The sequence below is a fragment of the Phyllobates terribilis genome, unplaced genomic scaffold (assembly GCF_046119375.1).
Source record: "Phyllobates terribilis strain yellow unplaced genomic scaffold, ASM4611937v1 Scaffold_14__1_contigs__length_39327217, whole genome shotgun sequence".
In the NCBI taxonomy this organism is placed as follows: domain Eukaryota; kingdom Metazoa; phylum Chordata; class Amphibia; order Anura; family Dendrobatidae; genus Phyllobates; species Phyllobates terribilis.
The window spans coordinates 29513390-29585478 of record NW_027362774.1 but is presented as its reverse complement, the minus strand read 5'-3'; the positions used below and the strand labels follow the sequence as shown (position 1 = coordinate 29585478).

Here is a 72089-nt window from a genome sequence, read left to right as displayed (position 1 = left end):
TCCTGCTCCTCCTTATAGACAGCACTGTACTCACCCTGCTCCACCCTATAGACAGCACTATACGCACCCTGCTCCACCCTATAGGTCGCACTGTACCCACCCTGCTCCTCCCTATAGACAGCACTGTACCCACCCTGCTCCTCCCTATAGACAGCACTGTACCCATCCTGCTCCACCCTATAGAGAGCATTGTACCCACCCTGCTCCACCCTATAGACAGCACTGTACCCACCCTGCTCCACCCTACAGAGAGCACTGTACCCACCCTGCTCCTCCCTATAGGTAGCACTGTACCCACCCTGCTCCACCCTACAGAGAGCACTGTACCCACCCTGCTCCACCCTATAGACAGCACTGTACCCACCCTACTCCATCCTATAGGTAGCACTGTACCCACCCTGCTCCACCCTATAGACAGCACTGTACCCACCCTGCTCCTCCCTACAGGCAGCACTGTACCCAACCTGCTCCACCCTATAGACAGCACTGTACCCACCCTGCTCCTCCCTATAGGTAGCACTGTACCCACCATGCTCCACCCTATAGACAGCACTGTACCCACCCTGCTCCTCCCTATAGGTAGCACTGTACCCACCCTGCTCCACCCTATAGACAGCACTGTACCCACCCTGCTCCACCCTATAGACAGCACTGTACCCACCCTGAGCCACCCTATAGGTAGCACTGTACCCACCCTGCTCCACCCTATACACTGCACTGTACCCACCCTGCTCCACCCTATAGACAGCACTGTTCCCACCCTGCTCCACCCTATAGACAGCACTGTACCCACCCTGCTCCACCCTATAGGTAGCACTGTACCCACCCTGCTCCACCCTATACACTGCACTGTACCCACCCTGCTCCACCCTATAGACAGCACTGTACCCCTCCTGTTACACCCTATAGACAGCATTGTACCCACCCTGCTCTACCCTATAGGCAGCACTGTACCCACCCTGCTCCACCCTATAGACAGCACTGTACCCACCCTGCTCCTCCCTATAAGTAGCACTGTACCCACCCTGCTCCACCCTGTAGGTAGCACTGTACCCACCCTGCTCCACCCTATAGGCTGCACTGTACCCACCCTGCTCCACCCTATAGGTAGCACTGTACCCACCCTGCTCCACCCTATCGACAGCACTGTACCCACCCTGCTCCACCCTATAGACAGCACTGTATCCACCCTGCTCCTCCTTATAGGTTGCACTGTACCCACCCTGCTCCACCCTATAGACAGCACTATACCCACCCTGCTCCACCCTATAGGCTGCACTGTACCCACCCTATATACAGCACTGTACCCACCTTGCTCCACCCTATAGACAGCACTGTACCCACCCTGCTCCACCCCATAGGTAGCACTGTACCCACCCTGCTCCACCCTATAGATAGCACTGTACCCACCCTGCTCCACCCTATAGATAGCACTGTACCCACCCTGCTCCACCCTATAGGCAGCACTGTACCCACCCTGCTCCAGCCTATAGACAGCACTGTACCCACCCTGCTCCACCCTATAGGTAGCACTGTACCCACCCTGCTCCACTCTATAGACAGCACTGTACCCACCCTGCTACATCCTATATGTAGCACTATACCCGCCCTGCTCCTCCCTATAGACAGCACTGTACGTACCCTGATCCACCCTATAGGCATCACTGTACCCACCCTGCTCCACCCTATAGGCAGCACTGTACCCACCCTGCTCCATCCTATAGACAGCACTGTATCCACCCTGCTCCACCCTATAGACAGCACTGTACCCACCCTGCTCCATCCTATATGTAGCACTATACCCACCCTGCTCCACCCTATAGACAGCATTGTACCCACCCTGCTCCACCCTATAGACAGCACTGTACCCACCCTGCTCCACCCTATAGACAGCACTGTACCCACACTGCTCCACCCTATAGGCTGCACTGTACCCACCCTGCTCCCCCCTATAGGCTGCACTGTACCCACCCTGCTCCACCCTATAGACTGCACTGTACCCACCCTGCTCCACCCTATAGGTAGCACTGTACCCACCCTGCTCCACCCTATAGACAGCACTACACCCACCCTGCTCCACCCTATAGGTATCATTGTACCCACCCTGCTCCACCCTATAGACAGTACTGTACCCACCCTGCTCCACCCTATAGACAGCACTACACCCACCCTGCTCCACCCTATAGGTAGCATTGTACACACCCTGCTCCCCCCTATAGGCTGCACTGTACCCACCCTGCTCCACCCTATAGTCTGCACTGTACCCACCCTGCTCCACCCTATAGGCAGCACTGTATCCACCCTGCTCCACCCTATAAACAGCACTGTACCCACCCTGCTCCTCCCTACAGGCAGCACTGTACCCACCCTGCTCCACCCTATAGACAGCACTGTACCGTCCCTGCTCCTCCCTATAGACAGCACTGTACCCACCTTGCTCCACCCTATAGGTAGCACTGTACCCACCCTGCTCCACCCTATAGACAGCACTACACCCACCCTGCTCCACCCTATAGGTATCATTGTACCCACCCTGCTCCACCCTATAGACAGTACTGTACCCACCCTGCTCCACCCTATAGACAGCACTACACCCACCCTGCTCCACCCTATAGGTAGCATTGTACCCACCCTGCTCCCCCCTATAGGCTGCACTGTACCCACCCTGCTCCACCCTATAGACTGCACTGTACCCACCCTGCTCCACCCTATAGGCAGCACTGTACCCACCCTGCTCCTCCCTACAGACAGCACTGTACCCACCCTGCTCCACCCTATAGGTAGCATTGTACCCACCCTGCTCCCCCCTATAGGCAGCACTGTATCCACCCTGCTCCTCCCTACAGACAGCACTGTACCCACCCTGCTCCACCCTATAGACAGCACTGTACCCATCCTGCTCCTCCCTATAGACAGCACTGTACTCACCCTGCTCCACCCTATCGACAGCACTGTACCCACCCTGCTCCACCCTATAGGGAGCACTGTACCCATCCTGCTCCTCCTTATAGGCTGCACTGTACCCATCCTGCTCCTCCTTATAGACAGCACTGTACTCACCCTGCTCCACCCTATAGACAGCACTATACGCACCCTGCTCCACCCTATAGGTCGCACTGTACCCACCCTGCTCCTCCCTATAGACAGCACTGTACCCACCCTGCTCCTCCCTATAGACAGCACTGTACCCATCCTGCTCCACCCTATAGAGAGCATTGTACCCACCCTGCTCTACCCTATAGGCAGCACTGTACCCACCCTGCTCCACCCTATAAACAGCACTGTACCCACCCTGCTCCTCCCTACAGGCAGCACTGTACCCACCCTGCTCCACCCTATAGACAGCACTGTACCCACCCTGCTCTACCCTATAGACAGCACTGTACCGACCCTGCTCCTCCCTATAGACAGCACTGTACTCACCCTGCTCCACCCTATAGACAGCACTGTACCCACCCTGCTCCACCCTATAGGCAGCACTGTACCGACCCTGCTCCTCCCTATAGACAGCACTGTACTCACCCTGCTCCACCCTATAGACAGCACTGTACCCACCCTGCTCCACCCTATAGACAGCACTGTACCCACCCTGCTCTACCCTATAGACAGCACTGTACTCACCCTGCTCCACCCTATAGACAGCACTGTACCCACCCTGCTCCACCCTATAGGCAGCACTGTACCGACCCTGCTCCTCCCTATAGACAGCACTGTACTCACCCTGCTCCTCCCTATAGACAGCACTGTACTCACCCTGCTCCACCCTATAGACAGCACTGTACCGACCCTTCTCCTCCCTATAGACAGCACTGTACTCACCCTGCTCCACCCTATAGACAGCACTGTACCCACCCTGCTCCACCCTATAGGCAGCACTGTACCCATCCTGCTCCTCCTTATAGGCTGCACTGTACCCACTCTGCTCCACCCTATAGACAGTACTATACGCACCCTGCTCCACCCTATAGGTCGCACTGTACCCACCCTGCTCCTCCCTATAGACAGCACTGTACCCACCCTGCTCCTCCCTATAGACAGCACTGTACCCACCCTGCTCCTCCCTATATACAGCACTGTACCCACCCTGCTCCTCCCTATAGGCAGCACTGTACCCATCCTGCTCCTCCTTATAGGTTGCACTGTACCCACCCTGCTCCACCCTATAGACAGCACTATACGCACCCTGCTCCACCCTATAGGTCGCACTGTACCCATCCTGCTCCTCCCTATAGACAGCACTGTACCCACCCTGCTCCTCCCTATAGACAGCACTGTACCCACCCTGCTCCTCCCTATAGACAGCACTGTACCCACCCTGCTCCTCCCTATAGACAGCACTGTACCCACCCTGCTCCACCCTATCGACAGCACTGTACCCATCCTGCTCCTCCTTATAGGTTGCACTGTACCCACCCTGCTCCACCCTATAGACAGCACTATACCCACCCTGCTCCACCCTATAGGTAGCACTGTACCCACCCTGCTCCACCCTATAAGTAGCACTGTACCCATCCTGCTCCTCCTTATAGGTTGCACTGTACCCACCCTGCTCCACCCTATAGACAGCACTGTACCCACCCTGCTCCACCCTATCGACAGCACTGTACCCATCCTGCTCCTCCTTATAGGTAGCACTGTACCCACCCTGCTCCACCCTATAGACAGCACTATACCCACCCTGCTCCACCCTATAGGTCGCACTGTACCCACCCTGCTCCTCCCTATAGACAGCACTGTACCCACCCTGCTCCACCCTATAGGCAGCACTGTACCCATCCTGCTCTACCCTATAGGTCGCACTGTACCCACCCTGCTCCTCCCTATAGGTATCACTGTACCCACCCTGCTCCACCCTATAGACAGCATTGTACCCACCCTGCTCCTCCCTATAGGTAGCACTGTAGCTACCCTGCTCCTCCCTATAGGTAGCACTGTACCCACCCTGCTCCACCCTATAGACAGCACTGTACCCATCCTGCTCTACCCTATAGGTCGCACTGTACCCACCCTGCTCCTCCCTATAGGCAGCACTGTACCCACCCTGCTCCACCCTATAGACAGCATTGTACCCACCCTGCTCCTCCCTATAGGTAGCACTGTAGCTACCCTGCTCCTCCCTATAGGTAGCACTGTACCCACCCTGCTCCACCCTATAGACAGCACTGTACCCACCCTGCTCCTCCCTATAGGTAGCACTGTACCCACCCTGCTCCACCCTATAGACAGCACGTTACCCACCCTGCTCCACCCTATAGACAGCACTGTACCCACCCTGCTCCTCCCTATAGGTAGCACTGTACCCACCCTGCTCCTCCCTATAGGTAGCACTGTACCCACCCTGCTTCACCCTATAGGTAGCACTGTACCCACACTGTTCCACCCTATAGACAGCACTATACGCTCCCTGCTCCACCCTATAGACAGCACTGTACCCACCCTGCTCCACCCTATAGATAGCACTGTACCCACCCTGCTCCACCCTATAGGCTGCACTGTACCCAGCCTGCTCCACCCTATAGGAAGCACTGTACCCACCCTGCTCCACCCTATAGACAGCACTGTACCCACCCTGCTCCACCCTATAGACAGCACTACACCCACCCTGCTCCACCCTATAGGTAGCATTGTACCCACCCTGCTCCCCCCTATAGGCTGCACTGTACCCACCCTGCTCCACCCTGTAGACTGCACTGTACCCACCCTGCTCCACCCTATAGGCAGCACTGTATCCACCCTGCTCCACCCTATAAACAGCACTGTACCCACCCTGCTCCTCCCTACAGGCAGCACTGTACCCACCCTGCTCCACCCTATAGACAGCACTGTACCGTCCCTGCTCCTCCCTATAGACAGCACTGTACCCACCTTGCTCCACCCTATAGGTAGTACTGTACCCACCCTGCTCCACCCTACAGACAGCACTACACCCACCCTGCTCCACCCTATAGGTATCATTGTACCCACCCTGCTCCACCCTATAGACAGTACTGTACCCACCCTGCTCCACCCTATAGACAGCACTACACCCACCCTGCTCCACCCTATAGGTAGCATTGTACCCACCCTGCTCCCCCCTATAGGCTGCACTGTACCCACCCTGCTCCACCCTATAGACTGCACTGTACCCACCCTGCTCCACCCTATAGGCAGCACTGTACCCATCCTGCTCCTCCTTATAGGCTGCACTGTACCCACTCTGCTCCACCCTATAGACAGTACTATACGCACCCTGCTCCACCCTATAGGTCGCACTGTACCCACCCTGCTCCTCCCTATAGACAGCACTGTACCCACCCTGCTCCTCCCTATAGACAGCACTGTACCCACCCTGCTCCTCCCTATAGACAGCACTGTACCCACCCTGCTCCTCCCTATAGGCAGCACTGTACCCATCCTGCTCCTCCTTATAGGTTGCACTGTACCCACCCTGCTCCACCCTATAGACAGCACTGTACCCACCCTGCTCCACCCTATAGGTCGCACTGTACCCATCCTGCTCCTCCCTATAGACAGCACTGTACCCACCCTGCTCCTCCCTATAGACAGCACTGTACCCACCCTGCTCCTCCCTATAGACAGCACTGTACCCACCCTGCTCCTCCCTATAGACAGCACTGTACCCACCCTGCTCCACCCTATCGACAGCACTGTACCCATCCTGCTCCTCCTTATAGGTTGCACTGTACCCACCCTGCTCCACCCTATAGACAGCACTATACCCACCCTGCTCCACCCTATAGGTAGCACTGTACCCACCCTGCTCCACCCTATAAGTAGCACTGTACCCATCCTGCTCCTCCTTATAGGTTGCACTGTACCCACCCTGCTCCACCCTATAGACAGCACTGTACCCACCCTGCTCCACCCTATCGACAGCACTGTACCCACACTGCTCCACCCTATAGACAGCACTGTACCCACCCTGCTCCACCCTATCGACAGCACTGTACCCACACTGCTCCACCCTATAGACAGCACTGTACCCATCCTGCTCCTCCTTATAGGTTGCACTGTACCCACCCTGCTCCTCCCTATAGACAGCACTGTACCCACCCTGCTCCTCCCTATAGACAGCACTGTACCCACCCTGCTCCTCCCTATAGACAGCACTGTACCCACCCTGCTCCACCCTATCGACAGCACTGTACCCATCCTGCTCCTCCTTATAGGTTGCACTGTACCCACCCTGCTCCACCCTATAGACAGCACTATACCCACCCTGCTCCACCCTATAGGTAGCACTGTACCCACCCTGCTCCACCCTATAAGTAGCACTGTACCCATCCTGCTCCTCCTTATAGGTAGCACTGTACCCACCCTGCTCCACCCTATAGACAGCACTATACCCACCCTGCTCCACCCTATAGGTCGCACTGTACCCACCCTGCTCCTCCCTATAGACAGCACTGTACCCACCCTGCTCCACCCTATAGGCAGCACTGTACCCATCCTGCTCTACCCTATAGGTCGCACTGTACCCACCCTGCTCCTCCCTATAGGTATCACTGTACCCACCCTGCTCCACCCTATAGACAGCATTGTACCCACCCTGCTCCTCCCTATAGGTAGCACTGTAGCTACCCTGCTCCTCCCTATAGGTAGCACTGTACCCACCCTGCTCCACCCTATAGACAGCACTGTACCCATCCTGCTCTACCCTATAGGTCGCACTGTACCCACCCTGCTCCTCCCTATAGGCAGCACTGTACCCACCCTGCTCCACCCTATAGACAGCATTGTACCCACCCTGCTCCTCCCTATAGGTAGCACTGTAGCTACCCTGCTCCTCCCTATAGGTAGCACTGTACCCACCCTGCTCCACCCTATAGACAGCACTGTACCCACCCTGCTCCTCCCTATAGGTAGCACTGTACCCACCCTGCTCCACCCTATAGACAGCACGTTACCCACCCTGCTCCACCCTATAGACAGCACTGTACCCACCCTGCTCCTCCCTATAGGTAGCACTGTACCCACCCTGCTCCTCCCTATAGGTAGCACTGTACCCACCCTGCTTCACCCTATAGGTAGCACTGTACCCACACTGTTCCACCCTATAGACAGCACTATACGCTCCCTGCTCCACCCTATAGACAGCACTGTACCCACCCTGCTCCACCCTATAGATAGCACTGTACCCACCCTGCTCTACCCTATAGGTAGCACTGTACCCACCCTGCTCCACCCTATAGGCTGCACTGTACCCAGCCTGCTCCACCCTATAGGAAGCACTGTACCCACCCTGCTCCATCCCATAGGAAGCACTGTACCCACCCTGCTCCACCCTATAGACAGCACTACACCCACCCTGCTCCACCCTATAGGTAGCATTGTACCCACCCTGCTCCCCCCTATAGGCTGCACTGTACCCACCCTGCTCCACCCTATAGACTGCACTGTACCCACCCTGCTCCACCCTATAGGCAGCACTGTATCCACCCTGCTCCACCCTATAAACAGCACTGTACCCACCCTGCTCCTCCCTACAGGCAGCACTGTACCCACCCTGCTCCACCCTATAGACAGCACTGTACCGTCCCTGCTCCTCCCTATAGACAGCACTGTACCCACCTTGCTCCACCCTATAGGTAGTACTGTACCCACCCTGCTCCACCCTACAGACAGCACTACACCCACCCTGCTCCACCCTATAGGTATCATTGTACCCACCCTGCTCCACCCTATAGACAGTACTGTACCCACCCTGCTCCACCCTATAGACAGCACTACACCCACCCTGCTCCACCCTATAGGTAGCATTGTACCCACCCTGCTCCCCCCTATAGGCTGCACTGTACCCACCCTGCTCCACCCTATAGACTGCACTGTACCCACCCTGCTCCACCCTATAGGCAGCACTGTATCCACCCTGCTCCACCCTATAAACAGCACTGTACCCATCCTGCTCCTCCCTACAGGCAGCACTGTACCCACCCTGCTCCACCCTATAGACAGCACTGTACCGTCCCTGTTCCTCCCTATAGACAGCACTGTACTCACCCTGCTCCACCCTATCGACAGCACTATACCCACCCTGCTCCACCCTATAGGTAGCACTGTACCCACCCTGCTCCTCCTTATAGGCTGCACTGTACCCACCCTGCTCCACCCTATAGACAGCACTATACGCACCCTGCTCCACCCTATAGGTCGCACTGTACCCACCCTGCTCCTCCCTATAGACAGCACTGTACCCACCCTGCTCCTCCCTATAGACAGCACTGTACCCACCCTGCTCCACCCTATAGACAGCACTGTACCCATCCTGCTCCACCCTATAGAGAGCATTGTACCCACCCTGCTCTACCCTATAGGCAGCACTGTACCCACCCTGCTCCACCCTATAAACAGCACTGTACCCACCCTGCTCCTCCCTACAGGCAGCACTGTACCCACCCTGCTCCACCCTATAGACAGCACTGTACCGACCCTGCTCCTCCCTATAGACAGCACTGTACTCACCCTGCTCCACCCTATAGACAGCACTGTACTCACCCTGCTCCACCCTATAAACAGCACTGTACCCACCCTGCTCCACCCTATAGACAGCACTGTACCGTCCCTGCTCCTCCCTATAGACAACACTGTACTCACCCTGCTCCACCCTATAGGTAGCACTGTACCCATCCTGCTCCTCCTTATAGGCTGCACTGTACCCACCCTGCTCCACCCTATAGACAGCACTGTACCCACCCTGCTCCACCCTATAGACAGCACTGTACCCACCCTGCTCCATCCTATAGACAGCACTGTACCCACCCTGCTCCACCCTATAGACAGCACTGTACCCATCCTGCTCCACCCTATAGAGAGCATTGTACCCACCCTGCTCTACCCTATAGGCAGCACTGTACCCACCCTGCTCCACCCTATAAACAGCACTGTACCCACCCTGCTCCTCCCTACAGGCAGCACTGTACCCACCCTGCTCCACCCTATAGACAGCACTGTACTCACCCTGCTCCTCCCTACAGGCAGCACTGTACCGACCCTGCTCCTCCCTATAGACAGCACTGTACTCACCCTGCTCCACCCTATAGGCAGCACTGTACCCACCCTGCTCCACCCTACAGACAGCACTATACGCACCCTGCTCCACCCTATAGGTCGCACTGTACCCACCCTGCTCCTCCCTATAGACAGCACTGTACCCACCCTGCTCCTCCCTATAGACAGCACTGTACCCACCCTGCTCCTCCCTATAGGCAGCACTGTACCCATCCTGCTCCTCCTTATAGGTTACACTGTACCCACACTGCTCCACCCTATAGACAGCACTATACACACCCTGCTCCACCCTATAGGTCGCACTGTACCCACCCTGCTCCTACCTATAGACAGCACTGTACCCACCCTGCTCCACCCTATCGACAGCACTGTACCCACCCTGCTCCACCCTATAGGTAGCACTGTACCCACCCTGCTCCACCCTATAGACAGCACTATACCCACCCTGCTCCACCCTATAGGTAGCACTGTACCCACCCTGCTCCACCCTATAAGTAGCACTGTACCCATCCTGCTCCTCCTTATAGGTTGCACTGTACCCACCCTGCTCCACCCTATAGACAGCACTATACCCACCCTGCTCCACCCTATAGGTAGCACTGTACCCACCCTGCTCCACCCTATAAGTAGCACTGTACCCATCCTGCTCCTCCTTATAGGTTGCACTGTACCCACCCTGCTCCTCCCTATAGACAGCACTGTACCCACCCTGCTCCACCCTATAGGTAGCACTGTACCCACCCTGCTCCTCCCTATAGACAGCACTGTACCCACCCTGCTCCACCCTATAGACAGCACTATTCCCACCCTGCTCCACCCTATAGGTAGCACTGTACCCACCCTGCTCCACCCTATCGACAGCACTGTACCCATCCTGCTCCTCCTTATAGGTTGCACTGTACCCACCCTGCTCCACCCTATAGACAGCACTATACCCACCCTGCTCCACCCTATAGGTCGCACTGTACCCACCCTGCTCCTCCCTATAGACAGCACTGTACACACCCTGCTCCACCCTATAGGCAGCACTGTACCCATCCTGCTCTACCCTATAGGTCGCACTGTACCCACCCTGCTCCTCCCTATAGGCAGCACTGTACCCACCCTGCTCCACCCTATAGACAGCATTGTACCCACCCTGCTCCTCCCTATAGGTAGCACTGTAGCTACCCTGCTCCTCCCTATAGGTAGCACGTTACCCACCCTGCTCCACCCTATAGACAGCACTGTACCCACCCTGCTCCTCCCTATAGGTAGCACTGTACCCACCCTGTTCCACCCTATAGACAGCACTATACGCTCCCTGCTCCACCCTATAGACAGCACTGTACCCACCCTGCTCCACCCTATAGATAGCACTGTACCCACCCTGCTCTACCCTATAGGTAGCACTGTACCCACCCTGCTCCACCCTATAGGCTGCACTGTACCCAGCCTGCTCCACCCTATAGGAAGCACTGTACCCACCCTGCTCCATCCTATAGGAAGCACTGTACCCACCCTGCTCCTCCCTATAAGTAGCACTGTACCCACCCTGCTCCACCCTATAGACAGCACTGTACCCACCGTGCTCCACCCTATAGGCTGCACTGTACCCACCCTACTTCTCCCTATAGGTAGCACTGTACCCACCCTGCTCCACCCTATAGGTAGCACTGTACCTACCCTGCTCCACCCTATAGGAAGCACTGTACCCACCCTGCTCCATTCTATATGACGCGCCCCCTGGGCCATATTCTTTAGGGGGAATATCCGGAGCCGGATCAGATGGGAGTTGTAGTCTTCCGAGTGGCTGTGACCCGGTCCGTGCCCAGGGTGTCAAACTCAGTTGTATGTGGCAGTCCTACAGATGTTAATAAGTTCTTAATGTCGACTACGCCACCCGTTGTATTGCGGTCACTATGGCCGCCGCTGCAGCAGGGTCCGCTGAGGCTGATGGTGTAGGTGCAGCTTTGGGTGATATAACCCCCAACGGGTGGGGTATAGCCTCAGGGGGATCAGGTGCAGAGGATGGGGGTTGTGGTGATGCAGTGTAGACGGCAATCAGAGACAGAGTCGGGTTATGCAGTTTAGGATGTTTACTCACTGCTGATGTTCCGGTCACTCCAGCTTCGAGTGACCTCCCGAGCCGTGCTGCGTCCACCAGGTTCTGGATCCAGCCAACCCCCAAATAAGTCCGGAGCGTGACCCTGAGCTCTCCTTCTGTCCTTTCTCTGGCCGTCCCCACTATTGATCCACCCAGGTCCAGCTCCCTCGGGCCTTCTGTTGGGAGACCCTTGGCCTTGGGTTCCCTGACCCTGCACGTGGTATGCCTTCGTGGTGGATGTGGTGGGTGGCCGTGGCAGACGCTGCCCACGGCCTCCGGTCTCTGGCTGGGGTGTGTTTTTGCCCCCACCAGCTTGGGTTCCGGTACCCTGTGCCGACTCTTCACCCGGGGATTTAATTTGGGGTCTTAGAGTCCTTTCTTCTGTTTCCCCCTCTGGGTCTCTCTTTCTCCTCTCTCACTCTGGGTCTCTCTTCTCCTCTGCTCGCTGACTTTCTTTCTGCAACTGACCCTGTTCTTAGTTGGTGCCCACCTTATATACACCCTCTATGTGTGAGCTCAGGTGACCAGCACCCAATGAGCTCCTAACTTTACCCAGGCTGCTCCCCCTATCTGCCCCTACACTACTTGGGATGTACCACCCCCCTCCCACTCCAGCCAGGAACAGACTCGGTCGTACCTGCACATTTCTAAGTGGGAGTACCGTCGGTCTGCTCCTCGGAAATGGGATGTATGTAGTGCATGCAGCCTACCGAGCTCAGTTCCACACTCCTTCCTTACTCGGGAGTGGAATATCACACCTCTGGGTTGAGGTGCAATACCCCTGTAGCAGCCGAATCCTCAGGGTGCTACATTCCCCCCTGGTAAATCACAGCACGTCCTCGGGCTGTAAGACATAAACACCAAAAACATACAAATTTTTATATAAACATAAACATATAAAACATATAAAACTTTATATAAATTAGCAGCATTAAACATTCTCGTCGTCTCTTGTTCCTCCTCCGGTCACTGGGCAACTGTTGACCGGGCAAAGTGCGACAGTTCCTTTCTTTAAGATGATTTAACAGTAAAACCAGTAGTGGGCGCTTTAGGACGCGCAACTATATACAAGGGTATGGCCGCTCTCAGTCCTCGGCCAGTTTAAGGAGGGAAAGGGAATGGCTGCTCACAGTCCTCAGCCTGTGGGATTAAGGGTAAACGGGTGAACAGTTCACTCAGCTGGTCCCAACGGGGACTATATTAGCAATAACAGTTTCTTTATACCCCGGTCGGGTAACTATTTACAGCACCTGCTCTGCTGTACTCAACAACGTCTTCCTCCCGCTCCTTCTTTGGGGATCTCAGCTTCAGACCCGTCCGGATCCTCTTGCTCTTCCTCCTCACATCGCAGCTCCTCCTCTGTCAGGCGATGCACATGGAGGGCGTAAGGTCCTTTGGCACACTTGTGCCGGGTAAAGGTGACCTCATCCCCGATATAAAGGTCACGACCTCTGTGCCCCTCCGGCAGATGGGACTCCACATCTCTGCGCGTGACAAAGACGTCGCCGGGGGTGTTGTGGTCTCGGATGAAGCCCCACCCGTGCTGCATGTTGAACTTAATTACAGTCCCGGTGGTGCGGGGACTGTGCGCTGCACGGGGGTCCCTCCTGGTTCGGTTCTTCTGCTCGGCGCTCCTTATTTGGGCCTGTTGTTCCCGGACCCGCCTCTCTCTCCGCTCCCTCGCAAACTCCTCGAGCTGCTGTCGGCAGCACTCAGCACGCTCCGCTGCAGCTGCCCTGGTTTCTTGAGTGAACCCCATTAGGTCTTCTCCGGTGGGGTCCCACTCAAATTGGGTCTCTTCAAGCGGGGGCGAGATCCTTATCACGGGCTTCGGAGCCGGAATCAGGGGTGCACACATGGCCCCAACTCTCCTCTGGTGCTCCAGTTCATAATATTTCTGGGGCCAGATGAAAGGCTGCCCGTCCGGCCACGTGTGCTGGGCAAACAAGTCCTCTCCCAGACGCGGCACCCTTGGTTTTACGGGTGCGGGCGCGGTGGTGGTGGCGCCCGGGTTGCCCAGGCCTTGCGGCCAGGCCTGGGGCACCTGGAAGGTGAAGGGCACCGTTAGGACGGCGGCGCCCTGGGCTACCTGGCCTTGCGGCCAGGCCGGAGGCTCCGCGGAGGTAGGGGGCGCTGTTGGTGATGCGACGCCCGGGAATTCTAGGCCCTGCGACCAGGCTGGTGTTGCTTCCTGTTTTGCCACGCTCGGGGTCGTTGCGCATGGCGTCACAGGGGTCGCGGCGGCGGCTTCCGGTTGGGGCCTAGTCTGCGTCGGTAACATGGCGTTTTCGGGCACAGCAGGGGGACTTTCGGGCTCTGCGACGGGGAGCTGGGGCAGGTAAGCGGTGTCCCGGTTTGGGGTATAGACGTCCCCTTTACCTGCCTCCATGCGTTCGACTCCCTTCTCGGCGCCATCTCCGGCCTTGGGTCCTCCCGCGCCATCCTCAGAGGCGGTCTGTCTCCTCATCTTGGCTGGCGTGCTCCGGGTCTTGGTTTGCTGGGCCATCTCTCGGCTCCACTCCGCCAATGTCTCTCGCTGTACCCGGGCCATCCTCCGTGCGAGGCCCTCCAGGGCAGTCTGTGCACACTCCCGGTCTCGGGGGAGCTGTGCGAGGACCTCCACTAGGCCTAGTGGGGTCGTGGTTTCCAGCAGGCTCCTGACCAACGGGTCGGTGCTGCTCTGCTCCTCTTCCAGCAGGCTCCTGGCCAGCGGGCCGGTGCTGCTCTGCTCTCTCGCCATCTCCGGGTGAGCTCCTCCGATACTCTTCTCCAGGCTTCTTGCCTCCGGGTGCGCTCTCTCCAGACTGCTCCAGGCGGCACCCATCTTCGTTCTTTTCTTTCGTCCCCTCCCACTTCGAGGGCGGTCCCGGGGCCACTTGGTGACTGTCAGCTCCAGGGGCTGTTCTTTCACGCTGACAGACACCTCTAGCATCACAGTCTCTGTTGGTGGGGGCGGTTTCCACTTTTGGCGCCATTTTCGGTCCTGGCCCACGATGGGAGGCGGCCTCTCACCACCCTCTGGCACGCCCATAATGGCGTCCGCTCTTCCAAGGCGGGAAACCTTTGGAAATGGCGGGAATCGCTTCCCAGTGGCGGGAAACTCTGCAGATGGCGGGAAAACGCTGTTAATGGCGGACAACCGGCTGGAATCGACTGGTGATGGGGTCCGATGGCGGGGACCCTCCGGAACCGGCAGGAGACTTCTTTTTGAGGTAAACTTGCACTTTTCTTCAGGCACGCAGTACCCGGGTGTTGCGGGCACGTAATCCTGCCGACTACGCCAAAGTTGACGCGCCCCCTGGGCCATATTCTTTAGGGGGAATATCCGGAGCCGGATCAGATGGGAGTTGTAGTCTTCCGAGTGGCTGTGACCCGGTCCGTGCCCAGGGTGTCAAACTCAGTTGTATGTGGCAGTCCTACAGATGTTAATAAGTTCTTAATGTCGACTACGCCACCCGTTGTATTGCGGTCACTATGGCCGCCGCTGCAGCAGGGTCCGCTGAGGCTGATGGTGTAGGTGCAGCTTTGGGTGATATAACCCCCAACGGGTGGGGTATAGCCTCAGGGGGATCAGGTGCAGAGGATGGGGGTTGTGGTGATGCAGTGTAGACGGCAATCAGAGACAGAGTCGGGTTATGCAGTTTAGGATGTTTACTCACTGCTGATGTTCCGGTCACTCCAGCTTCGAGTGACCTCCCGAGCCGTGCTGCGTCCACCAGGTTCTGGATCCAGCCAACCCCCAAATAAGTCCGGAGCGTGACCCTGAGCTCTCCTTCTGTCCTTTCTCTGGCCGTCCCCACTATTGATCCACCCAGGTCCAGCTCCCTTGGGTCTTCTGTTGGGAGACCCTTGGCCTTGGGTTCCCTGACCCTCCACGTGGTATGCCTTCGTGGTGGAAGTGGTGGGTGGCCGTGGCAGACGCTGCCCACGGCCTCCGGTCTCTGGCTGGGGTGTGTTTTTGCCCCCACCAGCTTGGGTTCCGGTACCCTGTGCCGACTCTTCACCCGGGGATTTAATTTGGGGTCTTAGAGTCCTTTCTTCTGTTTCCCCCTCTGGGTCTCTCTTTCTCCTCTCTCACTCTGGGTCTCTCTTCTCCTCTGCTCGCTGACTTTCTCTCTGCAACTGACCCTGTTCTTAGTTGGTGCCCACCTTATATACACCCTCTATGTGTGAACTCAGGTGACCAGCACCCAATGAGCTCCTAACTTTACCCAGGCTGCTCCCCCTATCTGCCCCTACACTACTTGGGATGTACCACCCCCCTCCCACTCCAGCCAGGAACAGACTCGGTCGTACCTGCACATTTCTAAGTGGGAGTACCGTCGGTCTGCTCCTCGGAAATGGGATGTATGTAGTGCATGCAGCCTACCGAGCTCAGTTCCACACTCCTTCCTTACTCGGGAGTGGAATATCACACCTCTGGGTTGAGGTGCAATACCCCTGTAGCAGCCGAATCCTCAGGGTGCTACATATACACAGCACTGTAACCACCCTGCTCATCCCTATAGACAGCACTGTACCCACCCTGCTCCACCCTACAGAGAGCACTGTACCCACCCTGCTCCTCCCTATAGGTAGCACTGTACCCACCCTGCTCCACCCTACAGAGAGCACTGTACCCACCCTGCTCCACCCTATAGACAGCACTGTACCCACCCTGCTCCTCCCTATAGGTAGCACTGTACCCACCCTGCTTCACCCTTTAGGTAGCACTGTACCCACCCTGTTCCACCCTATAGACAGCACTGTACCCACCCTGCTCCACCCTATAGGAAGCACTGTACCCACCCTGCTCCTCCCTATAAGTAGCACTGTACCCAGCCTGCTCCACCCTATAGGAAGCACTGTACCCACCCTGCTCCACCCTATAGGCTGCACTGTACCCACCCTACTTCTCCCTATAGACAGCACTGTACCCACCCTGCTCCACCCTATCGACAGCACTGTACCCATCCTGCTCCTCCTTATAGGTTGCACTGTACCCACCCTGCTCCACCCTATAGACAGCACTATACCCACCCTGCTCCACCCTATAGGTCGCACTGTACCCACCCTGCTCCTCCCTATAGACAGCACTGTACCCACCCTGCTCCACCCTATAGGCAGCACTGTACCCATCCTGCACTACCCTATAGGTCGCACTGTACCCACCCTGCTCCTCCCTATAGGCAGCACTGTACCCACCCTGCTCCACCCTATAGACAGCATTGTACCCACCCTGCTCCTCCCTATAGGTAGCACTGTAGCTACCCTGCTCCTCCCTATAGGTAGCACTGTACCCACCCTGCTCCACCCTATAGACAGCACTGTACCCACCCTGCTCCTCCCTATAGGTAGCACTGTAACCACCCTGCTCCACCCTATAGACAGCACGTTACCCACCCTGCTCCACCATATAGACAGCACTGTACCCACCCTGCTCCTCCCTATAGGTAGCACTGTACCCACCCTGCTCCTCCCTATAGGTAGCACTGTACCCACCCTGCTTCACCCTATAGGTAGCACTGTACCCACCCTGTTCCACCCTATAGACAGCACTATACGCTCCCTGCTCCACCCTATAGACAGCACTGTACCCACCCTGCTCCACAGTATAGATAGCACTGTACCCACCCTGCTCTACCCTATAGGTAGCACTGTACCCACTCTGCTCCACCCTATAGGCTGCACTGTACCCAGCCTGCTCCACCCTATAGGAAGCACTGTACCCACCCTGCTCCATCCTATATGAAGCACTGTACCCACCCTGCTCCACCCTATAGACAGCACTACACCCACCCTGCTCCACCCTATAGGTAGCATTGTACCCACCCTGCTCCCCCCTATAGGCTGCACTGTACCCACCCTGCTCCACCCTATAGACTGCACTGTACCCACCCTGCTCCACCCTATAGGCAGCACTGTATCCACCCTGCTCCACCCTATAAACAGCACTGTACCCACCCTGCTCCTCCCTACAGGCAGCACTGTACCCACCCTGCTCCACCCTATAGACAGCACTGTACCGTCCCTGCTCCTCCCTATAGACAGCACTGTACCCACCTTGCTCCACCCTATAGGTAGTACTGTACCCACCCTGCTCCACCCTATAGGTATCATTGTACCCACCCTGCTCCACCCTATAGACAGTACTGTACCCACCCTGCTCCACCCTATAGACAGCAATACACCCACCCTGCTCCACCCTATAGGTAGCATTGTACCCACCCTGCTCCCCCCTATAGGCTGCACTGTACCCACCCTGCTCCACCCTATAGACTGCACTGTACCCACCCTGCTCCACCCTATAGGCAGCACTGTATCCACCCTGCTCCACCCTATAAACAGCACTGTACCCACCCTGCTCCTCCCTACAGGCAGCACTGTACCCACCCTGCTCCACCCTATAGACAGCACTGTACCGTCCCTGCTCGTCCCTATAGGCAGCACTGTACCCATCCTGATCCTCCATATAGGCTGCACTGTACCCACCCTGCTCCACCCTATAGACAGCACTATACGCACCCTGCTCCACCCTATAGGTCGCACTGTACCCACCCTGCTCCTCCCTATAGACAGCACTGTACCCACCCTGCTCCTCCCTATAGACAGCACTGTACCCACCCTGCTCCACCCTATAGACAGCACTGTACCCATCCTGCTCCACCCTATAGAGAGCATTGTACCCACCCTGCTCTACCCTATAGGCAGCACTGTACCCACCCTGCTCCACCCTATAAACAGCACTGTACCCACCCTGCTCCTCCCTACAGGCAGCACTGTACCCACCCTGCTCCACCCTATAGACAGCACTGTACCGACCCTGCTCCTCCCTATAGACAGCACTGTACTCACCCTGCTCCACCCTATAGACAGCACTGTACCCACCCTGCTCCACCCTATAGACAGCACTGTACTCACCCTGCTCCACCCTATAGACAGCACTGTACCGACCCTGCTCCTCCCTATAGACAGCACTGTACTCACCCTGCTCCACCCTATAGACAGCACTGTACCCACCCTGCTCCACCCTATAGGCAGCACTGTACCCATCCTGCTCCTCCTTATAGGCTGCACTGTACCCACCCTGCTCCTCCCTATAGACAGCACTGTACCCACCCTGCTCCTCCCTATAGACAGCACTGTACCCACCCTGCTCCTCCCTATAGACAGCACTGTACCCACCCTGCTCCTCCCTATAGGCAGCACTGTACCCATCCTGCTCCTCCTTATAGGTTGCACTGTACCCACACTGCTCCACCCTATAGACAGCACTATACACACCCTGCTCCACCCTATAGGTCGCACTGTACCCACCCTGCTCCTCCCTATAGACAGCACTGTATCCACCCTGCTCCTCCCTATAGACAGCACTGTACCCACCCTGCTCCTCCCTATAGACAGCACTGTACCCACCCTGCTCCACCCTATCGACAGCACTGTACCCATCCTGCTCCTCCTTATAGGTTGCACTGTACCCACCCTGCTCCTCCCTATAGACAGCACTGTACCCACCCTGCTCCACCCTATAGACAGCACTATACCCACCCTGCTCCACCCTATAGGTAGCACTGTACCCACCCTGCTCCACCCTATAAGTAGCACTGTACCCATCCTGCTCCTCCTTATAGGTTGCACTGTACCCACCCTGCTCCTCCCTATAGACAGCACTGTACCCACCCTGCTCCACCCTATCGACAGCACTGTACCCATCCTGCTCCTCCTTATAGGTTGCACTGTACCCACCCTGCTCCACCCTATAGACAGCACTGTACCCACCCTGCTCCACCCTATAGGCAGCACTGTACCCATCCTGCTCTACCCTATAGGTCGCACTGTACCCACCCTGCTCCTCCCTATAGGCAGCACTGTACCCACCCTGCTCCACCCTATAGACAGCATTGTACCCACCCTGCTCCTCCCTATAGGTAGCACTGTAGCTACCCTGCTCCTCCCTATACGTAGCACGTTACCCACCCTGCTCCACCCTATAGACAGCACTGTACCCACCCTGCTCCTCCCTATAGGTAGCACTGTACCCACCCTGCTCCTCCCTATAGGTAGCACTGTACCCACCCTGCTCCTCCCTATAGGTAGCACTGTACCCACCCTGCTTCACCCTATAGGTAGCACTGTACCCACCCTGTTCCACCCTATAGACAGCACTATACGCTCCCTGCTCCACCCTATAGACAGCACTGTACCCAACCTGCTCCACCCTATAGATAGCACTGTACCCACCCTGCTCTACCCTATAGGTAGCACTGTACCCACCCTGCTCCACCCTATAGGCTGCACTGTACCCAGCCTGCTAGACCCTATAGGAAGCACTGTACCCACCCTGCTCCTCCCTATAAGTAGCACTGTACCCACCCTGCTCCACCCTATAGACAGCACTGTACCCACCGTGCTCCACCCTATAGGCTGCACTGTACCCACCCTACTTCTCCCTATAGGTAGCACTGTACCCACCCTGCTCCAGCCTATAGGTAGCACTGTACCTACCCTGCTCCACCCTATAGGAAGCACTGTACCCACCCTGCTCCATTCTATACACAGCACTGTAACCACCCTGCTCATCCCTATAGACAGCACTGTACCCACCCTGCTCCACCCTACAGAGAGCACTGTACCCACCCTGCTCCTCCCTATAGGTAGCACTGTACCCACCCTGCTCCACCCTACAGAGAGCACTGTACCCACCCTGCTCCACCCTATAGACAGCACTGTACCCACCCTGCTCCACCCTACAGAGAGCACTGTACCCACCCTGCTCCACCCTATAGACAGCACTGTACCCACCCTGCTCCACCCTACAGAGAGCACTGTACCCACCCTGCTCCACCCTATAGACAGCACTGTACCCACCCTGCTCCTCCCTATAGGTAGCACTGTACCCACCCTGCTTCACCCTTTAGGTAGCACTGTACCCACCCTGTTCCACCCTATAGACAGCACTATACGCTCCCTGCTCCACCCTATAGATAGCACTGTACCCACCCTGCTCCACCCTATAGGTAGCACTGTACCCACCCTGCTCCACCCTATAGGCTGCACTGTACCCAGCCTGCTCCACCCTATAGGAAGCACTGTACCCACCCTGCTCCTCCCTATAAGTAGCACTGTACCCAGCCTGCTCCACCCTATAGGAAGCACTGTACCCACCCTGCTCCACCCTATAGGCTGCACTGTACCCACCCTACTTCTCCCTATAGGTAGCACTGTACCCACCCTGCTCCACCCTATAGACAGCACTATACGCACCCTGCTCCACCCTATAGGTCGCACTGTACCCACCCTGCTCCTCCCTATAGATAGCACTGTACCCACCCTGCTCCTCCCTATAGACAGCACTGTACCCACCCTGCTCTACCCTATAGGCAGCACTGTACCCACCCTGCTCCACCCTATAAACAGCACTGTACCCACCCTGCTCCTCCCTACAGGCAGCACTGTACCCACCCTGCTCCACCCTATAGACAGCACTGTACCGACCCTGCTCCTCCCTATAGACAGCACTGTACTCACCCTGCTCCACCCTATCGACAGCACTGTACCCACCCTGCTCCACCCTATAGGCAGCACTGTACCCATCCTGCTCCTCCTTATAGGCTGCACTGTACCCATCCTGCTCCTCCTTATAGGTTGCACTGTACCCACCCTGCTCCTCCCTATAGACAGCACTGTACCCACCCTGCTCCTCCCTATAGACAGCACTGTACCCACCCTGCTCCTCCCTATAGACAGCACTGTACCCACCCTGCTCCACCCTATCGACAGCACTGTACCCATCCTGCTCCTCCTTATAGGTTGCACTGTACCCACCCTGCTCCACCCTATAGACAGCACTATACCCACCCTGCTCCACCCTATAGGTCGCACTGTACCCACCCTGCTCCTCCCTATAGACAGCACTGTACCCACCCTGCTCCACCCTATAGGCAGCACTGTACCCATCCTGCTCCACCCTATAGGTCGCACTGTACCCACCCTGCTCCTCCCTATAGGCAGCACTGTACCCACACTGCTCCACCCTATAGACAGCATTGTACCCACCCTGCTCCTCCCTATAGGTCGCACTGTACCCACCCTGCTCCTCCCTATAGGCAGCACTGTACCCACCCTGCTCCACCCTATAGACAGCACTGTACCCACCCTGCTCCTCCCTATAGGCAGCACTGTACCCATCCTGCTCCACCCTATAGGTCGCACTGTACCCACCCTGCTCCTCCCTATAGGCAGCACTGTACCCACCCTGCTCCACCCTATAGACAGCATTGTACCCACCCTGCTCCTCCCTATAGGTAGCACTGTAGCTACCCTGCTCCTCCCTATAGGTAGCACGTTACCCACCCTGCTCCACCCTATAGACAGCACTGTACCCACCCTGCTCCTCCCTGTAGGTAGCACTGTACCCACCCTGCTCCTCCCTATAGGTAGCACTGTACCCACCCTGCTTCACCCTATAGGTAGCACTGTACCCACCCTGTTCCACCCTATAGACAGCACTATACGCTCCCTGCTCCACCCTATAGACAGCACTGTACCCACCCTGCTCCACCCTATAGAAAGCACTGTACCCACCCTGCTCCACCCTATAGATAGCACTGTACCCACCCTGCTCTACCCTATAGGTAGCACTGTACCCACCATGCTCCACCCTATAGGCTGCACTGTACCCAGCCTGCTCCACCCTATAGAAAGCACTGAACCCACCCTGCTCCACCCTATAGATAGCACTGTACCCACCCTGCTCTACCCTATAGGTAGCACTGTACCCACCATGCTCCACCCTATAGGCTGCACTGTACCCACCCTGCTCCATCCTATAGGAAGCACTGTACCCACCCTGCTCCTCCCTATAAGTAGCACTGTACCCACCCTGCTCCACCCTATAGGCTGCACTGTACCCAGCCTGCTCCACCCTATAGGAAGCACTGTACCCACCCTGCTCCATCCTATAGGAAGCACTGTACCCACCCTGCTCCTCCCTATAAGTAGCACTGTACCCACCCTGCTCCACCCTATAGACAGCACTGTACCCACCGTGCTCCACCCTATAGGCTGCACTGTACCCACCCTGCTCCTCCCTATAGACAGCACTGTACCCACCCTGCTCCACCCTACAGAGAGCACTGTACCCACCCTGCTCCACCCTATAGACAGCACTGTACCCACCCTGCTCCTCCCTATAGGTAGCACTGTACCCACCCTGCTCCACCCCACAGAGAGCACTGTACCCACCCTGCTCCACCCTATAGACAGCACTGTACCCACCCTGCTCCTCCCTATAGGTAGCACTGTACCCACCCTGCTTCACCCTTTAGGTAGCACTGTACCCACCCTGCTCCACCCTATAGATAGCACTGTACCCACCCTGCTCCACCCTATAGGCTGCACTGTACCCAGCCTGCTCCACCCTATAGGAAGCACTGTACCCACCCTGCTCCTCCCTATAAGTAGCACTGTACCCAGCCTGCTCCACCCTATAGGAAGCACTGTACCCACCCTACTTCTCCCTATAGACAGCACTGTACCCACCCTGCTCCACCCTATAGGCTGCACTGTACCCACCCTACTTCTCCCTATAGGTAGCACTGTACCCACCCTGCTCCACCCAATAGGTAGAACTGTACCCACCCTGCTCCACCCTATAGGAAGCACTGTACCCACCCTGCTCCATTCTATTGACAGCACTGTACCCACCCTGCTCCACCCTACAGAGAGCACTGTACCCACCCTGCTCCTCCCTATAGGTAGCACTGTACCCACCCTGCTCCACCCTACAGAGAGCACTGTACCCACCCTGCTCCACCTTATAGACAGCACTGTACCCACCCTACTCCATCCTATAGGTAGCACTGTACCCAACCTGCTCCACCCTATAGACAGCACTGTACCCACCCTGCTCCTCCCTACAGGCAGCACTGTACCTACCCTGCTCCACCCTATAGACAGCACTGTACCCACCCTGCTCCTCCCTATAGGTAGCACTGTACCCACCCTGCTCCACCCTATAGACAGCACTGTACCCACCCTGCTCCTCCCTATAGGTAGCACTGTACCCACCCTGCTCCACCCTATAGACAGCACTGTACCCACCCTGCTCCACCCTATAGACAGCACTGTACCCACCCTGCTCCACCCTATAGGTAGCACTGTACCCACCCTGCTCCACCCTATACACTGCACTGTACCCACCCTGCTCCACCCTATAGACAGCACTGTTCCCACCCTGCTCCACCCTATAGACAGCACTGTACCCACCCTGCTCCACCCTATAGGTAGCACTGTACCCACCCTGCTCCACCCTATACACTGCACTGTACCCACCCTGCTCCACCCTATAGACAGCACTGTATCCACCCTGCTCCACCCTATAGACAGCACTGTATCCACCCTGCTCCACCCTATAGACAGCACTGTATCCACCCTGCTCCACCCTATAGACAGCATTGTACCCACCCTGCTCCACCCTATAGACAGCACTGTACCCACCCTGCTCCACCCTATAGACAGCACTGTACCCACACTGCTCCACCCTATAGGCTGCACTGTACCCACCCTGCTCCCCCCTATAGGCTGCACTGTACCCACCCTGCTCCACCCTATAGACTGCACTGTACCCACCCTGCTCCACCCTATAGACAGCACTACACCCACCCTGCTCCACCCTATAGGTATCATTGTACCCACCCTGCTCCACCCTATAGACAGTACTGTACCCACCCTGCTCCACCCTATAGGTAGCATTGTACCCACCCTGCTCCCCCCTATAGGCTGCACTGTACCCACCCTGCTCCACCCTATAGACTGCACTGTACCCACCCTGCTCCACCCTATAGGTAGCACTTTACCCACCCTGCTCCACCCTATAGGTAGCACTGTACCCACCCTGCTCCACCCTATACACTGCACTGTACCCACCCTGCTCCACCCTATAGACAGCACTGTACCCACCCTGCTCCTCCCTACAGGCAGTACTGTACCCACCTTGCTCCACCCTATAGACAGCACTGTACCCATCCTGTTACACCCTATAGACAGCATTGTACCCACCCTGCTCTACCCTATAGGCAGCACTGTACCCACCCTGCTCCTCCCTACAAGCAGCACTGTACCCACCCTGCTCCACCCTATAGACAGCACTGTACCCACCCTGCTCCTCCCTATAGGTAGCACTGTACCCACCCTGCTCCACCCTATCAACAGCACTGTACCCACCCTGCTCCTCCTTATAGGTTGCACTGTACCCACCCTGCTCCACCCTATAGACAGCACTATACCCACCCTGCTCCACCCTATAGGCTGCACTGTACCCACCCTGCTCCACCCTATATACGGCACTGTACCCACCTTGCTCCACCCTTTAGACAGCACTGTACCCACCCTGCTCCACCCCATAGGTAGCACTGTACCCACCCTGCTCCACCCTATAGATAGCACTGTACCCACCCTGCTCCACCCTATAGATAGCACTGTACCCACCCTGCTCCACCCTATAGGCAGCACTGTACCCACCCTGCTCCTGCCTATAGACAGCACTGTACCCACCCTGCTCTACCCTATAGGTAGCACTGTACCCACCCTGCTCCACCCTATAGACAGCACTGTACCCACCCTGCTCCATCCTATATGTAGCACTATACCCGCCCTGCTCCTCCCTATAGACAGCACTGTACCCACCCTGCTCCACCCTATAGACAGCACTGTACCCACCCTGCTCCATCCTATATGTAGCACTATACCCACCCTGCTCCACCCTATAGACAGCATTGTACCCACCCTGCTCCACCCTATAGACAGCACTGTACCCACCCTGCTCCACCCTATAGACAGCACTGTACCCACACTGCTCCACCCTATAGGCTGCACTGTACCCACCCTGCTCCCCCCTATAGGTAGCACTGTACCCACCCTGCTCCACCCTATAGACAGCACTACACCCACCCTGCTCCACCCTATAGGTATCATTGTACCCACCCTGCTCCACCCTATAGACAGTACTGTACCCACCCTGCTCCTCCCCATAGGTAGCATTGTACCCATCCTGCTCCCCCCTATAGGCTGCACTGTACCCACCCTGCTCCACCCTATAGACTGCACTGTACCCACCCTGCTCCACCCTATAGGTAGCACTGTACCCACCCTGCTCCACCCTATAGACAGCACTGTACCCACCCTGCTCCACCCTATAGGTAGCACTACACCCACCCTGCTCCACCCTATAGGTATCATAGTACCCACCCTGCTCCACCCTATAGACAGTACTGTACCCACCCTGCTCCTCCCTATAGGCTGCACTACACCCACCCTGCTCCACCCTATAGACAGTACTGTACCCACTCTGCTCCACCCTATAGGTAGCACTGCACCCACCCTGCTCCCTCCTATAGGTAGCACTGCACCCACCCTGCTCCACCCTATAAGTAGCACTGTACCCACCCTGCTCCTTCCTATAGGTAGCACTGTACCCACCCTGCTCCACCCTATAGACAGCACTGTACCCACCCTGCTCCACCCTATAGACTGCACTGTACCCACCCTGCTCCACCCTATAGGAAGCACTGTATCCACCCTGCTCCACCCTATAGACAGTACTGTACCCACCCTGCTCCTCCCTATAGGTAGCATTGTACCCACTCTGCTCCACCCTATAGGTAGCACTGCACCCACCCTGCTCCCTCCTATAGGCTGCACTGTACCCACCCTGCTCCTTCCTATAAGTAGCACTGTACCCACCCTGCTCCTTCCTATAGGTAGCACTGTACCCACCCTGCTCCACCCTATAGACAGCACTGTACCCACCCTGCTCCACCCTATAGACAGCACTGTACCCACCCTGCTCCACTCTATAGACTACACTGTACCCACCCTGCTCCACCCTATAGGTAGCACTGTACCCACCCTGCTCCACCCTATAGACAGCACTGTACCCACCCAGCTCCACCCTATAGACAGTACTGTACCCACCCTGCTCCACCCTAGAGGTAGCACTGTACCCACCCTGCTCCTCCCTATAGGAAGCACTGTACCCACCCTGCTCCACCCTATAGGTAGCACTGTACCCACCCTGCTCCACCCTATAGGCAGCACTGTACCCACCCTGTTCCTCCCTATAGACAGCACTGTACCCACCCTGCTCCACCCTATAGACAGCACTGTACCCACCCTGCTCCACCCTATAGACAGCACTGTACCCACCCTGCTCCATCCTATATGTAGCACTATACCCACCATGCTCCACCCTATAGACAGCACTGTACCCACCCTGCTCCATCCTATATGTAGCACTATACCCACCCTGCTCCACCCTATAGACAGCACTGTACCCATCCTGCTCCACCCTATAGACAGCACTGTACCCACACTGCTCCACCCTATAGGCTACACTGTACCCACCCTGCTCCACCCTTTAGGCTGCACTGTACCCACCCTGCTCCACCCTATAGGCTGCACTGTACCCACACTGCTTCATCCTATAGACAGCACTGTACCCACCCTGCTCCACCCTATAGGTTGCATTGTACCCACCCTGCTCCACCCTATAGACAGTACTGTACCCACCCTGCTCCACCCTATAGACAGCACTGTACCCACCCTGCTCCACCTTATAGGCTGCACTGTACCCACCCTGGTCCACCCTATAGGTAGCACTGTACCCACCCTGCTCCACCCTATACGCTGCACTGTACCCACCCTGCTCCTCCCTATAGGTAGCACGTTACCAACCCTACTCCACCCTATAGGCAGCACTGTACCCACCCTGCTCCACCCTATAGGTATCACTGTACCCACCCTGCGCCACCCTATAGACAGCACTACACCCACCCTGCTCCACCCTATAGGTATCATTGTACCCACCCTGCGCCACCCTATAGACAGCACTACACCCACCCTGCTCCACCCTATAGGTATCATTGTACCCACCCTGCTCCACCCTATAGACAGCACTGTACCCACACTGCTCCACCCTATAGGCTGCACTGTACCCACCCTGCTCCCCCCTATAGGTAGCACTGTACCCACCCTGCTCCACCCTATAGACAGCACTACACCCACCCTGCTCCACCCTATAGGTATCATTGTACCCACCCTGCTCCACCCTATAGACAGTACTGTACCCACCCTGCTCCTCCCCATAGGTAGCATTGTACCCATCCTGCTCCCCCCTATAGGCTGCACTGTACCCACCCTGCTCCACCCTATAGACTGCACTGTACCCACCCTGCTCCACCCTATAGGTAGCACTGTACCCACCCTGCTCCACCCTATAGACAGCACTGTACCCACCCTGCTCCACCCTATAGGTAGCACTACACCCACCCTGCTCCACCCTATAGGTATCATAGTACCCACCCTGCTCCACCCTATAGACAGTACTGTACCCACCCTGCTCCTCCCTATAGGCTGCACTACACCCACCCTGCTCCACCCTATAGACAGTACTGTACCCACTCTGCTCCACCCTATAGGTAGCACTGCACCCACCCTGCTCCCTCCTATAGGTAGCACTGCACCCACCCTGCTCCACCCTATAAGTAGCACTGTACCCACCCTGCTCCTTCCTATAGGTAGCACTGTACCCACCCTGCTCCACCCTATAGACAGCACTGTACCCACCCTGCTCCACCCTATAGACTGCACTGTACCCACCCTGCTCCACCCTATAGGAAGCACTGTATCCACCCTGCTCCACCCTATAGACAGTACTGTACCCACCCTGCTCCTCCCTATAGGTAGCATTGTACCCACTCTGCTCCACCCTATAGGTAGCACTGCACCCACCCTGCTCCCTCCTATAGGTAGCACTGTACCCACCCTGCTCCACCCTATAGACAGCACTGTACCCACCCTGCTCCACCCTATAGACAGCACTGTACCCACCCTGCTCCACCCTATAGACAGCACTGTACCCACCCTGCTCCACCCTATAGACAGCACTGTACCCACCCTGCTCCATCCTATATGTAGCACTATACCCACCATGCTCCACCCTATAGACAGCACTGTACCCACCCTGCTCCATCCTATATGTAGCACTATACCCACCCTGCTCCACCCTATAGACAGCACTGTACCCATCCTGCTCCACCCTATAGACAGCACTGTACCCACACTGCTCCACCCTATAGGCTACACTGTACCCACCCTGCTCCACCCTTTAGGCTGCACTGTACCCACCCTGCTCCACCCTATAGGCTGCACTGTACCCACACTGCTTCATCCTATAGACAGCACTGTACCCACCCTGCTCCACCCTATAGGTTGCACTGTACCCACCCTGCTCCACCCTATAGGCTGCACTGTACCCACCCTGCTCCACCCTATAAACAGTACTGTACCCACCCTGCTCCACCCTATAGACAGCACTGTACCCACCCTGCTCCACCTTATAGGCTGCACTGTACCCACCCTGCTCCACCCTATAGGTAGCACTGTACCCACCCTGCTCCACCCTATACGCTGCACTGTACCCACCCTGCTCCTCCCTATAGGTAGCACTGTACCCACCCTGCGCCACCCTATAGGTATCACTGTACCCACCCTGCGCCACCCTATAGACAGCACTACACCCACCCTGCTCCACCCTATAGGTATCATTGTACCCACCCTGCGCCACCCTATAGACAGCACTACACCCACCCTGCTCCACCCTATAGGTATCATTGTACCCACCCTGCTCCACCCTATAGACAGCACTGTACCCACCCTGCTCCTCCCTATAGGTAGCACTGTACCCACCCTGCTCCACCCTATCAACAGCACTGTACCCACCCTGCTCCTCCTTATAGGTTGCACTGTACCCACCCTGCTCCACCCTATAGACAGCACTATACCCACCCTGCTCCACCCTATAGGCTGCACTGTACCCACCCTGCTCCACCCTATATACGGCACTGTACCGACCTTGCTCCACCCTTTAGACAGCACTGTACCCACCCTGCTCCACCCCATAGGTAGCACTGTACCCACCCTGCTCCACCCTATAGGCAGCACTGTACCCACCCTGCTCCTGCCTATAGACAGCACTGTACCCACCCTGCTCTACCCTATAGGTAGCACTGTACCCACCCTGCTCCACCCTATAGACAGCACTGTACCCACCCTGCTCCATCCTATATGTAGCACTATACCCACCCTGCTCCACCCTATAGACAGCATTGTACCCACCCTGCTCCACCCTATAGACAGCACTGTACCCACCCTGCTCCACCCTATAGACAGCACTGTACCCACACTGCTCCACCCTATAGGCTGCACTGTACCCACCCTGCTCCTCCCTATAGGTAGCACTGTACCCACCCTGCTCCACCCTATAGACAGCACTACACCCACCCTGCTCCACCCTATAGGTATCATTGTACCCACTCTGCTCCACCCTATAGACAGTACTGTACCCACCCTGTTCCTCCCCATAGGTAGCATTGTACCCACCCTGCTCCCCCCTATAGGCTGCACTGTACCCACCCTGCTCCACCCTATAGACTGCACTGTACCCACCCTGCTCCACCCTATAGGTAGCACTGTACCCACCCTGCTCCACCCTATAGACAGCACTGTACCCACCCTGCTCCACCCTATAGGTAGCACTACACCCACCCTGCTCCACCCTATAGGTATCATTGTACCCACCCTGCTCCACCCTATAGACAGTACTGTCCCCACCCTGCTCCTCCCTATAGGCTGCACTACACCCACCCTGCTCCACCCTATAGACAGTACTGTACCCACTCTGCTCCACCCTATAGGTAGCACTGCACCCACCCTGCTCCCTCCTATAGGTAGCACTGCACCCACCCTGCTCCACCCTATAAGTAGCACTGTACCCACCCTGCTCCTTCCTATAGGTAGCACTGTACCCACCCTGCTCCACCCTATAGACAGCACTGTACCCACCCTGCTCCACCCTATAGACTGCACTGTACCCACCCTGCTCCACCCTATAGGAAGCACTGTATCCACCCTGCTCCACCCTATAGACAGTACTGTACCCACCCTGCTCCTCCCTATAGGTAGCATTGTACCCACTCTGCTCCACCCTATAGGTAGCACTGTACCCACCCTGCTCCTTCCTATAAGTAGCACTGTACCCACCCTGCTCCTTCCTATAGGTAGCACTGTACCCACCCTGCTCCACCCTATAGACAGCACTGTACCCACCCTGCTCCACCCTATAGACAGCACTGTACCCACCCTGCTCCACTCTATAGACTACACTGTACCCACCCTGCTCCACCCTATAGGTAGCACTGTACCCACCCTGCTCCACCCTATAGACAGCACTGTACCCACCCAGCTCCACCCTATAGACAGTACTGTACCCACCCTGCTCCACCCTATAGACAGCACTGTACCCACCCTGCTCCACCCTAGAGGTAGCACTGTACCCACCCTGCTCCACCCTAGAGGTAGCACTGTACCCACCCTGCTCCTCCCTATAGGAAGCACTGTACCCACCCTGCTCCACCCTATAGGTAGCACTGTACCCACCCTGCTCTACCCTATAGGCAGCACTGTACCCACCCTGTTCCACCCTATAGACAGCACTGTACCCACCCTGCTCCACCCTATAGACAGCACTGTACCCACCCTGCTCCACCCTATAGACAGCACTGTACCCACCCTGCTCCATCCTATATGTAGCACTATACCCACCATGCTCCACCCTATAGACAGCACTGTACCCACCCTGCTCCATCCTATATGTAGCACTATACCCACCCTGCTCCACCCTATAGACAGCACTGTACCCATCCTGCTCCACCCTATAGACAGCACTGTACCCACACTGCTCCACTCTATAGGCTACACTGTACCCACCCTGCTCCACCCTTTAGGCTGCACTGTACCCACCCTGCTCCACCCTATAGGCTGCACTGTACCCACACTGCTTCATCCTATAGACAGCACTGTACCCACCCTGCTCCACCCTATAGGTTGCACTGTACCCACCCTGCTCCACCCTATAGGCTGCACTGTACCCACCCTGCTCCACCCTATAGACAGTACTGTACCCACCCTGCTCCACCCTATAGACAGCACTGTACCCACCCTGCTCCACCTTATAGGCTGCACTGTACCCACCCTGCTCCACCCTATAGGTAGCACTGTACCCACCCTGCTCCACCCTATACGCTGCACTGTACCCACCCTGCTCCTCCCTATAGGTAGCACGTTACCAACCCTACTCCACCCTATAGGCAGCACTGTACCCACCCTGCTCCACCCTATAGGTATCACTGTACCCACCCTGCGCCACCCTATAGGTAGCATTGTACCCACCCTGCTGCATCCTATGGACAGCACTGTACCCAGCCTGCTCCATCCTATAGACAGCACTGTACCCACCCTGCTCCACCCTGCAGACAGCACTGTACCCACCCTGCTCCACCCTATAGATAGCACTGTACCCACCCTGCTCCACCCTATAGACAGCACTGTACCCACCTTGCTCCATCCTATAGACAGCACTGTACCCACCCTGCTCCAACCTATAGGCAGCACTGTACCCACCCTGCTCCACCCTGCAGACAGCAGTGTACCCACCCTGCTCCACCCTATAGATAGCACTGTACCCACCCTGCTCCACCCTATAGACAGCACTGTACCCACCCTGCTCCACCCTATAGACAGCACTGTACCCACCCTGCTCCATTCTATAGGATGCACTGTACCCACCCTGCTCCTCCCTATAGACAGCACTGTACCCACCCTGCTCCACCCTATAGACAGCACTGTACCCACCCTGCTCCACCCTATAGGCTGCACTGTACCCACCCTGCTCCACCCTATTGACAGCACTGTACCCACCCTGCTCCACCCTATAGGCAGCACTGTACCCACCCTGCTCCACCCTATAGACAGCACTGTACCCACCCTGCTCCACCCTATAGACAGCACTGTACCCACCCTGCTCCATTCTATTGACAGCACTGTACCCACCCTGCTCCACCCTATAGACAGCAATGTACCCACCCTGCTCCACCCTATAGACAGCACTGTACCCACCCTGCTCCACCCTATAGGCTGCACTGTACCCACCCTGCTCCACCCTATTGACAGCACTGTACCCACCCTGCTCCACCCTATAGGCAGCACTGTACCCACCCTGCTCCACCCTATAGGCTGCACTGTACCCACCCTGCTCCACCCTATTGACAGCACTGTACCCACCCTGCTCCACCCTATAGACAGCACTGTACCCACCCTGCTCCACCCTATAGGTAGCACTGTACCCACCCTGCTCCACCCTATAGACAGCACTGTACCCACCCTGCTCCACCCTATAGACAGCACTGTACCCACCCTGCTCCACCCTATAGACAGCACTGTACCCACCCTGCTCCATTCTATTGACAGCACTGTACCCATCCTGCTCCACCCTATAGACAGCACTGTACCCACCCTGCTCCACCCTATAGACAGCACTGTACCCACCCTGCTCCATTCTATTGACAGCACTGTACCCACCCTGCTCCACCCTATAGACAGCACTGTACCCACCCTGCTCCTCCCTATAGACAGCACTGTACCCACCCTGCTCCACCCTATAGACAGCACTGTACCCACCCTGCTCCTCCCTACAGGCAGCACTGTACCCACCCTGCTCCACCCTATAGACAGCACTGTACCCACCCTGCTCCTCCCTATAGACAGCACTGTACCCACCCTGCTCCACCCTATCGACAGCACTGTACCCACCCTGCTCCACCCTATAGACAGCACTGTACCCACCCTGCTCCATTCTATTGACAGCACTGTACCCACCCTGCTCCACCCTATAGACAGCACTGTACCCACCCTGCTCCTCCCTATAGACAGCACTGTACCCACCCTGCTCCACCCTATAGACAGCACTGTACCCACCCTGCTCCTCCCTACAGGCAGCACTGTACCCACCCTGCTCCACCCTATAGACAGCACTGTACCCACCCTGCTCCTCCCTATAGACAGCACTGTACCCACCCTGCTCCTCCCTATAGACAGCACTGTACCCACCCTGCTCCACCCTATCGACAGCACTGTACCTACCCTGCTGCACCTTATACCACCGGAGGATGAGCATGAGGTGTGAGCGCAGGGTCATCTTCTGCTTCTCTCTATAAGGCCATGGCCCCACTATAAGTATTTGCTCAGTATGTGGTCCGTATTTTTTCTCTGGAGTGGGAGCCAAAATCAGTTCAGGAACAATCAGAGAAAGGCTATGTGCCCACGATGCAGGAATGCTCCGGATTTTTTCTTGAGATTTTCTGCATCTCCCTGGCATGCGGATTGTACATGCGGATTGTACATTCGGATTGCACATGCGGATTGTACATGCGGATTGTACATGCGGATTGTACATTCGGATTGTACATGCGGATTGTACATTCGGATTGCACATGCGGATTGTACATTCGGATTGTACATGCGGATTGTACATTTGGATTGTACATGCGGATTGTACATGCGGATTGTACATTCGGATTGCACATGCGGATTGTACATTCGGATTGTACATGCGGATTGTACATTCGGATTGTACATGCGGATTGTACATGCGGATTGTACATGCGGATTGTACATGTGGATTGTACATGCGGATTGTACATGCGGATTGTACATTCGGATTGTACATGTGGATTGTACATGCGGATTGTACATGCGGATTGTACATTCGGATTGTACATGTGGATTGTACATGCGGATTGTACATGCGGATTGTACATTCGGATTGTACATGCGGATTGTACATTCGGATTGCACATGCGGATTGTACATTCGGATTGTACATGCGGATTGTACATTCGGATTGTACATGCGGATTGTACATGTGGATTGTACATGCGGATTGTACATTCGGATTGTACATGCGGATTGTACATGCGGATTGTACATGCGGATTGTACATGCGGATTGTACATGCGGTTTTCTGCCAGGGACATGCGGATGTGAAGCGTTCTTTACATGCATTTCCGCATGTGGGTTGCGATTTTAGCATCACTTGGAAAGTGCTTGTCAACTTGGTCACACTATATAAATCCATGCAACCGGCAACCGGCATATACAGTGCCTACAAGTAGTATTCAACCCCCTGCAGATTTAGCTGGTTTGATAAGATGCAAATAAGTTAGAGCCTTCAAACTGCAAACGAGAGTAGGTTTTATGAACAGAAGCATAAATCTTACAAACCAAAAAGTTATGTTGCTCAGTTGAATTTTATTAAATTTTAAACATAAAAGTGTGGGTCAATTATTATACAACCCCTATGTTTAATATTTTGTGGAATAACCCTTGTTTGCAATTACAGCTAATAATCGTCTTTTATAAGACCTGATCAGGCCGGCACAGGTCTGTGGAGTTATCTTGGCCCACTCCTCCATGCAGATCTTCTCCAAGTTATCTAGGTTCTTTGGGTGTCTCATGTGGACTTTATTCTTGAGCTCCTTCCACAAGTTTTCAATTGGGTTAAGGTCAGGAGGCTGACTAGGCCACTCCAACACCTTGACTTTTTCCCTCTTGAACCAGGCCTTGGTTTTCTTGGCTGTGTGCTTTGGGTCGTTGTCTTGTTGGAAGATGAAATTACGACCCATCTTAAGATCCTTGATGGAGGAGCGGAGGTTCTTGGCTAAAATCTTCAGGTACGCCGTGCTATCCATCTTCCCATGGATGCGGACCAGATGGCCAGGCCCCTTGGCAGAGAAACAGCCCCACAGCATGATGCTGCCACCACCATGCTTGACTGTAGGGATGGTATTCTTGGGGTCGTATGCAGTGCCATCCAGTCTCCAAACGTCACGTGTGTGGTTGGCACCAAAGATCTCGATCTTGGTCTCACCAGACCATAGAACCTTGAACCAGTCTGTCTCAGAGTCCTCCAAGTGATCATGAGCAAACTGTAGACGAGCCTTGACATGACGCTTTGAAAGTAAAGGTACCTTACGGGCTCGTCTGGAACGGAGACCATTGCGGTGGAGTACGTTACTTATGGTATTGACTGAAACCAATGTCCCCACTGCCATGAGATCTTCCCGGAGCTTCTTCCTTGTTGTCCTTGGGTTAGCCTTGACTCTTCGGACAAGCCTGGCCTTGGCACGGGAGGACACTTTCAAAGGCTGTCCTGGCCGTGGAAGGCTAACAGTAGTTCCATAAGCCTTCCACTTACGGATGATGCTCCCAACAGTGGAGACAGGTAGGCCCAACTCCTTGGAAAGGGTTTTGTACCCCTTGCCAGCCTTGTGACCCTCCACGATCTTGTCTCTGATGGCCTTGGAATGCTCCTTTGTCTTTCCCATGTTGACCATGTCTGAATGCTGTTCACAAGTTTGGGGAGGGTCTTAAATAGTCAGAAAAGGCTGGCAAAAGAGATCTTTAATCCACACATGTGAAGCTCATTATTCTTGGTGCCTGAACTACTTCTTAATACTTTAGGGGGACCAAACAGAATTCTTGTGGTTTGAGGGGTTGAATAATAAATGACACTGAATTAACTTTTAACGTTTAAAAAAAAAACAAACAAAAAAAAAAAACACAAAAACAAAATTTGCTGCAGTGCATTTCCCACTTCCAGGCTGATCTACAGTACAAATGTCACAATGCCAAGATAATTCCGCATGTGTCAACCAGCTAAATCTGCAGGGGGTTGAATACTACTTGTAGGCACTGTATAGAGTGACCGTAAAAGAATGGTTAAAAATAAAAAATAAATCTATACTTACCTTCTGATGGCCCCCGCAGTCTTGCTTCGCTCCATCCTGGCTGCGGCAGATCACGGTACACTGAAGGACGACCTGTCGTCACATGACTATGACGTCAGCGCAGGTCCTTCAGTCCACCGCGATCTGCCGGCAAGGTAAGACAAGCACACCGGGGGCCATCAGAAGGTAAGTATAATATATATATATATTTTTTTACAGGTTCTATGGTAGGGGGGGTGGTCTGGATGAGAGTCTCCTGTCCTCCACACCCAGGTACCATCCGCACATTGGAACGCATGCTATCCGCATGTACAGATCCAGTGATGCGTAATCCATGCGATTCAATGCAAGTCAATGGCGGTGAAAACGCAGCGCTTCTGCAAAATAATTGGTAGTGCTGCGTTTTTTTCCGCAATGATAATCCGCAGCGGAAATTTCCGCCTCATGTGCACAGGACAGCGGATTATCATTGGGGGACATGGCAGACCTTCTACCAAGCGGTTTTTAAGCATTTCTGCAGCGTTTAGCCACTGCAGAAACGCTCAAACAACGCATTGTGGGCACACAGCCTAAAAGGTAGAATAGAAACAAGTCACCAATTCTGCATTTATCACCCACTCCTGAGAAATATACTGGCCAAACACTGACCGAATACTGATAGTGGGGATGTGGCCTTACTGACATACTTATTATCAATGTGCGTCTATGAAATGGTGCAATCGTGTGACCCGGTGGCCCTGGAGAGATGACATGTCTGTGGTGGGATCAGATAAGATGTCTTCTGAAGCCCCCATGAGTGAGCAGCGGCTGCAGAGCTCCTGTGTCAGTGTCTCTGTGCTGCCCTCTGCGGGAGGCAGGGGGCACTGCAGCCGGGAGATGTGTCTATATAAGAGGAGCGCAGTGTGGCTCTGGGATTACTGGAGAAGGCATCGTCTCTCCGACACTCTCCGCTCCGACACTCGCCGCTCTCACCGGGGATCATGGCTCACAAGCAGCAGCCTCTGTACCTGCACCTGGCCGAGCTCACCGCCTCCCAGTTCCTGGATATATGGAAGCACTATGACTCTGATGGTAAGAGCCACTAACACCCCAAACTTTACTCCCTCCACACCTGTCTGCTGGAAAAGAGGGCTCAGAAGTCCTGTCACCTGAGCTGCTCCCTTCTCCCCTCACCCATTTCCCTTATTCCCTATTTCCTGCCCACTGCACCCCTCTAGCTAGGAAGGAAAGAAAGATACCGGGGGTCTCTGCACATTGGCCCCTGCTCCTCTAACCGCAGATAGCAGAGGAGCCAGACCACTGATACCAGAGACCCTCAGGAGACTGGACCATGCCAGACCACTGATATTAGGGACCCTCAGGAGACTGGACCATGCCAGACCACTGATATTAGGGACCCTCAGGAGACTGGACCATGCCAGACCACTGATACCAGGGACCCTCAGGAGACTGGACCATGCCAGACCACTGATACCAGGGACCCTCAGGAGACTGGACCATGCCAGACCACTGATACCAGGGACCCTCAGGAGACTGGACCATGCCAGACCACTGATACCAGGGACCCTCAGGAGACTGGACCATGCCAGACCACTGATACCAGGGATCCTCGGGAGATTGGACCATGCCAGACCACTGATACCAGGGACCCTCAGGAGACTGGACCATGCCAGACCACTGATACCAGGGACCCTCAGGAGACTGGACCATGCCAGACCACTGATACCAGGGACCCTCAGGAGACTGGACCATGCCAGACCACTGATACCAGGGACCCTCAGGAGACTGGACCATGCCAGACCACTGATACCAGGGATCCTCGGGAGATTGGACCATGCCAGACCACTGATACCAGGGACCCTCAGGAGACTGGACCATGCCAGACCACTGATACCAGAGACCCTCAGGAGACTGGACCATGCCAGACCACTGATACCAGGGACCCTCAGGAGACTGGACCATGCCAGACCACTGATACCAGGGATCCTCGGGAGATTGGACCATGCCAGACCACTGATACCAGGGACCCTCAGGAGACTGGACCATGCCAGACCACTGATACCAGGGATCCTCAGGAGACTGGACCATGCCAGACCACTGATACCAGAGACCCTCAGGAGACTGGACCATGCCAGACCACTGATACCAGGGACCCTCAGGAGACTGGACCATGCCAGACCACTGATACCAGGGACCCTCAGGAGACTGGACCATGCCAGACCACTGATACCAGGGACCATCAGGAGACTGGACCATGCCAGACCACTGATACCAGAGACCCTCAGGAGACTGGACCATGCCAGACCACTGATACCAGGGACCCTCAGGAGACTGGACCATGCCAGACCACTGATACCAGGGATCCTCAGGAGACTGGACCATGCCAGACCACTGATACCAGGGATCCTTGGGAGATTGGACCATGCCAGACCACTGATACCAGGGACCCTCAGGAGACTGGACCATGCCAGACCACTGATACCAGGGATCGTCAGGAGACTGGACCATGCCAGACCACTGATACCAGGGATCCTCGGGAGATTGGACCATGCCAGACCACTGATACCAGGGACCCTCAGGAGACTGGACCATGCCAGACCACTGATACCAGGGATCCTCGGGAGATTGGACCATGCCAGACCACTGATACCAGGGATCCTCAGGAGACTGGACCATGCCAGACCACTGATACCAGGGATCCTCAGGAGACTGGACCATGCCAGACCACTGATACCAGGGATCCTCAGGAGATTGGACCATGCCAGACCACTGATACCAGGGATCCTCAGGAGACTGGACCATGCCAGACCACTGATACCAGGGATCCTCAGGAGACTGGACCATGCCAGACCACTGATACCAGGGATCCTCAGGAGATTGGACCATGCCAGACCACTGATACCAGGGACCCTCAGGAGACTGGACCATGCCAGACCACTGATACCAGGGACCCTCAGGAGACTGGACCATGCCAGACCACTGATACCAGGGATCCTCAGGAGACTGGAGCGTGCATCCCGGACCACCGGTACCAAGGGTCCTCTGGACACTGAAACATTCCACCCAGACAATCCATACCAGGGGTCCTGCTCCATGCGGCACTGATACTATGGGGCCTCTTTTTATTGAACTATGCCATCCAAATACCAGGGCTCCTCCCAATGTTGGACCATACCACCTGACCCACCAATACCAGGTTGTCTCCAGATAATGGATTTTGCCATCTGGGCCACTGATACCACAGGTTGAACAGCCTCTCAACAATTCGACCCAAACCACCAATACTAGAGGTCCTCTGAACCATGCCACCTGGACTTCCAATACATTGTTCCTCTCGATATTGCACTGTAACAAGCAGACTACTGATACCAGGAGTCCCCTGGGCTGTGCCACCCAGACTACTGATACCAGAAGTCCTCTGGACTGTGCCACCTGGACCACTGATACCAGGAGTCCTCTGGACTGTGCCACCTGGACCACTGATACCAGGAGTCCTCTGGACTGTGCCACCTGGACCACTGATACCAGGAGTCCTCTGGACTGTGCCACCATACCACTGATGCCAGGAGTCCTCCGGACACTGGACCATGGCACCTAGACGACTAACAATTAGGTTCCTCTCAACATTGTACCGTGCCACCCGGACCACTGATACCAGGAGTCTTCTGGACTGTGCCACCCGGACCACTGATACCAGGAGTCCTCTGGACTGTGCCACCCAGACCAATGATACCAGGAGTCCTCTGGACTGTGCCACTCGGACCACTGATACCAGGAGTCCTCTGGACTGTGCCACCTGGACCACTGATACCAGGAGTCCTCTGGACTGTGCCACCTGGACCACTGATACCAGGAGTCCTCTGGACTGTGCCACCTGGACCACTGATACCAGGAGTCCTCTGGACTGTGCCACCCGGACCACTGATACCTGGAGTCCTCTGGACTGTGCCACCCGGACCACTGATACCAGGAGTCCTCTGGACTGTGCCACCTGGACCACTGATACCAGGAGTCCTCTGGACTGTGCCACCTGAACCACTGATACCAGGAGTCCTCTGGACTGTGCCACCATACCACTGATGCCAGGAGTCCTCCGGACACTGGACCATGGCACCTAGACGACTAACAATTAGGTTCCTCTCAACATTGTACCGTGCCACCCGGACCACTGATACCAGGAGTCTTCTGGACTGTGCCACCCGGACCACTGATACCAGGAGTCCTCTGGACTGTGCCACCCGGACCAATGATACCAGGAGTCCTCTGGACTGTGCCACTCGGACCACTGATACCAGGAGTCCTCTGGACTGTGCCACCTGGACCACTGATACCAGGAGTCCTCTGGACTGTGCCACCTGGACCACTGATACCAGGAGTCCTCTGGACTGTGCCACCTGGACCACTGATACCAGGAGTCCTCTGGACTGTGCCACCCGGACCACTGATACCTGGAGTCCTCTGGACTGTGCCACCCGGACCACTGATACCAGGAGTCCTCTGGACTGTGCCACCTGGACCACTGATACCAGGAGTCCTCTGGACTGTGCCACCTGGACCACTGATACCAGGAGTCTTCTGGACTGTGCCACCTGGACCACTGATGCCAGGAGTCCTCTGGACTGTGCCACCCGGACCACTGATACCAGGAGTTCTCTGGACTGCGCCACCTGGACCACTGATACCAGAAGTCCTCTGGACTGTGCCACCAGACCACTGATACCAGGAGTCCTCCGGACACTGGACCATGGCACCTAAACGACTAACAATTAGGTTCATCTCAACATTGTACCGTGCCATCCAGACCACTGATACCAGGAGTCCTCTGGACTGTGCCACCCGGACCACTGATACCAGGAGTCCTCTGGACTGTGCCACCCGGACCACTGATACCAGGAGTTCTCCGGACACTGGACCATGGCAACTGGACGACTGATAATTAGGTTCCTCTCAACATTTCACTGTGCTATCCAGACCACTGATACCAGGAGTCCTCTGGACTGTGCCATCCGGACCACTGAAACCAGGAGTCCTCCTGACACTGTACTTTGCCACCTGGACGACTGATTATTGGGTTCCTCTCAACATTGCACTGTGTCCTCCAGACCACTGATACCAGGAGTCCTCTGGACTGTGCCACCTGGACCACTGATACCAGGAGACCTCTGGACTGTGCCACCTGGACCACTGTTACCAGGAGTCCTCTGGACTGTGCCACCCGGACCACTGATACCAGGAGTCCTCTGGACTGTGCCACCCGGACCACTGATACCAGGAGTCCTCTGGACTGTGCCACCCGGACCACTGATACCAGGAGTCCTCTGGACTGTGCCATCCGGACCACTGATACCAGGAGTCCTCTGGACTGTGCCACCCGGACCACTGATACCAGGAGTCCTCTGGACTGTGCCACCCGGACCACTGATACCAGGAGTCCTCTGGACTGTGCCACCCGGACCACTGATACCAGGAGTCCTCTGGACTGTGCCACCCGGACCACTGATACCAGGAGTCCTCTGGACTGTGCCACCCGGACCACTGATACCAGGAGTCCTCTTGACTGTGCCACCCGGACCACTGATAGCAGGAGTCCTCTGGACACTGGCCTGGACCACCAGCTGTCCCCTACTTCTCTCCCTCGGACATTATATTGTGCGTCTCTCCTCTATGAGGGGATATGTGGAGGATGCAGGAACTAGCCATACAATATCAGAGTAAAAGATGGCTGGCAGGATAATGGGTGTGATGAGCCTGTGTTCAGAGAGATGACAGTGCAAAGATATAATAGAGGGACCAGTGAGCTGAGGTTCTGTCCCCAGGGGGCGCTTTTCTCTTGCCCTTTATCACATCTGATCCCTCCCTATAGATTCTCCCCTCATTAGCAAGCCCCCTCATTCCCGATCTCCTCATTCCCATCTCCCTGATTCTCGCTCTCCTCGTTACCTCTCACCTTGTTACGTCTTCCCTCGATCCCGCTCCCCTCTTTACGTCTCCCCTCGATCCCGCTCCTCTTGTTACCTCTCTCCTCGTTATCTCTCCCCTCGATCACGCTCCCTTTGATCCCCTCTCCCCTCATTCCCGCTCCCATTGATCCCACTACCACTCATTCCCACTCCCCTCAATCACCTTTCCCCTCGTTCCTGCTCCCATCGATCCCGCTCACCTGAATCCCATTTTCCTCGATCCCACTCCCCTCAATCTAGCTCCCCTTGTTCCTGCTACCCCTCATTTCTGCTCCCCTAGTTCCCGCTCCACTCATTCCCGCTACCCCTCGTTCCTGCTACTTCTTTTTCCCGCTCCCACTGTTCAAGCTCCACTCATGCGCATTCCCCTCTTTCCCTCTCCCCTCTCACTCTCACCTCGATCCCACTTCCCTTGATCCTTCTCCCCTCGTTCCTGCTCACCTCGATCCCACTCCCTTCAATCTAGCTCCCTTCTTTCCCGGACCCCTAGTTCTCGCTACCCCTCGTTCCCCCTCCCCTAGATTTAGCTCCCCTTGTTCCTGCTCCCTCATTCGCACTCCCGTCGTGCGCGTTCCTCTCGTTCCCGCTACTCCTCGTTCCTGCTCCCATTGTTCCGGAAACCCACCATTCACTCTACTCCTCATTCTCGCTCCTTTCGTTCCCGCTCCCCTCGTTCCTGCTACCCCTCGTTCCCGCTACTCCTCGATCCCATTAAATCTCATTCCCGCTCCCATCGTTCCAGCAACCCCTCGTTCTTGCTCCTCTCGTTCCCGCTCACCTTGATCCAGCTACCCTCGTTCCCACTACCCCTTGTTCCTGCTACTTCTTATTCCCGCTCCCCTTGTTCCTGCTCCCCTAATTCGCACTTCCCTCTCATTCCTACTACTCCTCATTCTCGCTCCTCTCGTTCCCCCTCCCCTAGATTTAGCTCTCCTCAATCCTGCTACCCCTCATTTCCACACCCCTCGTTCCCTCTCCCCTGGTTTCCTCTCCACTCATTCCCACTACTTCTTATTCCGGCTCCCCTTGTTCTCGCTCCCCTCGTGCGCTTTCCCCTCGTTCCCGCTACTCCTCGAACCCGCTACCTCTCGTTACTGCTCCCATCATTCCGGCAACCCCTCGTTCCCGCTACTCCTCATTCTCGCTCCCCTCGTTCCCGCTACTCCTCATTCTCGCTACCCCCATTTCTGCTCCCCTCGTTCGCACTCTCCCTGGTGTTTGTTTACGAAGTCACTGATTAGTGAAAAGACTGTGGGGACAGAGGAGGCACCTGAGGCCAGAAGGGTCCCGTGGGAGGGGACATCGAAAACAGGAGCGCAGCTGTGGCTCAACTCATGCCTGCAGGGTGCCAAGGAATATCACCCCTTATCCTGCCCCGGTGTGTACCTGAGATGTGACCCTTTACTACCCCGTATCCTGCCCCGGTGTGTACCTGAGATTTGACCCTTTACTACCCCGTATCCTGCCCCGGTGTGTACCTGAGATGTGACCCGTTACTACCCCGTATCCTGCCCCGGTGTGCACCTGAGATTGACCAGTTACCCCGTATCCTGCCCCGGTGTGTACCCGAGATGTGACCAGTTACCCCGTATCCTGCCCCGGTGTGTACCTGAGATGTGACCCGTTACTACCCCGTATCCTGCCCCGGTGTGCACCTGAGATGTGACCCGTTACTACCCCGTATCCTGCCCCGGTGTGTACCCGAGATGTGACCATTTACCCCGTATCCTGCCCCGGTGTGTACCCGAGATGTGACCAGTTACCCCGTATCCTGCCCCGGTGTGTACCTGAGATGTGACCCGTTACTACCCCGTATCCTGCCCCGGTGTGCACCTGAGATGTGACCCGTTACTACCCCGTATCCTGCCCCGGTGTGTACCCGAGATGTGACCAGTTACCCCGTATCCTACCCCGGTGTGTACCTGAGATGTGACCCGTTACTACCCCGTATCCTACCCCGGTGTGTACCTGAGATGTGACCCGTTACTACCCCGTATCCTGCCCCGGTGTGTACCTGAGATGTGACCCGTTACTACCCCGTATCCTGCCCCGGTGTGCACCTGAGATGTGACCCGTTACTACCCCGTATCCTGCCCCGGTGTGTACCTGAGATGTGACCAGTTACCCCGTATCCTGCCCCGGTGTGTACCCAAGATGTGACCAGTTACCCCGTATCCTGCCCCGGTGTGTACCTGAGATGTGACCCGTTACTACCCCGTATCCTGCCCCGGTGTGCACCCGAGATGTGACCAGTTACCCCGTATCCTGCCCCGGTGTGCACCCGAGATGTGACCCGTTACTACCCCGTATCCTGCCCCGGTGTGTACCTGAGATGTGACCCGTTACTACCCCGTATCCTGCCCCAGTGTGCACCTGAGATTGACCAGTTACCCCGTATCCTGCCCGGTGTGTACCCGAGATGTGACCAGTTACCCCGAATCCTGCCCCGGTGTGTACCTGAGATGTGACCCGTTACCCCGTATCCTGCCCCGGTGTGTATCTTAGATGTGACCAGTTACCCCGTATCCTGCCCCGGTGTGTATCTTAGATGTGACCAGTTACCCCGTATCCTGCCCCGGTGTGTATCTTAGATGTGACCAGTTACCCCGAATCCTGCCCCGGTGTGTACCTGAGATGTGACCAGTTACCCCGTATCCTGCCCCGGTGTGCACCTGAGATGTGACCAGTTACCCCGTATCCTGCCCCGGTGTGCACCTGAGATGTGACCCGTTACCCTGTATCCTGCCCTGATGTGTACATACCCCTGTATATCTCCTGTACGCCCCTGTATATCTCCTGTATACCCCTGTATATCTCTGTACACCCCTGTATACCCCTGGATGCAGCGGAGTTGTAGAGTTCAGTCCGGTGACGCAGCAGAGGCTTCCTGGGCCTGAAGCGCAGATGGAGCAGACCTAGTGGTGACATTGTGATTTCTCCTCTCTACAGGTAATGGCTACATTGAAGGCAAGGAATTGGAAAACTTCTTCCAGGAGCTGGAAACTGCGAGAAGAGGAGCTGGAGTGGTAAGAACGCACGACCCGGGGAGGAGGCTGCCCCCTGCTGGGGATCTGGTGGTGGAGGCTGCCCCCTGCTGGGGATCTGGTGGTGGAGGCTGCCCCCTGCTGGGGATCTGGTGGTGGAGGCTGTCCCCTGCTGGGGATCAGGTGGTGGAGGCTGCCCCCTGCTGGGGATCAGGTGGTGGAGGCTGCCCCCTGCTGGGGATCTGGTGGTGGAGGCTGCCCCCTGCTGGGGATCTGGTGGTGGAGGCTGCCCCCTGCTGGGGATCTGGTGGTGGAGGCTGCCCCCTGCTGGGGATCTGGTGGTGGAGGCTGCCCCCTGCTGGGGATCTGGTGGTGGAGGCTGCCCCCTGCTGGGGATCTGGTGGTGGAGGCTGCCCCCTGCTGGGGATCAGGTGGGGGAGGCTGCCCCCTGTTGGGGATCTGACATCCTGCTCTGTGATAGGAGGGATCCAGCATCAACATTGGGGAGAAGCTGAAGGAATTCATGCAGAAGTACGACAAGAACGCAGACGGCCGCATCGAGATGGCGGAGGTGAGTGCTTGTCTGGGGCTTCCTGCCCCCATGCTGCTCGTCCGGGGCTTCCTGCCCCCATGCTGCTCGTCCGGGGCTTCCTGCCCCCATGCTGCTCGTTCGGGGCCTCCTGCCCCCATGGTGCTCCCCCGGGCCCTCCTTCCCCCATGGTGCTCCCCCGGGCCCTCCTGCCCCCATGGTGCTCCCCCGGGCCCTCCTGCCCCCATGGTGCTCCTCCGGGCCCTCCTGCCCCCATGGTGCTCCTCCGGGGCCTCCTGCCCCCATGGTGCTCCTCCGGGGCCTCCTGCCCCCATGGTGCTCGTCCGGGGCCTCCTGCCCCCATGGTGCTCGTCCGGGGCCTCCTGCCCCCATGGTGCTCGTCCGGGGCCTCCTGCCCCCATGGTGCTCGTCCGGGGCCTCCTGCCCCCATGGTGCTCGTCCGGGGCCTCCTGCCCCCTCACCCGGCCCTGTAGCCTCAGAGGCTTGGATTTTGGAGATGTGTCACACAGCGCAGAGAATCCGTCACAGTGTGTCATTGTGTCTCCCCTCAGCTGGCTCAAATTCTCCCGACAGAAGAAAACTTCCTGCTCTGCTTCAGACAACACGCTGGCTCCAGCACTGAGTTCATGGAGGTATGTGAGGCACCACATTACACCCCACCAGTATACGCTCAGCTCTGCTGCACCACACTACACCCCACCTGTACGCACCCAGCTCTGCTGCACCACACTACACCCCACCTGTACGCACCCAGCTCTGCTGTACCACACTACACCCCACCTGTACGCGCTCAGCTCTGCCGCTCCACACTACACCCCACCTGTACGCGCTCAGCTCTGCCGCTCCACACTACACCCCACCTGTACACTCTCAGCTCTGCCGCACATCACTACACCCCACCTGTACACGCTCAGCTCTGCTTCACCACACTACACCCCACCTGTATACGCTCAGCTCTGCAGCACCACAGTACACCCCACCTGTACGCACCCAGCTCTGCTGCACCACACTACACCCCACCTGTACGCGCTCAGCTCTGCCGCTCCACACTACACCCCACCTGTACACTCTCAGCTCTGCCGCACATCACTACACCCCACCTGTACACGCTCAGCTCTGCCGCACCACACTACACCCCACCTGTACGTACCCAGCTCTGCTGCACCACACTACACACCACCTGTACGCGCTCAGCTCTGCCGCTCCACACTACACCCCACCTGTACGCGCTCAGCTCTGCCGCTCCACACTACACCCCACCTGTACACTCTCAGCTCTGCCGCACATCACTACACCCCACCTGTACACGCTCAGCTCTGCTTCACCACACTACACCCCACCTGTATACGCTCAGCTCTGCAGCACCACAGTACACCCCACCTGTACGCACCCAGCTCTGCCGCTCCACACTACACCCCACCTGTACGCGCTCAGCTCTGCCGCTCCACACTACACCCCACCTGTACACTCTCAGCTCTGCCGCACATCACTACACCCCACCTGTACACGCTCAGCTCTGCCGCACCACACTACACCCCACCTGTATACGCTCAGCTCTGCTGCACCACACTACACCCCACCTGTACACGCTCAGCTCTGCTGCACTACACTCCACCTGTACACGCTCAGCTCTGCCGCACTACACTCCACCTGTACACGCTCAGCTCTGCCGCACCACACTCCACCTGTACACACTCAGCTCTGCCGCACCACACTCCACCTGTACACGCTCAGCTCTGCCGCACCACACTCCACCTGTACACGCTCAGCTCTGCCGCACTACACTCCACCTGTACACGCTGAGCTCTGCCGCACTACGCTCCACCTGTACACGCTCAGCTCTGCCGCACTACGCTCCACCTGTACACGCTCAGCTCTGCCGCTCCACACTCCACCTGTACACGCTCAGCTCTGCCGCACCACACTCCACCTGTACACGCTCAGCTCTGCCGCACTACACTCCACCTGTACACGCTCAGCTCTGCCGCACTACGCTCCACCTGTACACGCTCAGCTCTGCCGCACTACGCTCCACCTGTACACGCTCAGCTCTGCCGCTCCACACTCCACCTGTACACGCTCAGCTCTGCCGCACTACACTCCACCTGTACACGCTCAGCTCTGCCGCTCCACACTCCACCTGTACACGCTCAGCTCTGCCGCACTACACTCCACCTGTACACGCTCAGCTCTGCCGCACCACACTCCACCTGTACACGCTCAGCTCTGCCGCACCACACTCCACCTGTACACGCTCAGCTCTGCCGCACTACACTCCACCTGTACACGCTCAGCTCTGCCGCACTACGCTCCACCTGTACACGCTCAGCCCTGCCGCACCACACTCCACCTGTACACGCTCAGCTCTGCCGCACCACACTCCACCTGTACACGCTCAGCTCTGCCGCACTACACTCCACCTGTACACGCTCAGCTCTGCCGCACTACGCTCCACCTGTACACGCTCAGCTCTGCCGCACTACGCTCCACCTGTACACGCTCAGCTCTGCCGCACTACGCTCCACCTGTACACGCTCAGCTCTGCCGCACTACGCTCCACCTGTACACGCTCAGCTCTGCCGCACTACGCTCCACCTGTACACGCTCAGCTCTGCCGCACTACGCTCCACCTGTACACGCTCAGCTCTGCCGCACTACGCTCCACCTGTACACGCTCAGCTCTGCCGCACTACGCTCCACCTGTACACGCTCAGCTCTGCCGCACTACGCTCCACCTGTACACGCTCAGCTCTGCCGCACTACGCTCCACCTGTACACGCTCAGCTCTGCCGCACTACGCTCCACCTGTACACGCTCAGCCCTGCCGCACCACACTCCACCTGTACACGCTCAGCCCTGCCGCACCACACTCCACCTGTACACGCTCAGCCCTGCCGCACCACACTCCACCTGTACACGCTCAGCCCTGCCGCACCACACTCCACCTGTACACGCTCAGCCCTGCCACACTACACTCCACCTGTACACGCTCAGCCCTGCCGCACCACACTCCACCTGTACACGCTCAGCCCTGCCGCACCACACTCCACCTGTACACGCTCAGCTCTGCCGCACCACACTCCACCTGTACACGCTCAGCCCTGCCGCACCACACTCCACCTGTACACGCTCAGCCCTGCCGCACCACACTCCACCTGTACACGCTCAGCTCTGCCGCACTACACTCCACCTGTACACGCTCAGCTCTGCCGCACTACACTCCACCTGTACACGCTCAGCTCTGCCGCACTACACTCCACCTGTACACGCTCAGCTCTGCCGCACTACACTCCACCTGTACACGCTCAGCTCTGCCGCACTACACTCCACCTGTACACGCTCAGCTCTGCCGCTCCACACTCCACCTGTACACGCTCAGCTCTGCCGCTCCACACTCCACCTGTACACGCTCAGCTCTGCCGCTCCACACTCCACCTGTACACGCTCAGCTCTGCCGCTCCACACTCCACCTGTACACGCTCAGCTCTGCCGCACCACACTCCACCTGTACACGCTCAGCTCTGCCGCACTACACTCCACCTGTACACGCTCAGCTCTGCCGCACTACACTCCACCTGTACACGCTCAGCCCTGCCGCACCACACTCCACCTGTACACGCTCAGCCCTGCCGCACCACACTCCACCTGTACACGCTCAGCCCTGCCGCACCACACTCCACCTGTACACGCTCAGCTCTGCCGCACTACACTCCACCTGTACACGCTCAGCTCTGCCGCACTACACTCCACCTGTACACGCTCAGCTCTGCCGCTCCACACTCCACCTGTACACGCTCAGCTCTGCCGCACTACACTCCACCTGTACCCGCTCAGCTCTGCCGCACTACACTCCACCTGTACACGCTCAGCTCTGCCGCACTACACTCCACCTGTACACGCTCAGCTCTGCCGTACTACACTCCACCTGTACACGCTCAGCTCTGCAGCTCCACACTACACCCCACCTGTACATGCTCAGCTCTGCCGCTCCACACTCCACCTGTACACGCTCAGCTCTGCCGCTCCACACTCCACCTGTACACGCTCAGCTCTGCCGCTCCACACTCCACCTGTACACGCTCAGCTCTGCCGCTCCACACTCCACCTGTACACGCTCAGCTCTGCCGCTCCACACTCCACCTGTACACGCTCAGCTATGCCGCTCCACACTCCACCTGTACACGCTCAGCTCTGCCGCTCCACACTCCACCTGTACACGCTCAGCTCTGCCGCTCCACACTCCACCTGTACACGCTCAGCTCTGCCGCTCCACACTCCACCTGTACACGCTCAGCTCTGCCGCTCCACACTCCACCTGTACACGCTCAGCTCTGCCGCTCCACACTCCACCTGTACACGCTCAGCTCTGCCGCTCCACACTCCACCTGTACACGCTCAGCTCTGCTATCTTTTTCTTGTTGCTTTCTGCCCATTTTTGTAGAAGAGTTGATTTAATTCTAATGTTTCAGGCCTGGAGGAAATACGACACTGACAGAAGCGGCTACATCGAGGCCAACGAACTGAAGGTGAGATTGTGTGGGGCCCCCGGGGGCCCAATACTGGTGGGTGTAGGACCAAGGACCAGGAAGAAGCTCTGATAACCTGTGCCGATCAGAGCATAGTAACGTGATATCTGCCCCGTGTCCCCCCGTGTGATATCTGCCCCTTGTCCCCCCGTGTGATATCTGCCCCTTGTCCCCCATGTGATATCTGCCCTGTGTCCCCCCGTTTTCATTTTTTTTTCCCCAATTCAAAGTTTTATTGATTTTAAGATTAAAGGAATGAACATAAAATAAGACGTCAGATACAGAATCTAAGAACAGAAATAAGGAAACGATCTGAACTGTGAGAGATAAATACAAGAGTGACACAAAGCAGGAGAAGTGGAAGAAGGACAGGGAAGAGTGCAGAGTACAGGGAAGAGTGCAGAGTACAGGGAAGAGTGCAGAGTACAGGGAAGAGTGCAGAGTACAGGGAAGAGTGCAGAGTACAGGGAAGAGTGCAGAGTACAGGGAAGAGTGCAGAGGACAAGGAAGAGTGCAGAGGACAAGGAAGAGTGCAGAGGACAAGGAAGAGTGCAGAGTACAGGGAAGAGTGCAGAGTACAGGGAAGAGTGCAGAGTACAGGGAAGAGTGCAGAGTACAGGGAAGAGTGCAGAGGACAAGGAAGAGTGCAGAGGACAAGGAAGAGTGCAGAGGACAAGGAAGAGTGCAGAGGACAAGGAAGAGTGCAGAGGACAAGGAAGAGTGCAGAGTACAGGGAAGAGTGCAGAGGACAGGGAAGAGTGCAGAGGACAAGGAAGAGTGCAGAGGACAAGGAAGAGTGCAGAGGACAAGGAAGAGTGCAGAGGACAAGGAAGAGTGCAGAGGACAGGGAAGGGTGCAGAGGACAGGGAAGGGTGCAGAGGACAGGGAAGGGTGCAGAGGACAAGGGAAGAGTGCAGAGGACAAGGGAAGAGTGCAGAGGACAAGGGAAGAGTGCAGAGGACAAGGCAAGAGTGTAGAGGAGAGGGAAGAGTGTAGTGCAGAGGACAAGGGAGGAGTGCAGAGGAGAGGGAAGAGTGCAGAGGAGAGGGAAGAGTGCAGAGGAGAGGGAAGAGTGCAGAGGAGAGGGAAGAGTGCAGAGGAGAGGGAAGAGTGCAGAGGAGAGGGAAGAGTGTAGTGCAGAGGACAAGGGAGGAGTGCAGAGGACAAGGGAGGAGTGCAGAGGAGAGGGAGGAGTGCAGAGGACAAGGGAAGAGTGCAGAGGACAAGGGAAGAGTGCAGAGGACAAGGGAAGAGTGCAGAGGAGAGGGGCCAGGCACCCTTTCAAAAGGGAACAGAGATCGCTCAGATTCCATGTGTCTATCAATTGAAGATAAGAAGTGCCGAAGTTGAGTATATTCATAGTTATGGCGAATCTTTTAGACACGATCCCCTAAAATAATAGTGAGCAGCACCAGTTCACCTCCTGGGGCCACCTGGACCACACGTAGAGGGCTCCTCTTTCAGCTCTTCAAGAAGAGGTTTGAGGAGGCTCCTGGCATGAACCCCGGGTATCAGTTATTGGCATCACTGGTCCACAGGGGTCAATCCGAATACCTTACACTTGTGTTTGTCTGATACTACAAGATACTGAAATGTTCTGAGCTCGGGAAGTCCAAGTCCAGGGCAAGGTTGAGAGCGATCCGGAGCCAATATCCTGTGCGGTGAGAACTCAGAGCTTTGATTTGGAACAGTGTAATAAATCGAGAATCCTCGCATGAGCAGACAGTCGGCGACAGTCAGGTAGACCTATGCCCCCCAGTGTCTTGTTACTCCAGATCTTTGGATGGCCAGCCAACTAAACAAATCCACCAAATTTTTGTTGGATTTTGCTCCACAAAGAGGAGGGTTAATATATACCGGGCAGTAGATCTCATAGCGTGGGTAACACTGTTGGCGTATGGCCTCCATGAGAAGGTCATGATTAATAGATATAACAAGGGGGACGAGGCCAGTGCTGCCGATCCCGCTAATAATGGACCATGGGGCGGAGAGCACACCATTAATAACCTGGCTGAGGGGGACGGTGAAGGGCGAATGTGGATTCATTTCTTTTTGTCTTTTTTCATGTCCTTTGCTCTGACTCCTTTAGGGATTCCTGTCCGATCTGCTGAAGAAGGCAAATCGACCCTTCGATGAAAAGAAACTCCATGAGTACACCCAAACTATAGTGAGTACACCCCGACCATAGTGAGTACACCCCGACCATAGTGAGTACACCCAAACTATAGTGAGTACACCCCGACCATAGTGAGTACACCCCGACCATAGTGAGTACACCCAAACTATTGTGAGTACTCCCCGACCATAGTGAGTACACCCAAACTATAGTGAGCACACCCCGACCATAGTAGGTACACCTAAACTATTGTGAGTACACCCCGACCATAGTGAGTACACCCAAACCATAGTGAGTACACCCAAACCATAGTGAGTACACCCCGACCATAGTGAGTACACCCCGACCATAGTGAGTACACCCCGACCATAGTGAGTACACCCAAACTATAGTGAGTACACCCCGACCATAGTGAGTACACCCAAACTATAGAGAGTACACCCCGACCATAGTAGGTACACCCAAACTATTGTGAGTACACCCCGACCATAGTGAGTACACCCAAACTATTGTGAGTACTCCCCGACCATAGTGAGTACACCCAAACTATAGTGAGCACACCCCGACCATAGTAGGTACACCTAAACTATTGTGAGTACACCCCGACCATAGTGAGTACACCCCGACCATAGTGAGTACACCCAAACCATAGTGAGTACACCCCGACCATAGTGAGTACACCCTGACCATAGTGAGTACACCCAAACTATAGTGAGTACACCCAAACTATAGTGAGTACACCCAAACTATAGTGAGTACACCCCGACCATAGTGAGTACACCCAAACTATAGAGAGTACACCCCGACCATAGTAGGTACACCCAAACTATTGTGAGTACACCCCGACCATAGTGAGTACACCCAAACTATAGTGAGTACACCCCGACCATAGTGAGTACACCCAAACTATAGAGAGTACACCCCGACCATAGTAGGTACACCCAAACTATAGAGAGTACACCCCGACCATAGTGAGTACACCCAAACTATAGACAGTACACCCCGACCATAGTGAGTACACCCAAACTATAGTGAGTACACCTAAACTATAGTGAGTACACCCCGACCATAGTGAGTACACCCTGACCATAGTGAGTACACCCAAACTATAGTGAGTACACCCCGACCATAGTGAGTACACCCAGACTATAGTGAGTACACCCCGACCATAGTGAGTACACCCAAACTATAGAGAGTACACCCCGACCATAGTAGGTACACCCAAACTATAGAGAGTACACCCCGACCATAGTGAGTACACCCAAACTATAGACAGTACACCCCGACCATAGTGAGTACACCCAAACTATAGTGAGTACACCCCGACCATAGTAGGTACACCTAAACTATAGTGAGTACACCCCGACCATAGTGAGTACACCCAAACTATAGTGAGTACACCCCGACCATAGTGAGTACACCCAAACTATAGTGAGTAGACCCTGACCATAGTGAGTAGACCCTGACCATAGTGAGTACACCCCGACCATAGTGAGTACACCCCGACCATAGTGAGTACACCCAAACTATAGTGAGTACACCCAAACTATAGTGAGTACACCCCGACCATAGTGAGTACACCCAAACTATAGTGAGTATACCCCGACCATAGTGAGTACACCCCGACCATAGTGAGTACACCCAAACTATAGTGAGTACACCCCGACCATAGTAGGTACACCTAAACTATAGTGAGTACACCCTGACCATAGTGAGTACACCCAAACTATAGTGAGTACACCCCGACCATAGTGAGTACACCCAAACTATAGTGAGTATACCCCGACCATAGTGAGTACACCCTGACCATAGTGAGTACACCCAAACTATAGTGAGTACACCCAAACTATAGTGAGTACACCCAAACTATAGTGAGTACACCCCGACCATAGTGAGTACACCCAAACTATAGAGAGTACACCCCGACCATAGTAGGTACACCCAAACTATTGTGAGTACACCCCGACCATAGTGAGTACACCCAAACTATAGTGAGTACACCCCGACCATAGTGAGTACACCCAAACTATAGAGAGTACACCCCGACCATAGTAGGTACACCCAAACTATAGAGAGTACACCCCGACCATAGTGAGTACACCCAAACTATAGACAGTACACCCCGACCATAGTGAGTACACCCAAACTATAGTGAGTACACCTAAACTATAGTGAGTACACCCCGACCATAGTGAGTACACCCCGACCATAGTGAGTACACCCTGACCATAGTGAGTACACCCAAACTATAGTGAGTACACCCCGACCATAGTGAGTACACCCAGACTATAGTGAGTACACCCCGACCATAGTGAGTACACCCAAACTATAGAGAGTACACCCCGACCATAGTAGGTACACCCAAACTATAGAGAGTACACCCCGACCATAGTGAGTACACCCAAACTATAGACAGTACACCCCGACCATAGTGAGTACACCCAAACTATAGTGAGTACACCCCGACCATAGTAGGTACACCTAAACTATAGTGAGTACACCCCGACCATAGTGAGTACACCCAAACTATAGTGAGTACACCCCGACCATAGTGAGTACACCCAAACTATAGTGAGTAGACCCTGACCATAGTGAGTAGACCCTGACCATAGTGAGTACACCCCGACCATAGTGAGTACACCCCGACCATAGTGAGTACACCCAAACTATAGTGAGTACACCCAAACTATAGTGAGTACACCCCGACCATAGTGAGTACACCCAAACTATAGTGAGTATACCCCGACCATAGTGAGTACACCCCGACCATAGTGAGTACACCCAAACTATAGTGAGTACACCCCGACCATAGTAGGTACACCTAAACTATAGTGAGTACACCCTGACCATAGTGAGTACACCCAAACTATAGTGAGTACACCCCGACCATAGTGAGTACACCCAAACTATAGTGAGTATACCCCGACCATAGTGAGTACACCCTGACCATAGTGAGTACACCCAAATTATAGACAGTATACCCTGACCATAGTGAGTACACCCCGACCATAGTAGGTACACCCAAACTATAGTGAGTACACCCCGACTATAGTGAGTACACCCAAACTATAGAGAGTACACCCCGACCATAGTGAGTACACCCAACCTATAGACAGTACACCCCGACCATAGTGAGTACACCCCGACCATAGTAGGTACACCTAAACTATAGAGAGTACACCCCGACCATAGGTAGTACACGCAAACTATAGTGAGTACACCTGACCATAGTGAGTACACCCAAACTATAGAGTATACCCAAACTATAGAGTACACCTAAACTATAGTGAATACACCCGACCATAGTGAGCACACCCAAACTATAGAGAGTACACCTAAACTATAGTGAATACACCCGACCATAGTGAGCACACCCAAACTATAGAGAGTATACCCAAACTATAGAGTACACCTAAACTATAGTGAATACACCCAAACTATAGTAAGGATACCAAAACTATAGTGAGTACACCCTGACCATAGTGAGTACACCCCGACCATAGTGAGTACACCCAAACTATAGTGAGTACACCCCGACCATAGTGAGTACACCCAAACTATAGTGAGTATACCCCGACCATAGTGAGTACACCCTGACCATAGTGAGTACACCCAAATTATAGACAGTACACCCTGACCATAGTGAGTACACCCCGACCATAGTAGGTACACCCAAACTATAGTGAGTACACCCAAACTATAGTGAGTACACCCCGACTATAGTGAGTACACCCAAACTATAGAGAGTACACCCCGACCATAGTGAGTACACCCAACCTATAGACAGTACACCCCGACCATAGTGAGTACACCCCGACCATAGTAGGTACACCTAAACTATAGAGAGTACACCCCGACCATAGGTAGTACACCCAAACTATAGTGAGTACACCTGACCATAGTGAGTACACCCAAACTATAGAGTATACCCAAACTATAGAGTACACCTAAACTATAGTGAATACACCCGACCATAGTGAGCACACCCAAACTATAGAGAGTACACCTAAACTATAGTGAATACACCCGACCATAGTGAGCACACCCAAACTATAGAGAGTATACCCAAACTATAGAGTACACCTAAACTATAGTGAATACACCCGACCATAGTGAGCACACCCAAACTATAGAGAGTACACCTAAACTATAGTGAATACACCCGACCATAGTGAGCACACCCAAACTATAGAGAGTATACCCAAACTATAGTGAATACACCCGACCATAGTGAGCACACCCAAACTATAGAGAGTACACCTAAACTATAGTGAATACACCCGACCATAGTGAGCACACCCAAACTATAGAGAGTACACCTAAACTATAGTGAATACACCCGACCATAGTGAGCACACCCAAACTATAGAGAGTACACCTAAACTATAGAGTACACCTAAACTATAGTGAATACACCCGACCATAGTGAGCACACCCAAACTATAGAGAGTACACCTAAACTATAGTGAATACACCCGACCATAGTGAGCACACCCAAACTATAGAGAGTATACCCAAACTATAGTGAATACACCCGACCATAGTGAGCACACCCAAACTATAGAGAGTACACCTAAACTATAGTGAATACACCCGACCATAGTGAGCACACCCAAACTATAGAGAGTACACCTAAACTATAGTGAATACACCCGACCATAGTGAGCACACCCAAACTATAGAGAGTACACCTAAACTATAGTGAATACACCCGACCATAGTGAGCACACCCAAACTATAGAGAGTACACCTAAACTATAGTGAATACACCCGACCATAGTGAGCACACCCAAACTATAGAGAGTACACCTAAACTATAGTGAATACACCCGACCATAGTGAGCACACCCAAACTATAGAGAGTATACCCAAACTATAGAGTACACCTAAACTATAGTGAATACACCCGACCATAGTGAGCACACCCAAACTATAGAGAGTACACCTAAACTATAGTGAATACACCCGACCATAGTGAGCACACCCAAACTATAGAGAGTATACCCAAACTATAGAGTACACCTAAACTATAGTGAATACACCCGACCATAGTGAGCACACCCAAACTATAGTAAGGATACCAAAACTATAGTGAGTACACCCTGACCATAGTGAGTACCTCCCCGACCATAGTGAGTACCTCCCCGACCATAGTGAGTACACCCCGACCATAGTGAGTACACCCTGACCATAGTGAGTACACCCCTATCATTGTGCAGCCCACAGTCTGGTGGACACGTCGTACACGTGCAGGTTGAGGATGGTCACCGGTGCTCGCACCTGGATCAGCGGAGCTCACGCTCTAATGTCGTGTTTTGCAGCTCCGCATGTTTGATCTGAATGGGGACGGGAAGCTCTGTCTGTCGGAGATGTCCAGGTAACAGGAGGCGAGGGTCACACGCCGTTCTTGTGAGCGCCCCCTACAGATGAGGGTTGTTGTGCGCTGACTGTTTTCTCCTGTATTACAGGCTGCTTCCTGTCCAGGAAAATTTCCTACTCAAATTTCAGGTATGGAAGATCCCTCATGTCCCAGGGGTCACTGCTACAGGGTGCATTGCCCCTAATGCCCTGACAACCCCTGAGGGCAGTAGAGAGCGGAGGTGATGTCTGTGACCTGGAGCCTACAGCTCTCGATGTGTCTGGAGGCCTTACTGTTTGCAGGGTCAGCAGGGCCTGGACACTCTGACTCTTCCTGGGTGGGGTCTCCCCTAATTTTGGGGTGTCTGCTGGGAAGTCACATGCACTGAACCCCTATCCTGTCGTCTCTTAGGGAATGAAGCTGAGCGGCCAGGAATTCAACGCCATATTCAGCTTTTATGACAAGGTGAGGAATGGGCAGGGCCAGCAGGGCAAAGGGCCGTGGCCAGCAGCGCAAATGGGCGGGGCTAGCAGGGCAAGGGGCCGTGGCCAGCAGCGCAAATGGGCGGGGCTAGCAGGGCAAGGGGCCGTGGCCAGCAGCGCAAATAGGCGGGGCCAGCAGGACAAAAGGGTGGGGCCAGCAGCACAAAGGGGTGGGGCCAGCAGGGCAGGGGCCAAGAGACGACTGACCTCCGGCTCTTGTTGCAGGATGGGAACGGCTACATAGACGAGCAGGAGCTGGACGCGCTACTGAAGGATTTTTTTGAAAAGAATAAAAAGGTGAGTTACAGAGCGGAGAGAGGATGATGGGGGTGATGGGGATAAAAGGAGGAAGCTTTACCCCCAATAGGGAAGATGTGACGGTGGTTACCCCACAGGAGCCTAGAGGACCTGTGCTGTGATAATGAGGGTCGCCGTGCTGTGATGATGAGGGTCGCCGTGCTGTGATGATGAGGGTCGCCGTGCTGTGATGATGAGGGTCGCCGTGCTGTGATGATGAGGGTCGCCGTGCTGTGATGATGAGGGTCGCCGAGCTGTGATGATGAGGGTCGCCGAGCTGTGATGATGAGGGTCGCCGTGCTGTGATGATGAGGGTCGCCGTCCTGTGATGATGAGGGTCGCCGTCCTGTGATGATGAGGGTCGCCGTGCTGTGATGATGAGGGTCGCCGTGCTGTGATGATGAGGGTCGCCGTCCTGTGATGATGAGGGTCGCCGTCCTGTGATGATGAGGGTCGCCGTCCTGTGATGATGAGGGTCGCCGTGCTGTGATGATGAGGGTCGCCGTCTTCTTGCAGGAGATGAACATTCAGAGTCTGACCGGATATCGTCAGAGCATCATGTCGCTGTGTGACGCCGGCCGTCTGTACCGCAAGGAGCTGGAGATCGTGCTGTGCAATGAGTCGCCCTCCATGAAGTAACTGTGGGCCCCGCTGACCATCACCGCACGGCCCCCGCCCCCCACCAGAGAGACGGGGAGAGACTGCTGGGATGTGAGACACCGCGGCCCAGAGAGACGGACGAGTGAGACCCCCAGTCCTGACCCCCAGTCCTGACTCCTGGCACTGACCCCCAGTCCTGACTCCTGGCACTGACCCCCAGTCCTGACTCCTGGCACTGACCCCGAGTCCTGACTCCTGGCACTGACCCCGAGTCCTGACTCCTGGCACTGACCCCGAGTCCTGACTCCTGGCACTGACCCCGAGTCCTGACTCCTGGCACTGACCCCTGGCACTGACCCCCAGTCCTTACCCTGGCACTGACCCCGAGTCCTTACCCTGGCACTGACCCCCAGTCCTGACTCCTGGCACTAACCCCGAGTCTTGACCCCGGCACTGATCCCCAGTCCTTTCCCCAATCTCCAGTCCTGACCCCCGGCACTGACCTCCAGTCCTGACCCCCGGCACTGACCTCCAGTCCTGACCCCCGGCACTGACCTCCAGTCCTGACCCCCGGCACTGACCCCCAGTCCTGACCCCGGCACTGACCCCTAGTCCTGACCCCGGCACTAACCCCCAGTCCTGACCCCACCACTGACCCCGGCACTGATCCCCAGTCCTTACCCCGGCACTGACCCCCAGTCCTGACCCCGGCTCTTGCCCTTCCCACCGGCGCCCCCTGGTGTCCCCCCAGCAGATCCCCTGCTCTCCCCCGGCCGCTCTCACTCACATGCCCCCCACCCTGCGTCCAGCCGCGGCCCCCATGTTTTGGTTTTACGCAGATGGATCCGGGATTCTCATCTCTTTCTTGATTTTTGCTTCTTCTGTTTTACTAAAGAATAAAGAAAATGGCAAATTCTAAGTGCGGAGTCATCATTAATATGGGGGGCAGCGGACCACCATACACCGATACAGAGGGGGCCAGCGGACCACCACACAGAGGGGGCCGGCGGACCACCACACACCGATACAGAGGGGGCCGGCGGACCACCACAGACCGATACAGAGGGGGCCGGCGGACCACCACACACCGATACAGAGGGGGCCGGCGGACCACCACACACCGATACAGGGGGGGGCCAGCGGACCACCACACACCGATACAAAGGGGGCCGGCGGACCACCACACACCGATACAGAGGGGGCCGGCGGACCACCACACACCGATACAGAGGGGGCCGGCGGACCACCACACACCGATACAGAGGGGGCCGGCGGACCACCACACACCGATACAGAGGGGGCCGACGGACCACCACACACCGATACAGAGGGGGCCGGCGGACCACCACACACCGATACAGAGGGGGCCCGCGGACCACCACACACCGATACAGAGGGGGACCCACTACTAATGTCAGATCAGCAGGCGTAACATACTGACCGGCTGTTACATCATATCTTATCCTCCACTCACCTCCAGAGCTGCAGTCATTATTCTGCTGTTACATCATGTCTTATCCTCCAGTCACCTTCAGAGCTGCAGTCACTATTCTGCTGTTGCATTGTTTCTTATCCTCCAGTCACCTGCAGAGCTGCAGTTACTATTCTGCTGTTACATCATGTCTTATCATCCAGTCACCTCCAGAGCTGCACTCACTATTCTGCTGTTACATTGTGCCTTATCCTCCAGTCACCTCCAGAGCTGCAGTCACTATTCTGCTGTTACATCGAGTATTATCCTCCAGTCACCTCCAGAGCTGCAGTCACTATTCTGCTGTTACATTGTGTCTTATCCTCCAGTCACCTCCAGAGCTGCACTCACTATTCTGCTGTTACATCACGTCTTATCTTCCAGTCACCTCCAGACAAGCAGTCACTATTCTGCTGTTACATCGTGTCTTATCCTCCAGTCACCTCCAGAGCTGCGGTCACTATTCTGCTGTTACATCATGTCTTATCCTCCAGAGCTGCAGTCACTATTCTGCTGTTACATTGTGTCTTTTCCTCCAGTCACCTCCAGAGCTGCAGTCACTATTCTGCTGTTACATTGTGTCTTATCCTCCAGTCACCTCCAGAGCTGCAGTCACTATTCTGCTGTTACATTGTGTCTTATCCTCCAGTCACCTCCAGAGCTGCAGTCACTATTCTACTGTTACATTGTGTCTTATCCTCCAGTCACCTCCAGAGCTGCAGTCACTATTCTGCTGTTACATTGTGTCTTATCCTCCAGTCACCTCCAGAGCTGCAGTCACTATTCTGCTGTTACATCGAGTATTATCCTCCAGTCACCTCCAGAGCTGCACTCTTTATTCTGCTGTTACATCGTGTCTTATCCTCCAGTCACCTCCAGAGCTGCACTCACTATTCTGCTGTTACATTGTGTCTTATCCTCCAGTCACCTCCAGAGCTGCAGTCACTATTCTGCTGTTACATTGTGTCTTATCCTCCAGTCACCTCCAGAGCTGCAGTCACTATTCTGCTGTTACATTGTGTCTTATCCTCCAGTCACCTCCAGAGCTGCAGTCACTATTCTGCTGTTACATCGTGTCTTATCCTCCAGTCACCTCCAGAGCTGCAGTCACTATTCTGCTGTTACATTGTGTCTTATCCTCCAGTCACCTCCAGAGCTGCGGTTACAATGACACTGATATTAGATACTGAAATTTTGTTTAGTGAAAACATTTGCAGATAGCACATTCAGGTAAATTTACTCCTCCCCAGCAGGTGGCGCTGTGTCCTCATCGTTGTATCAGTCGTCATTCTCCCTCCTCCCCAGCAGGTGGCGCTGTGTCCTCATCGTTGTATCAGTCGTCCTTCTCCCTCCTCTCCAGCAGGTGGCGCTGTGTCCTCCTCGTTGTATCAGTCATCCTTCTCCCTCCTCTCCAGCAGGTGGCGCTGTGTCCTCGTTGTATCAGTCGTCCTTCTCCCTCCTCTCCAGCAGGTGGCGCTGTGTCCTCCTCGTTGTATCAGTCGTACTTCTCCCTCCTCCCCAGCAGGTGGCGCTGTGTCCTCATCGTTGTATCAGTCGTCCTTCTCCCTCCTCTCCAGCAGGTGGCGCTGTGTCCTCATCGTTGTATCAGTCGTCCTTCTCCCTCCTCTCCAGCAGGTGGCGCTGTGTCCTCCTCGTTGTATCAGTCGTCCTTCTCCCTCCTCCCCAGCAGGTGGCGCTGTGCCCTCATCGTTGTATCAGTTGTCCTTCTCCCTCCTCCCCAGCAGGTGGAGCTGTGTCCTCATCGCTGTATCAGTTGTCATTCTCCCTCCTCCCCAGCAGGTGGCGCTGTGTCATCATCGTTGTATCAGTCGTCCTTCTCCCTCCTCTCCAGCAGGTGGCGCTGTGTCATCATCGTTGTATCAGTCGTCCTTCTCCCTCCTCTCCAGCAGGTGGCGCTGTGTCTTCATCGTTGTATCAGTCGTCCTTCTCCCTCCTCCCCAGCAGGTGGAGCTGTGTCCTCATCGCTGTATCAGTCGTCATTCTCCCTCCTCCCCAGCAGGTGGCGCTGTGTCATCATCGTTGTATCAGTCGTCCTTCTCCCTCCTCTCCAGCAGGTGGCGCTGTGTCTTCACGTTGTATCAGTCGTCCTTCTCCCTCCTCTCCAGCAGGTGGCGCTGTGTCATCATCGTTGAATCAGTCATCCTTCTCCCTCCTCCCCAGCAGGTGGCGCTGTGTCCTCATCGTTGTATCAGTCGTCCTTCTCCCTCCTCTCCAGCAGGTGGCGCTGTGTCCTCATTGTTGTATCAGTCGTCCTTCTCCCTCCTCTCCAGCAGGTGGCGCTGTGTCCTCCTCGTTGTATCAGTTGTCCTTCTCCCTCCTCTCCAGCAGGTGGCGCTGTGTTCTCATCGTTGCATCAGTCGTCCTTCTCCCTCCTCACCAGCAGGTGGCGCTGTGTCCTCCTCGTTGTATCAGTCGTCCTTCTCCCTCCTCTCCAGCAGGTGGCGCTGTGTCCTCCTCGTTGTATCAGTTGTCCTTCTCCCTCCTCTCCAGCAGGTGGCGCTGTGTCATCATCGTTGTATCAGTCGTCCTTCTCCCTTCTCTCCAGCAGGTGGCGCTGTGTCCTCCTCGTATCAGTTGTCCTTCTCCCTCCTCTCCAGCAGGTGGCGATGTGTCATCATCGTTGTATCAGTCGTCCTTCTCCCTCCTCTCCAGCAGGTGGCGCTGTGTCCTCCTCGTTGTATCAGTCGTCCTTCTCCCTCCTCCCCAGCAGGTGGCGCTGTGATCTCATCGTTGTATCAGTCGTCCTTCTCCCTCCTCTCCAGCAGGTGGCGCTGTGTCCTCATCGTTGTATCAGTCGTCCTTCTCCCTCCTCTCCAGCAGGTGGCGCTGTGTCCTGATTGTTGTATCAGTCGTCCTTCTCCCTCCTCTCTAGCAGGTGGCGCTGTGTCCTCATCGTTGTATCAGTCGTCCTTCTCCCTCCTCTCCAGCAGGTGGCGCTGTGTCCTCCTCGTTGTATCAGTCGTCCTTCTCCCTGCTCTCCAGCAGGTGGCGCTGTGTCCTCATCGTTGTATCAGTCGTCCTTCTCCGTCCTCTCCAGCAGGTGGCGCTGTGTCCTCATCGTTGTATCAGTCGCCCTTCTCCCTCCTCCCCAGAAGGTGGCGCTGGGTCCTCATCGTTGTATCAGTCGTCCTTCTCCCTCCTCTCCAGCAGGTGGCGCTGTGTTCTCATCGTTGTATCAGTCGTCCTTCTCCCTCCTCCCCAGAAGGTGGCGCTGTGTCCTCATCGTTGTATCAGTCGTCCTTCTCCCTCCTCTCCAGCAGGTGGCGCTGTGTTCTCATCGTTGTATCAGTCGTCCTTCTCCCTCCTCCCCAGCAGGTGGCGCTATGTCCTCATCGTTGTATCAGTCGTCCTTCTCCCTCCTCTCCAGCAGGTGGCGCTGTGTTCTCATCGTTGCATCAGTCGTCCTTCTCCCTCCTCTCCAGCAGGTGGCGCTGTGTCTTCATAGTTGTATCAGTCGTCCTTCTCCCTCCTCCCCAGAAGGTGACGCTGGGTCCTCATCGTTGTATCAGTCGTTCTTCTCCCTCCTCTCCAGCAGGTGGCGCTGTGTTCTCATCGTTGTATCAGTCGTCCTTCTCCCTCCTCCCCAGAAGGTGGCGCTGTGTCCTCATCGTTGTATCAGTCGTCCTTCTCCATCCTCTCCAGCAGGTGGCGATGTGTTCTCATCGTTGTATCAGTCGTCCTTCTCCCTCCTCCCCAGCAGGTGGCGCTGTGTCCTCATCGTTGTATCAGTCGTCCTTCTCCCTCCTCTCCAGCAGGTGGCGCTGTGTTCTCATCGTTGCATCAGTCGTCCTTCTCCCTCCTCTCCAGCAGGTGGCGCTGTGTCTTCATCGTATCAGTCGTCCTTCTCCCTCCTCTCCAGCAGGTGGCGCTGTGTCCTCATCGTTGTGTCAGTCGTCCTTCTCCCTCCTCCCCAGCAGGTGGCGCTGTGTTATCATCGTTGTATCAGTAGTCCTTCTCCCTCCTCTCCAGCAGGTGGCGCTGTGTCCTCATCGTTGTATCAGTCGTCCTTCTCCCTCCTCTCCAGCAGGTGGCGCTGTGTCCTCATCCTTGTATCAGTCGTCATTCTCCCTCCTCTCCAGCAGGTGGCGCTGTGTCATCATCGTTGTATCAGTCGTCCTTCTCCCTCCTCCCCAGCAGGTGGCGCTGTGTCCTCATCGTTGTATCAGTCGTCCTTCTCCCTCCTCCCCAGCAGGTGGCGCTGTGTCCTCATCGTTGTATCAGTCGTCATTCTCCCTCCTCTCCAGCAGGTGGCGCTGTGTCCTCATCGTTGTATCAGTCGTCCTTCTCCCTCCTCTCCAGCAGGTGGCGCTGTGTTCTCATCGTTGTATCAGTCGTCCTTCTCCCTCCTCCCCAGAAGGTGGCGCTGTGTCCTCATCGTTGTATCAGTCGTCCTTCTCCCTCCTCCCCAGCAGGTGGCGCTATGTCCTCATCGTTGTATCAGTCGTCCTTCTCCCTCCTCTCCAGCAGGTGGCGCTGTGTTCTCATCGTTGCATCAGTCGTCCTTCTCCCTCCTCTCCAGCAGGTGGCGCTGTGTCTTCATAGTTGTATCAGTCGTCCTTCTCCCTCCTCCCCAGAAGGTGGCGCTGGGTCCTCATCGTTGTATCAGTCGTCCTTCTCCATCCTCTCCAGCAGGTGGCGCTGTGTTCTCATCGTTGTATCAGTCGTCCTTCTCCCTCCTCCCCAGCAGGTGGCGCTGTGTCCTCATCGTTGCATCAGTCGTCCTTCTCCCTCCTCTCCAGCAGGTGGCGCTGTGTCCTCATCCTTGTATCAGTCGTCATTCTCCCTCCTCTCCAGCAGGTGGCGCTGTGTCATCATCGTTGTATCAGTCGTCCTTCTCCCTCCTCCCCAGCAGGTGGCGCTGTGTCCTCCTCGTTGTATCAGTCGTCCTTCTCCCTCCTCCGCAGCAGGTGGCGCTGTGTCCTCCTCGTTGTATCAGTCGTCCTTCTCCCTCCTCCCCAGCAGGTGGCGCTGTGTCCTCATCTTTGTATCAGTCGTCATTCTCCCTCCTCTCCAGCAGGTGGCGCTGTGTCCTCATCGTTGTATCAGTTGTCCTTCTCCCTCCTCACCAGCAGGTGGCGCTGTGCCCTCATCGTTGTATCAGTTGTCCTTCTCCCTCCTCCCCAGCAGGTGGAGCTGTGTCCTCATCGCTGTATCAGTCGTCATTCTCCCTCATCCCCAGCAGGTGGCGCTGTGTCATCATCGTTGTATCAGTCGTCCTTCTCCCTCCTCTCCAGCAGGTGGCGCTGTGTCATCATCGTTGAATCAGTCGTCCTCCATCCTCCCCAGCAGGTGGCGCTGTGTCCTCATCGTTGTATCAGTCGTCCTTCTCCCTCCTTTCCAGCAGGTGGCGCTGTGTCCTCATTGTTGTATCAGTCGTCCTTCTCCCTCCTCACCAGCAGGTGGCGATGTGTCCTCCTCGTTGTATCAGCTGTCCTTCTCTCTCCTCTCCAGCAGGTGGCGCTGTGTCCTCCTCGTTGTATCAGTGGTCCTTCTCCCTCCTCTCCAGCAGGTGGCGCTGTGTCATCATCGTTGTATCAGTCGTCCTTCTCCCTCCTCTCCAGCAGGTGGCGATGTGTCCTCCTCGTATCAGTTGTCCTTCTCCCTCCTCGCCAACAGGTGGCGCTGTGCCCTCATCGTTGTATCAGTTGTCCTTCTCCCTCCTCACCAGCAGGTGGCGCTGTGCCCTCATCGTTGTATCAGTTGTCCTTCTCCCTCCTCCCCAGCAGGTGGCGCTGTGTCATCATCGTTGTATCAGTCGTCCTTCTCCCTCCTCTCCAGCAGGTGGCGCTGTGTCCTCATCGTTGTATCAGTCGTCCTTCTCCCTCCTCTCCAGCAGGTGGCGCTGTGTCCTCGTTGTATCAGTCGTCCTTCTCCCTCCTCTCCAGCAGGTGGCGCTGTGTCCTCCTCGTTGTATCAGTCGTCCTTCTCCCTCCTCTCCAGCAGGTGGCGCTGTGTCCTCATCCTTGTATCAGTCGTCATTCTCCCTCCTCTCCAGCAGGTGGCGCTGTGTCCTCATCGTTGTATCAGTCGTCCTTCTCCCTCCTCTCCAGCAGGTTTCGCTGTGTCATCATCGTTGTATCAGTCGTCATTCTCCCTCATCCCCAGCAGGTGGCGCTGTGTCATCATCGTTGTATCAGTCGTCCTTCTCCCTCCTCTCCAGCAGGTGGCGCTGTGTCCTCATCGTTGTATCAGTCGTCCTTCTCCCTCCTCTCCAGCAGGTGGCGATGTGTCCTCGTTGTATCAGTCGTCCTTCTCCCTCCTCTCCAGCAGGTGGCGCTGTGTCCTCCTCGTTGTATCAGTCGTCCTTCTCCCTCCTCTCCAGCAGGTGGCGATGTGTCCTCATCCTTGTATCAGTCGTCATTCTCCCTCCTCTCCAGCAGGTGGCGCTGTGTCATCATCGTTGTATCAGTCGTCCTTCTCCCTCCTCCCCAGCAGATGGCGCTGTGTCCTCCTCGTTGTATCAGTCGTCCTTCTCCCTCCTCCCCAGCAGGTGGCGCTGTGTCCTCCTCGTTGTATCAGTCGTCCTGCTCCCTCCTCCCCAGCAGGTGGCGCTGTGTCCTCATCGTTGTATCAGTCGTCATTCTCCCTCCTCTCCAGCAGGTGGCGCTGTGTCCTCATCGTTGTATCAGTTGTCCTTCTCCCTCCTCACCAGCAGATGGCGCTGTGCCCTCATCGTTGTATCAGTTGTCCTTCTCCCTCCTCCCCAGCAGGTGGAGCTGTGTCCTCATCGCTGTATCAGTCGTCATTCTCCCTCATCCCCAGCAGGTGGCGCTGTGTCATCATCGTTGTATCAGTCGTCCTTCTCCCTCCTCTCCAGCAGGTGGCGCTGTGTCATCATCGTTGAATCAGTCGTCCTTCTCCCTCCTCCCCAGCAGGTGGCGCTGTGTCCTCATCGTTGTATCAGTCGTCCTTCTCCCTCCTCTCCAGCAGGTGGCGCTGTGTCCTCATTGTTGTATCAGTCGTCCTTCTCCCTCCTCACCAGCAGGTGGCGATGTGTCCTCCTCGTTGTATCAGCTGTCCTTCTCTCTCCTCTCCAGCAGGTGGCGCTGTGTCCTCCTCGTTGTATCAGTGGTCCTTCTCCCTCCTCTCCAGCAGGTGGCGGTGTGTCATCATCGTTGTATCAGTCGTCCTTCTCCCTCCTCTCCAGCAGGTGGCGATGTGTCCTCCTCGTATCAGTTGTCCTTCTCCCTCCTCGCCAGCAGGTGGCGCTGTGCCCTCATCGTTGTATCAGTTGTCCTTCTCCCTCCTCACCAGCAGGTGGCGCTGTGCCCTCATCGTTGTATCAGTTGTCCTTCTCCCTCCTCCCCAGCAGGTGGAGCTGTGTCCTCATCGCTGTATCAGTCGTCATTCTCCCTCATCCCCAGCAGGTGGCGCTGTGTCATCATCGTTGTATCAGTCGTCCTTCTCCCTCCTCTCCAGCAGGTGGCGCTGTGTCATCATCGTTGAATCAGTCGTCCTTCTCCCTCCTCTCCAGCAGGTGGCGCTGTGTCCTCATTGCTGTATCAGTCGTCCTTCTCCCTCCTCTCCAGCAGGTGGCGCTGTGATCTCATCGTTGTGTCAGTCGTCCTTCTCCCTCCTCTCCAGCAGGTGGCGCTGTGTCCTCGTATCAGTCGTCCTTCTCCCTCCTCTTCAGCAGGTGGCGATGTGTCCTCATCGTTGTATCAGTCGTCCTTCTCCCTCCTCCCCAGCAGGTGGCGCTGTGTCCTCGTATCAGTCGTCATTCTCCCTCCTCCCCAGCAGGTGGCGCTGTGTCATCATCGTTGTATCAGTCGTCCTTCTCCCTCCTCTCCAGCAGGTGGCGCTGTGTCCTCCTCGTTGTATCAGTCGTCCTTCTCCCTCCTCTCCAGCAGGTGGCGCTGTGTATTCATCCTTGTATCAGTCGTCATTCTCCCTCCTCTCCAGCAGGTGGCGCTGTGTCATCATCGTTGTATCAGTCGTCCTTCTCCCTCCTCCCCAGCAGGTGACGCTGTGTCCTCCTCGTTGTATCAGTCGTCCTTCTCCCTCCTCCCCAGCAGGTGGCGCTGTGTCCTCCTCGTTGTATCAGTCGTCCTTCTCCCTCCTCCCCAGCAGGTGGCGCTGTGTCCTCATCGTTGTATCAGTCGTCATTCTCCCTCCTCTCCAGCAGGTGGCGCTGTGTCCTCATCGTTGTATCAGTTGTCCTCCCTCCTCACCAGCAGGTGGCGCTGTGCCCTCATCATTGTATCAGTTGTCCTTCTCCCTCCTCCCCAGCAGGTGGAGCTGTGTCCTCATCGCTATATCAGTCGTCATTCTCCCTCATCCCCAGCAGGTGGCGCTGTGTCATCATCGTTGAATCAGTCGTCCTTCTCCCTCCTCTCCAGCAGGTGGCGCTGTGTCATCATCGTTGAATCAGTCGTCCTTCTCCCTCCTCCCCAGCAGGTGGCGCTGTGTCCTCATCGTTGTATCAGCTGTCCTTCTCTCTCCTCTCCAGCAGGTGGCGCTGTGTCCTCCTCGTTGTATCAGTGGTCCTTCTCCCTCCTCTCCAGCCGGTGGCGCTGTGTCATCATCGTTGAATCAGTCGTCCTTCTCCCTCCTCCCCAGCAGGTGGCGCTCTGTCCTCCTCGTTGTATCAGCTGTCCTTCTCTCTCCTCTCCAGCAGGTGGCGCTGTGTCCTCCTCGTTGTATCAGTGGTCCTTCTCCCTCCTCTCCAGCAGGTGGCGCTGTATCATCATCGTTGTATCAGTCGTCCTTCTCCCTCCTCTCCAGCAGGTGGCGATGTGTCCTCCTCGTATTAGTTGTCCTTCTCCCTCCTCGCCAGCAGGTGGCGCTGTGCCCTCATCGTTGTATCAGTTGTCCTTCTCCCTCCTCACCAGCAGGTGGCGCTGTGCCCTCATCGTTGTATCAGTTGTCCTTCTCCCTCCTCCCCAGCAGGTGGAGCTGTGTCCTCATCGCTGTATCAGTCGTCATTCTCCCTCATCCCCAGCAGGTGGCGCTGTGTCATCATCGTTGTATCAGTCGTCCTTCTCCCTCCTCTCCAGGAGGTGGCGCTGTGTCATCATCGTTGAATCAGTCGTCCTTCTCCCTCCTCCCCAGCAGATGGCGCTGTGTCCTCATCGTTGTATCAGTCGTCCTTCTCCCTCCTCTCCAGCAGGTGGCGCTGTGTCCTCATTGTTGTATCAGTCGTCCTTCTCCCTCCTCACCAGCAGGTGGCGATGTGTCCTCCTCGTTGTATCAGCTGTCCTTCTCTCTCCTCTCCAGCAGGTGGCGCTGTGTCCTCCTCGTTGTATCAGTTGTCCTTCTCCCTCCTCTCCAGCAGGTGCCGCTGTGTCATCATCGTTGTATCAGTCGTCCTTCTCCCTCCTCTCCAGCAGGTGGCGATGTGTCCTCATCGTATCAGTTGTCCTTCTCCCTCCTCTCCAGCAGGTGGCGCTGTGTCCTCATTGCTGTATCAGTCGTCCTTCTCCCTCCTCTCTAGCAGGTGGCGCTGTGATCTCATCGTTGTGTCAGTCGTCCTTCTCCCTCCTCTCCAGCAGGTGGCGCTGTGTCCTCGTTGTATCAGTCGTCCTTCTCCCTCCTCTTCAGCAGGTGGCGATGTGTCCTCATCGTTGTATCAGTCGTCCTTCTCCCTCCTCCCCAGCAGGTGGCGCTGTGTCATCATTGTTGAATCAGTCGTCCTTCTCCCTCCTCCCCAGCAGGTGGCGCTGTGTCCTCATCGTATCAGTCGTCCTTCTCCCTCCTCTCCAGCAGGTGGCGCTGTGTCCTCATCATTGTATCAGTCTTCATTCTCCCTCCTCTCCAGGAGGTGGCGCTGTGTCCTCATCGTTGTATCAGTCGTCCTTCTCCCTCCTCTCCAGCAGGTGGGGCTGTGTCCTCATCGTTGTATCAGTCGTCCTTCTCCCTCCTCTCCAGCAGGTGGCGCTGTGTCCTCCTCGTTGTATCAGTCGTCCTTCTCCCTCCTCCCCAGCAGGTGGCGCTATGTCCTCATCGTTGTATCAGTCGTCCTTCTCCCTCCTCTCCAGCAGGTGGCGCTGTGTTCTCATCGTTGCATCAGTCGTCCTTCTCCCTCCTCTCCAGCAGGTGGCGCTGTGTCTTCATAGTTGTATCAGTCGTCCTTCTCCCTCCTCCCCAGAAGGTGGCGCTGGGTCCTCATCGTTGTATCAGTCGTCCTTCTCCATCCTCTCCAGCAGGTGGCGCTGTGTTCTCATCGTTGTATCAGTCGTCCTTCTCCCTCCTCCCCAGCAGGTGGCGCTGTGTCCTCATCGTTGCATCAGTCGTCCTTCTCCCTCCTCTCCAGCAGGTGGCGCTGTGTCCTCATCCTTGTATCAGTCGTCATTCTCCCTCCTCTCCAGCAGGTGGCGCTGTGTCATCATCGTTGTATCAGTCGTCCTTCTCCCTCCTCCCCAGCAGGTGGCGCTGTGTCCTCCTCGTTGTATTAGTCGTCCTTCTCCCTCCTCCGCAGCAGGTGGCGCTGTGTCCTCCTCGTTGTATCAGTCGTCCTTCTCCCTCCTCCCCAGCAGGTGGCGCTGTGTCCTCATCTTTGTATCAGTCGTCATTCTCCCTCCTCTCCAGCAGGTGGCGCTGTGTCCTCATCGTTGTATCAGTTGTCCTTCTCCCTCCTCACCAGCAGGTGGCGCTGTGCCCTCATCGTTGTATCAGTTGTCCTTCTCCCTCCTCCCCAGCAGGTGGAGCTGTGTCCTCATCGCTGTATCAGTCGTCATTCTCCCTCATCCCCAGCAGGTGGCGCTGTGTCATCATCGTTGTATCAGTCGTCCTTCTCCCTCCTCTCCAGCAGGTGGCGCTGTGTCATCATCGTTGAATCAGTCGTCCTCCATCCTCCCCAGCAGGTGGCGCTGTGTCCTCCTCGTTGTATCAGCTGTCCTTCTCTCTCCTCTCCAGCAGGTGGCGCTGTGTCCTCCTCGTTGTATCAGTGGTCCTTCTCCCTCCTCTCCAGCAGGTGGCGCTGTGTCATCATCGTTGTATCAGTCGTCCTTCTCCCTCCTCTCCAGCAGGTG

The 72089-nt window shown here is 55.9% G+C and overlaps 1 protein-coding gene across 1 annotated transcript; it reads left to right on the top strand.

Annotated features, from left to right (window-relative positions):
* Positions 1–37621: 37621 nt before the first annotated feature.
* CALB2 (calbindin 2) lies at positions 37622–60546 on the top strand. The gene is made up of 11 exons (XM_073659950.1): positions 37622–37824; positions 45663–45739; positions 46179–46268; positions 46799–46879; positions 50717–50773; positions 52863–52940; positions 58211–58266; positions 58358–58397; positions 58660–58713; positions 58956–59027; positions 59544–60546. Exons 1-11 carry the CDS (start codon positions 37734–37736, stop codon positions 59664–59666), a joined length of 819 nt encoding a protein of 272 aa, XP_073516051.1. The 5' UTR covers positions 37622–37733; the 3' UTR covers positions 59667–60546.
* The last annotated feature ends 11543 nt before the right edge of the window (positions 60547–72089 follow it).

Coding starts and splice junctions, on each gene's coding strand:
- CALB2 (XM_073659950.1), top strand. CDS start 37,734: ATGGCTCACAAGCAGCAGCCTCTGTACCTGCACCTGGCCGAGCTCACC. Junction 50,774..52,862: donor TCGAGGCCAACGAACTGAAG/GTGAGATTGTGT, acceptor TGACTCCTTTAG/GGATTCCTGTCCGATCTGCT. Junction 52,941..58,210: donor ATGAGTACACCCAAACTATA/GTGAGTACACCC, acceptor CGTGTTTTGCAG/CTCCGCATGTTTGATCTGAA.